We start from the raw sequence: 72,089 nt of genomic DNA on the forward strand, positions 1-72,089 counted from the left end.
GACTCTGTCGAGTTGCTGACCGCTATTAGGCATGTCGGGTCGGTCAGGTAGGAGCAACATTGCTGGGTCATCCCCTTCTGGGGTGAAATTCGCTTGTTGATAGCTTCTTAAAGTGAGATATTGAGGGAGCTCACACGAAGTGCATCTTTCCTCCATGACAGCTAGGCCCCGCCCCCCGGAAGCTGCATTCTTCGTGAGAGGAGGGACAGTGTAGCTGCTGCTGATTTAATAGGGAAATTGATAGCTAGGCTAGTGTATTCAGTGTCCACTACAGTCCTGAAGGACTCATCTGATCTCTGCTGTAAGGACAGCACCCCAAAAAGCCCTTTTTAGGGATAGAACATCAGTCTGCTTTTTTTTGTGTGTAATCTCATTGCAGTTGCCTGCCTGCCAGCGTGTGTGTCAGGCTCACAGCGTATACTGTGCCCACTTGCCCAGTGCCACCACTCATATCTGGTGTCACAATAGCTTGCATTTAAAAAAAACCAAAAACTTTTTTGACTGTAATATAATAGCAGTCAGTTTCCTTCACACGTGTGCGTTTCAGGGCCTGCCAGGGCACAGTGTCACACCAGTGCAACTCATATCTGGTGTAACAGTAGTGTACATTAAAAAAAAAAAACTAGAAATTTGACTGTGAAATAATAGCAGTCAGTTTCCTTCACACGTGTGCGTTTCAGGGCCTGCCAGGGCACAGTGTCACACCAGTGCAACTCATATCTGCTGTAACAGTAGTGTACATTTAAAAAAAAAAATACAGGGGGCTTGTTGTCACCTTTCGGGCACCCTTGGTGTTGTACGTAGCTGGGTGGAGGAAGAGACCTTCAATGACATCAGTGAGGACAAGGAACGGGACATGGCTAGCTTGGTATCCAACCTTGTGCAAATGGGGAGTTTGCGGTTGTGCAAATGGACTGTTTGCGGTTGTTTGCAGTGCGTTAAATGGGGAGTTTGGTCTGTCACTGTGAAGCGGGCGTAACCCTTACACTACCTGATCGATACAACGTCATACCTGATGTTTTAAAGCACGTTATTCCAAACAATTTAGGAATGTTATGGTGTCTAAGATTATGGAACAAAGTTGTGTCTAAGATTCTTTATTCTCCTTGAAAGTGTCGGGGTATTTATATTGGCAGGCATTTTGTGCTAAGATAGAAATTAAAAGTGTATATTGCCAGAGTCACTCAGAACAGAGCGGACTCCATTTTGGATTTCAGGCAAGACAGACACAAAATGTCTTTCCTTTCTGTAACTAGCCACTAGCCTGAGCTAAGGAATGCATTATGTAAACAAGCCAAGTGATAAGCAATGAAGCAGGGGGATGGAATGCTCTGTTTAAATGTTAATATAATAGAAATAATTTTAAACACAGACACTAGTGACGGAGAAGACGAAGTAATGAATTTTACTTTCCAAATCTTACAAGGTCCCATTGTAAGCAAAGGGTGAAATTGAGGTGAGGAGATGTCGATTTTAGAAAATACGATCGAAATTATAGACACTATGTCTGGAGAAAAACCAAAGAAATCCTTTGAACTGACAGCAAAATTGAGTTATACTAGTCATTTTAGATAAGCCAAATTACATCGAAATCGTCATCAAAATAAGTTAACTCTTTCGAGGGACACTACATTTTGGTGATGAAAGAGCACCATCTACTGACCAAAAACTAGATAATACTGGATAAGGCAGACACACCTTCAACGTCCTATTGGCCTTATCAACTAATGACGTACAGAGAGTCTGGCCCTTTCAAAAGTTAGGAACAAAGGGAAGAGGGACATTCAGATGCAGATTCACATTCGGATTCAGAATTCGGACATTCAGATCGGACATTGAGGAGAGAGATTCAGGATACTCTGGGACTAACACTCAACTCTCTTGGACACAACTCAAGAAATACTTCCTAGACACTTAGAATTTTACTATTATTTTCTAACCAATATTTCTTTCTCCATCACATGCACACCTTACAAACATTAACCACACTTCCATTCATTCCTGGGACTATCTAATCATCTGATGAGAACATCCACAACATAACTGGTAATTATGCTGATTTTATTTAATTAATTTATGACTGGATAAAACCGCTGTTTTTATCCAGGTGTATTGATTTGCTCTGAAATAAGATAGTGTATCTTATGTAGAGAACTAAAATTCGGCTTTTTGTAAAATCTAGTAGATTATTCTTATTGGATGGTTCCCGGAAATGATTAATGAGCTGGTTTGAATGTTATTTTAATAAAAAATAGCAATAGAATAGGATATTATATGCCTAGGAGGATTTAGCCAGCATTGAAAGAGTTAATCAGGATCTAACTGTTAGCCAAGATTTTATGGCTTCTCGCTGTGTTGTGTGAAGTTTCTGTGTTCTGTGAGATTGTTTACATATCGTAAATTTGTAAGTCTTGACAGTTGATGCTGTAGCAGTATTGTGTTTAAAATCATTGCCCTTATATTGTATACCTATGTTATACTAAATATTCACTGATTATTATCACGCATGTTACATATTATTATTATTTTACTGTGATGTCACAATAAATTATATTTTTATAATCAAATTGTGATTTCATTGTATGGAGTAAAATCCTCTAAATGATGCTGTTCTCTAGGCTCTAAGAGGATTAAAAATAGTGGGTAATTCTCAATATCAATGTTGATGTATTAAAATTATGAAATTCATTTTTGATAGTTTTTATGAAAATATTATTTTAATATTTATCACCCTATAAATATTCCCACAAAATACATTCTATTTTTCTGGACTATGCTGGACTATTGCAATATTTTGTTATTTTTATTTTTGTAGAGTTAACCGGAGAGAGAGGAAGTGTTAGCTTACTCAGGCATGGATGTACTATGTGCGTCATTGATGTATGTTGAGTGTACCAAGGATGGATTCCCATGTATTAAGTATGGATATGACTGGACCGTCGAAATAGGGATGTGATTAGGAGACATAGGACACAACGTGCTGATTGGGATTATTGTTAGAATTGCAAGCTGATTATAAGTTATCTCATGATTTAATATGTAAGTTGGCATTTTCAAACTAATCAAGAAGTGTTTCCCAATTCCGATACCCGAGCTATTTACTTACAAGTGCGGGTTTTATAAGTCACTAATGCTGTCAACGTGAGGGGATGGCCCTCACTCAGAGTTTCCCCAGATGTGCTTTTTTCCTCAAATATGAGTTTTTGCCACTGGGTTTCTTTTTTTTACCTGGCCCGAGTTCACCGGGTGGACTGGTAATCCAAGACCCTGGTCCAAAGAGGGGGGACAGATATTATTCCCATTTTGACTATATGCGTTTATGTTGTGAATAATAATGATAATAATATTCCTGTTGTTGGGAATAATACACTTTGCCTGTACTGACCCAAGGCTCAACCTACAGATAACATGATGTTCAGTCTGTTTAAAATTGGTTAACATAAAAAATGAGACAAGGTGGGCACACTCGACTAAACGTTGAATTAGCCCCAGGAAAAGGCTAATGTAATATATGTAGGGTGCTCACCCACATAGGGCTCTATCCCCTAAAGAACCCAAAAAATATAACAATGTGAATAGAGTAAGGAGCACACCAAAAATCTTTATATATATGAAATGAACAAACTTTATTTACATGGGTATGTACTCTGGGTCTGTCTCTTTAAATAGTATCCACAGAAATACAAAGTCATGCTATAAAAAAGCATTTACCAAAACAACATATGTATACAAACACGCAATGCGTGGTATATAAATGACAGAAATATCATACAAACAGACCAATATAGTATAAAGTATAAACAAAACCCAAACATATAAAAAATGCAAAAAACCATACCAAGATCAGTGAGAAGCAGGGACAGAGTCAATAAAAAAAAACCCAACGTTTCGGCTGAAAAGCCTTTGTCAAGGGAGCATGTTGAGAAACTAAGTTCTCCCCTTATATACCCACAGGAAACACCAAGATTAAAAACACCTGAAAGTAATGGGTGGCCACCCATGGTGATTGAGATCCTCACAACCATCAAACACCTGTTTATGGTTGCCAAGGATACAAGCTTTGGTAATCTATACACATCAATCATACATAACTAACATCAGAATGGATTATAAATAATGATATAAATCAATTTAGAAAAAACAATATGTGTATGCATAAAGAACTAATATCCTAGACATGCAGTGTATGACAGAACTTTATCAGATCATAAGTAATAATGTTAGGAATAAGTCCCATTTAGAATACCAGCATCTTACATTAGCCATACCAGAGAGGTCTTAGCATAGATAAATAATAAAGCATGTACTACATACACATAAGAAAAATTGCACTGATCAATTTCCAGCCGATCAGAGTGTACTCTCAGTCCGTCCTGAGCGAAACCGAGGCGTGAGCAACAGCATGCGTTTCAAAAAGCCGAACCCAGAAGTAGATCGAGTGAAATGGAACGCGTGCGTTCCAATATATGCACGCGTTCCAACAAGAAAAGCCGGTCTCTATCTAGCGCATGCGTAGAGCAAATTACAGCCCAGAAGGGGCTATATCACATAGGAATAATGAGAGAAAACAAACAAAGCTGCAAGGAGCTGGAACGGTCCCAGAAGACTATAAGAGCTGCTATATGAAGCAGAAAAATAATAATAAGTAGAGGAATAAATAAATAAATAAAAATAAAATAAATGAAATAATAGATACAGACTAAAGCAACAGAAACAAGATATATCACAAAGTACTGAAAGTCAGTGCTTAAAGAAACTATTAGCCAGTGGCTGATATGGTAACGATCTGATTGTCATAGTATTAATAAGGTCATCTAATAATATATCCAGAGATCCCAAGTAAGCATAATAGGTGTCAATATCCATATAATAGTGGATGTCTAAAATTATTGAAGAAACAAGGATGCATGCATATATAGTCAATGCATCTCAAGTCATATGGAGAAATCACAACTATGTAATCACATCGAATAAGAGGCAGTAGATGTAAGATATTACAGCATATTCACCACATGTATTTAAAGACAAAAATCAATACACATACAGATCCTGGGAACAGGCACAATAGGAAATATATATAAATGTATGCTGATAATGTCGAAAGAATTCTTCAAGCGAGAAGTAGGCCAAAGTAGTCAAAGTCCATAGATCTTCATACGAGGTATCCAATAAATAGGGGCCACCCAGACATGAAAAACCCAGAACAAGATTGAACTGGAGACAGAAATAAAATAAAATCATTAGTAATGAATCATAAATCTGGCAAGTCACAGGCAGAAGCAATAGACTAAAGAAAGTAATACCAAACATCCCATTGTGATCCAAAGAGAAAAATCGCACCAAATGCAATCCAAGTTGCATACCACATTCTGAAGTAACAAGTAACTGTTTTACCTAAATGGATTGAAATCACAATCTTCGTTTAGCCTGTAAGGGAATAGTGTGTTCAAGCGATAGATCCAACGTAATTCTGCACGTTTAAGTGAGTCTGCAAGGGAATAGCCAGACAAAGGTGTCTTGATGCGTTCAATGGCCTGGAACCGTAATTGTGCTACAGAGTGGCCTAAATCGATAACATGTTTAGCAAGTGATATGTGTTGTTTCCTGGTACGGATGGTGCTTTTATGCTCACCAATCCGCACAGTTAGGGGTCTTGAGGTTTGCCCCACATAGCCAAGACCACAAGGGCATTTGATGTAGTAAACTACACGGTCAGTTTGACAATTGAAGAAATCATTGATGGCAAACCCTTTACCTGTTCTAGGGTGTGTGAACTCTGGGCCAGTGGTAACATTGTTGCAATTAGCACAATGCCCACATCGGTGCATTCCCAAGATGGTTTAGAAACCATCTTGGTTCTAGATGATGAAAGCAAGTTTTTGATGTTTCTAGATCTCTTATAGGCCATCAATGGTCTCTCTCTAAAAAGGCCAGCAACCGCTGGATCACTCTGTAAAACATGCCAATGTTTATTAATAACATGTTTAACATGTCTTGACTTAGTAGAATAGGTAGTGACACACGGAATGCGATTAGACCTTTTTCTCTTGCTCTTACCCTGAGTTCTCAACAACGAGGCCCTATCCCTGTCTTTCACTTTGACCAATGCTTCTTGTAAGGAGGTTTCCTCATAACCACGTGAACGAAAGTCTTCCAACATTCTCCTTGCCTGGGTATCAAAATCAGCATCTTGTGAAACAATCCGTCGCACGCGTAGTAGTTGACTAAAAGGAAGACTTCGGATCATACTGGTAGGATGAAACAAGTTTGCCTGTAGAAATGCAACTTTATCAGTAGGCTTACGAAATAAATCAAAGCATAAACCATCATTGATATTACTCACCCGAACATCCAAAAAATGTATAGTATTGGTGTCGTGTTCCATAGTGAATTTAATGCTTGGCACACATTGATCCAGATCCATTTTGAATGATAGAAGCTGTGCTTCTGAGCCATTCCACAGAAAGAAAACATCATCGATGTATCGAAACCACACCGATGCAAATTTAAACAAAGGATGTGTATAAACGAAATCCTCCTCAAATGTGGCCATGTACAGGTTGGCGTATGATGGAGCCATATTGGTTAACATGTCAGCTGTTTGAAATATTTAACTTACACCTTTTTTTATAACTTGTACAAAACAATTTACGTCATTTAACACACCCATGTACTCATCTTTTCCCCCCCTCCCATCTTGCTCTGAAGAAATATGTATAAATAACTGTTTGCCATTAAAATGAGTTAAGTTGGATATGGAACACGTCTCTGCTTTTCATTTTCAATTTCCAGAGCTCTGTAAGAGTTGACAAACATCCATTTAATCCGAGGGTCCCGGGCTGAATTTATCCCCAACAGAGGTCACTACACCCCTTAGATTTTCGCGATGCGGTCAACTTTTGGTCTCCTATACCAGACCTTACAAACCTGTTTCCACTACCACTCTGGCTAGATGGGTTTGTTGGCTTTTATCTCTGGTGAGGGTGGAGACTTGGTTCAGGGCGCACTCGGTTCGAGGGACGGCCGCTTCTCGGGCGTTCTCGGCGGGAGCTTCTCTATCCGATATTTTAATTTCGGCAGATTGGACGCGGTAAGACACTTCCCGCATATTTTATTTTCATCAGACTACACTCGCATCTTTCTCGTTATTACCACAGCTTTAAAAATGCAAAATATGAAGCCTCCTGTCATGTGATAAAATTGTAGATTATGCTAACGCAGTGTACCTATAATCTTAATTTTAATAATGACCGGAGGCGAGTATTTTCCCTCCCCCTTTTTCTATGGGACGTTTTGTTTCACTGTTTTCCAATTACTCAGTAAGGTATTTGGTTTAGTTCATCTAATCTTGTATGTTCATGGGATGTTTTATGTGGTAATAGTCGTCTATTATTAGTGCGTATATTTCATGATGTTAGAACTTTAGAAGATGCGTTAGTTTATAATTTATATTGATATATAGTGACACTGGAATTTATGTGGACATCAGTCTATTTCCGTCACCTTTCACTTGTTTCTGTTCTTTTCAGTGTGATCTTCACTGGTGGATTCCATGCCGGACAAGCCGGAATTTATCTCGTTATGGATCAATGTATCTCGTTATCTCGTTATGGATCAAGTTTGCGTTTTCCACGTTATCTAGGACTTTGGTTATGTTCCCTGACGTTATAATGGACTGTTTTTCGCTTCAAAGAAAGAGGAAGTCATGTGTCTGTCAGGGCTTTATATATGGATGTGATGCCGGTTACTGATTGGTTTAAAGTTTTTTGATTGACTTGTGCTGCTGGAGGCATAAAGTAAAGAAAGTTATGCAAAATACTCACCTTCTGTCATGTGATAAATATAAGATTATAGGTCCACTACGTTAGCATAATCTACAATTTATCTCACATTAAAGGGCCACTATAGTCACCAGTTTAATGTAGTGGTTCCAGTATCTATAGCCTGTCCCTGAGGCTTTTTAATGTAAACACACTGCCTTTTCAGAGAAAAGACTGTGTGCAGGCTGGCGTTGGCTCAAATGGGTGGGGCATTGTGATGTCACATGGTGGGCAGAACAGATAGGGGGGTCCTGCTCCTATTACTCCATATAACCCTCCCTATAACCCCTCCTATTACTCCATATAACCCTCCCTATAACTCCTCCTATTACTCCATATAACCCTCCCTATAACCCCTCCTATTACTCCATATAACCCTCCCTATAACCCCTCCTATTAGTCCATATAACCCTCACTATAACCCCTCCTATTACGCCATATAACCCTCCCTATAACCCCTCCTATTACTCCATATAACCCTCCCTATAACTCCTCCTATTACTCCATATAACCCTCCCTATAACCCCTCCTATTACTCCATATAACCCTCCCTATAACCCCTCCTATTAGTCCATATAACCCTCACTATAACCCCTCCTATTACGCCATATAACCCTCCCTATAACTCCTCCTATTACTCCATATAACCCTCCATATAACCTGTAACGGCCCGTTTCGCTCACGGAGGTTAAAAACAGTTTAGGCGATAATCCCCTTTGCCATAGACCGCAGCTACTGCAATCACCAACCTCCCGAACTCCAAACTGCACGTATTCACCAACTCTCGAACAGGAGACACACGAACCCTGGAAGCAACCCTCCCTATAACTCCTCCTATTACTCCATAAACCTCTCCCTATAATTCCTCCTATTACTCCATATAACCTCCCTGTAGCGGAGTGCAATATTATAATCCACGATCTCCGCTGGTATTACAGGTAAATCCACAGTCAGCGCTGAAAAGCAAGGCAATATCCCAACTCTGGGGCCCAGACAACCTGTCGAGGAAGGTTCTTGCGGGTCAAGTCAGTCAAGGGTTTGGTCAGGGCACTATAATTGGGCACAAATTTTCTATAGTACCCCGCAGTACCTAGAAACGCTAGCACTTGGGTCTTTGTCCTAGGGGTGGGCCATTTAGCTACGGCTTCAATTTTGGCTGATTCGGGTTTCTGTTGCCCGCTCCCCACCCGGTGGCCCAAGTACTGCACTTCTGCCATCCCTATATGACACTTGCTGGGTTTCAGCGTTAACCCTGCCTCTCCAATACGATCTAGAATGGCTCCTATGTGTTGCAGGTGCTCTGCCCAGGTCTGGCTAAATATGGCGATGTCGTCTAAGTAGGCACATGCATATTCCTGGAACCCGTCCAATAGCCAATCGACCATCCGCTGAAAGGTTGCCGGGGCGTTTTTCATCCCGAATGGCATGACCCGAAATTGATACAGGCCAAACGGGGTGACAAACGCCTACTTGGGGATGGCATCCTCGGCTAGTGGAATTTGCCATTATCCCTTACATAAATCTATGGTAGTGAGATACTGGCCCAGTACCATCTTATCCAGCAGCTCGTCTATCCGGGGCATCAGACACCGTTTTGTCATTAAGCCTCCGGTAGTCGACACAGAAACGTGTCGTGCCGTCCTTCTTTGGTACCAGCACTACCGGCGATGCCCAGAAGGTTATCAGAAGGTTCGATAACCCCTAGCTGCAACATCTCTTCAATCTCAGTCTTCATATGTGCCCTGACTGCTTCAGGGACACGATATGGAGTCTGCCGCATAGGTAGCTGTCCCGGGGTCTCAACTCGGTGATTGGCTAGTGGAGTGTATCCAGGCAAATTGGAGAAGGTAGCCCTTTTAGCTACAATCAGCTCTTGTACCTGAGCACGCTCCTGAGGGCTTAGCCGCTCTCCTAGCTGAACCCCCTTGGAGGTCTCTGTCTGTTCTTCCTGTTCTAATAGGGGCAGATTCTCCTGATCCACAGAGGCGGAGGCGCCTGTAGGGGCAGATTCTCCTGATCCTCAGAGGAGGATGCGCATATTGCTGCCACGTCCTCTATCCTCTCATGGTAGGGTTTGAGCATATTCACATGGAGCATGCGTCTCTTCCCTACCCCTGAGCAGGGGCCAATCACATAGGTGGTGTCACATCGTTTCTCTACCACCTGGTATGGGCCTTGCCAGATGGCCTGCAGCTTGTATGTGCGGACAGGTTTCAAAATTAGAACTTTCTGTCCCACTTGAAAGCTGCGGCCTCTGGCTCCCCTATCGTACAAGCGGCGCTGGTGTTGTTGGGCCGCCTGGAGGTTGGTGCGCACAGCCTGAGTTAGCGCCTCCAGGCGTTCCCTGAACTCCAGTACGTAAGATACAATAGGGGTTCCATCTGGGCTACTCTCTCCTTCCCAATGCTCTCTAATTAGGTCTAACGGCCCCAGGGCCGTCTTTAAAATTGATTTGGTCCTGGGCAAGAATTTGATGGGGCCCCCTGACCCCCACTCTCTGACATGCAATCACGCTCTCCACTTCCCAACGCAGTAGCGGAACCATTTTCCCATGCTTGCAGAGTTGTATTTAGCAGTGAGTTGTGTTTGTGTGTTTGAATGGAAGCATGTTTGTGTATGGAGTATGTTTGTGTAAATGTAGGGGTGTGTTTGTATGTGGTGTTGGTGTTTGAATGCAAGCATGCATCTATGTGTATTTTTTGTTTGCTTGTTTTTTTAAATGCTGGGGTGTGTTTATATATATTTTTGGTGTTTATGTATTATTGACATTTCAATGCAGGACTGTGTTTGTATGTAGTGTTGAAGGTTGAATGCAGGGGTGCACTTGTGTGTAGTGTTGGTGATTTGAATGATGAGATGTATGCACATGTACACATAGATTGACACACACACACACACACACACTGAAACACATGCAGATACACAGACATAAACACTGACACTCACACTAACACACATGCAGATACACACTGACACAGATACACACACTAACACACAACCTGACACACATAGATAGACATATATACAAACACTGACACATATGGATACTCAGACACACTGATGCATATACTGACACACATGCATACACAGATAAAACACTGACTATATACAGATGCACACACAGATATACACACGCAGGTACACACACTGACAACATACAAATACATACAATGATAACATACAGATACACACACTGACACACATACAGACACGCAGATACACAACCTGACACACATGCAGATACACACAGACCACATAGAGAAACATAGATATACTAAATACAGATACACCGATATACATACTGACAACAGAGATACACACTGACAGACATACTGATACACACACAGACACCCTGACAGACATATATACACAGACATACTGACACACATGTACAGTTTAAATTTTTACACACTGACAGACATACTGACACACTGACATACTGACAGACAAACTGACATGCACAGACAGACATACTGACACGCTTAGACAGACATACTGACACACAGACAGACATACTGACACAGACAGACATACTGACACAGACAGACATACTGACACAGACAGACATACTGACACACACAAAGGCCCTGACAGACATACTGACACACACAGAGACATACTGACACACAGACATAGTGACACACACACACAGACACCCTGACAGAAATACTGACACACACAGACATACTAAGACACACATACTGACACACACAGACACCCTGAAAGACATACTCACACACATACTAAGACACACACAGATATACTGACACACACAGACAGACATACTAAGACACACACACACACATAAATGGTGACACACACACACAGACACCCTGACAGACATACTCACACACATACACACATACTAAGACACACAGACATACTGACACACACAGACACACTGACAGACATACTGACACACACATACATAAATGGTGACACACACACACACACAGACACCCTGACAGACATACTCACACACATACACACATAGTAAGACACACACACACATGCAAAGTTTACATTTATAAAGCCAGCCTCCAGCCTACCTTATGGGTTCCCTGGGGTCCAGTGGCAGGCTGAGGTCGTTGGGAGTGTGAGGCTCCTGCACTGCAGCTCCCTCCTGACGGCCTCCTTCTCCTCCATCCTGCGCGGCTTCACTCTATCTGGGAGGAAGTGACTCACGGCAGTCACTTCCTCCCAGCCTGCTGCGGTAAAACAAGGGGGCCCAGTCGCGCTGTTAAAGGGCCACAGCGCACGACCGGCCCTCTTAGTGTGTGGGCTCCCGGTGCAGCCGCAGCACCAGCGGGCCCAGGGGACAAATAAAAAAAATGTGGGCGGACAGCGGGGCCCACGGGGTAGCTGCTTTGGGCCCCCCAGGAGTGAGTGGGCCCAGGGCAGCTGCCCCATTTGCCCCGCTTTAAAGACGCCCGTGAACGGCCCTCGCACTCTCCTCCCAAACAGCAATTCGAAAGGGGAAAACCCGGTCGACTCTTGGGGTACCTCTCTATATGCGAAGAGCAGATGGGGTAGAAACCGCTCCCAGTCTTTATGAGCCTCTCCAAACGTACGGAGCATCTGCTTCAGCGTACCATTAAACCTTTCGCATTGACCATTGGACTGGGGGTGATACGCGGAATTTACTATTGGCTTAATGCCACATATCTTCCACAGTTGTTGGGTGACCTCGGCGGTGAACTGGGTACCCCTATCTGATATGATTTCTTGGGGGAACCCCACCCTGGAAAATATTTTCATTAAGGCCTCTGCCACAGTTTCGGCATGAATATTGGGGAGGGCTATAGCCTCGGGGTACCGGGTGGAATAATCCACTATAGTTAAAATATATATTTTCCCAGAGGGACTGGGCTTAGGTAAGGGCCCCAATATGTCTACGGCCACCCTACTGAAGGGTTCCTCAATAATGGGAAAAGGGCATAACTTGGCTTTGTGGCGGTCACCTCGCTTGCCCACTCGCTGGCAAATGTCACAGGAGGTGCAGTACTGCCGCACATCCTGTCACGATTCGGGGAACCCAACACGCTAACACACACACACACACAGAAAAGGTGCAGTACCGGACCTTAGAGTGGCCGGGCTAAGCACACACAGAATAGTCAGGAGACAAGCCGAGTAAGGGGAACCAGAAGACAGAATAACGAGAAACAAGCCGAGGTCAAAGGGTAGGAGAAAGTCATAAAGTCAGATTAACAAGCCAGAGAGTACGTAACCAGAAACACAAGTTCAGTAGCAATGCTAGCAAGCAAAGACCACAACAGGGCAGGGAGGAACATGACATGTAAGTATTTAAACCATAAGGTTAATTCTGATTGGATAATTTCCAATCAGAATTAGCAATCACACGTGGGAGATATCTAAACCTCCCACTGTGATTGAGGCACTGTGCCTTTAACGCCGGGTCAGGTGATTGACCCCGGCGTGTAATATATTGGGCAGTCTCCCAGCGTGCAGCGTCATGCATGCTGCCGCTGGGGGACGTGGAGGAAGTCGCTGGCGGCATCCGAGGCTGGAAGGATGCCGCTCGCCGAGCCCACGAGGAGGAGGGGACCGCGGACAGCTGGAGGGTGGGTACTGCGAGCAGAGTGCAGCCTTCCCTCGCACATCCTTAGAGATCCCTGGCCAGAAAAAAGCGTAGGTCAACCTGTACCGGGTACGTGTCATCCCTAGATGCCCAGACAAGTGGATGTCGTGAGCAATCCTAAGCAGCTCTTGCCTATACTTCTGGGGAACTACTAACTGTTTAGTCATCACTGTGACCGACCCCCCACTTCTCTTTCAGCAATGCGATAAAGTAGCCCTTTCTCCCATGTGTACCGCTCCCCCTCTAACCCGGCCTGATCGGTGTGTACTCTGTCCCTGTATATCTGTAGTGTGGGGTCTAACTTCACCTCTGCCTCGAATTTAGTTGGGGTATCCCAGGTCATGGTCTCTTACCTGAGCCTCAGAGTGTGGTGGTGGAACCGTGGTGCGAGCCTGTTGCCGTGTGGTCACTGGATGGGCTTCCTGGTGTGGAGCCTGGGGTATAAAAGCAGAGGTCATCAGGCCCAAGTCATTCCCCAGCACAACATCCGCCGGTAAATTTTGCATGAGGCCCACTTCTACAGTCCCCTCTCCCACACCCCAATCCAAATGTACTTTGGTAGTGGGTAGTCGGTACTTCCTTCCCCTCCAGGGTCACTAGCTGGCGATGATGCTGCCTGTTCTTGGTGGCTCGAACTGACATCACCTCGTGTGGTACTCCTAGGGGTTCCTCTGCCTGAGCGTTCAATATTTCCTGCGTGGCTGGTGCTACTTGATAATGATGGGCAGCGGCCCTTGGTGCCAGATTCTGTCGGACTTGGTTCCACGCTTGTCGGCTCCGGTTCTGAGTGCACTCTCGGGAAATATGTCCCCACTGTTTGCATGTGTGACATTGGATGTTAGCCCAGCCATTATATCAGGAGGGAGGCGGTGGATTACCCTGCGTTGGTCTAGACAGTGGTGCTGTTGGGCCGGTAGGCGTGAAGGGTTGCACGGTGGGTCGAGGATAAGTCCTAGTTAGGGGCCCGTGATGTCTCCTGGCATCAAAATACTGGTCGGCTAGTCGGGCCGCTTCAGTTAGGGTGAGGGGTTTTTGATCCCTCACCCATTCTTGTGCCTCTGGGGAAAAGCCATTAAAAACAGCATTAGCGTTCTAACAGCATTAGCTGTCTCAGCTCCTCCATAGTGGTGGCGTGACTGGCTTGTATCCACCCTTGTGATGCTTGGTCCAGCTTGTGCGCCCACTCTGCATGGGAATCTTTCTCCGGTTAGCGTAAGCCTCTGAACTTGCGCCGGTATGCCTCCGGGGTAATGGCATACCTTTCTAGAATCGCTCTCTTTACTTTTGTATAATCCTTGCTGTCCTCTCGAGGTACAGCGCGGTAGGCTTCCGCTGCCCTACCCGACAGTTTGCCTGCCAGTAGTGGTACCCATACTGCCGGTTCCAAGTCATGCAAATCACACAGCCTCTCAAAATCTTGCTAATACCAGTCAATCTCATCCTTTTCTTCACAAAACACCTTAAATGCGTGATATGGGATTTTGGACTTTACCTGTTCGTAAATGGAGGCAGCAATGGATTCTGCCCTGGACGGTGTCTCCGGTGTGCGGTTTGCCATCAGATAATCACGCACATCTGACATCAGCACGGTCATTATCTCCATGGGTACTGGCTGTGGCAAAAACTCCATCCTGGTTCTCAGCTCTCTCAGGTATGGGGGCTCTTCCATGGCTGGTGGAGGTGTAGCGCTGCGGGCTCTGTCTCCCTCCATCAGTTCAGCGATCAGCACAGCTTTAGATTTATTGCTGGCTACTTTACCCCTGGCTTCCAGTAGCTCCTTTAATGTCTGCCGTTTCAATGCAGCATAATCAATCTCCATTCACCTCGTTGTTCAGTTCTTTGTTCTATACGAATTGCCCTTCACTTTCCTTGTTCGGTAGTTTCAATATACACGAACACCGCTTTTCGGCTGTAAGGTTGGATCCCGTCGCTTGCCACCAATTGTAGCGGAGGGCAATATTATAATCCACGATCTCCGCTGGTATTACAGGTAAATCCACAGTCAGCGCTGAAAAGCAAGGCAATATCCCAATCCTCCCAATAACCGGACGAAACACAGTCTGGGAGTCAACTGAGGTCTTTATGCACAGCTTCCAGTATTTATGCATTTCCCCATGCAAGGGGGTTTCCTTACTGACAAAGCAGGGGTAAGGGACTACATGGGGGACTTAACATTTGGAGCATTTCTCCCATCAGGTACCGCTGCACGAGAGGGATACTCCCACTGAAATATACTGTTAAGTGGATTATCCCTCCGTGCAGCAGAACCGAAATTTCACATTAAAATCTATAACTCCAACAATATTCACGTTATTTGTACGAACAGACGTTCGGTAGATAGCTGGGGTCTGAGTGCACATTTCGTGAGAATACCGCTCAGATCCAAGCTAAACCAACCGAACGCCGCAAGAAATACATTCACTTATTTAATTCGTTTCAAAAATACCGAACACCGATGGGGAACCACAATAGGAGAAGACCGGAGCTCCCGAATGGACTGCAAGTACAGCGGTGTTCGTGTCGTCGAGTAGCCGTTTTTAGTTCCACGCGCTCGACGACCAAACACCGCTGGGGAGACAAAGGATCCAAGATGGCCGACCGCCGCATGGTCGGTAGTCGAACGACGGCCACCTAGGAACCCACTTAATTACCGATTGCAACAATGTTGTAATCTGGTAATTGGTGCCACACGACCCTCAGTGTGTGGGCTTGGGTTCGGTACCTAATTCGTTTCACGAACAGCCGGTAGAGTTGCTGTTCGTGAAACGACCATGTAAATGCCAGCGGATTTCGGCTGCTAGCATACGAATACCATAGGAATACAGGCAAACATACATTTCAAGACAGAGAGCAAATTACATTCAAACACAATATGTCAGCAGTGTGTAGGACAACCTTTAGAGGCCCAGTTCTATAGTCCGAAGTGGCTAGGTTTGCCACACTCCCTATAACTTCCCCTATTACTCCATATAACCTCTCCCTATAACGCCTCCAATTACTCCATATAACCCTTCCTATAACTCCTCCTATTACTCCGTATAACCCTCCCTATAACTCCTCCTATTACTCCGTATAACCCTCCCTATAACTCCTTCTATTACTCCGTATAACCCTCCCTATAACTCCTCCTATTACTCCGTATAACCCTCCCTATAACTCCTCCTATTACTCTGTATAACCCTCACTATAACCCCTCCTATTACTCCATATACACTCTGTACTATGAGAAGGGAACCAGGTCCCTAATTTTTGAGTCAGATGAGAGCCTTCACTTTGTTTCTATGTGAAGATTTATGGTTTAGAATACAGAGTAGAGAAACTGTCCAGGAGAAAATTACAAATGGCAAACGTGGTACATTATTAATAGTGCAAAAAATTGGATATGGTAAAAAGCGCTAAAAATACATTCAGGGTAAATATAATAAAAAAATTGGAAAAATGATATATAGAATCCACCCTTACATGCCGTTTTGATAATACAATATTGTATAAAACAATCAATATGCTGCTGCACACTTAAGTGTTGTGGTTCCAGGCTCAAACACACTTATAGGAGAATAAAAAAGTGAAAGATAAGTGGAGCGCAGATGGCAGGAAAACCCGCCTATAGACCTTGAATTGAAAGTAAATCAAACATGTATACTTATATTTTGTAGATAAATCTCGATGACATGCAAGGAGAGAAAAAAATACAAAATAATCGTGCAATATGTCAGAAATGAATAGAAATAGACAAATTTTATAACAGTGCAGATGAAATGATTAAAAATGGTTAAATACTGCTTATGATATGGCAGTAGGTGAGATTTATGCGGGCAGAGAGGCTCCGCTACTCACAAGCTCTATAGGTCAGGGATCTGAGCGAATTCAGCAGGATCTGCAGAGATGATCTGTAGCTCGGGTGTCCTGCTGTGTTGCCCAATGTTGTAGGTCCGGAGGTAGCCCTGACTCTGTCTGTGCCTCGCAATAGTTGTCCCGATGAACCGTCAAAGGTTCAATCTGTTCACAGGGTTTGCAGGTGCCGCCCACCTTGATTACGTCAGTGCTTTCTTACGTAGACGCCTCTCGCCTTCCGGCTTCTTCAGAACGTAAGGAGTATAGTCTCTACTGGCAGTAGGGAAACATTTAAGGGCAATGATGGTTCCACCCTCAAATGTTCCTACTGATTGCAAATGCAAAGTCCAGCCTTTATTTAAAGATGAAGTTAACGAAAAATAAATATCTCTGTTTCATTTCAATACACAATTATACATTAACAATTAAAAACATCTAAAGCTAGACAAAGTTCAACTTAAAATTAGAACTCGAAACATATGATGATACATACTACAAACAGCATTAATAATATACATATGCAATTATATGGTAAGCTCTGTATTAGGTATGTACTTTTAACATATACAGAGGTAGGAATATTTGACACAATCCAAAGGCATGATTAATATTCTAAAAAAGAAGATAGATGTTAAAAACTGTAAAATGGGAAGCACTAATCAGTGTAATCTACACCAAGCAAGAGAAAACCGTTAAAGTGCAATCATGCATACATTTCCATGTTTAAATATGAAATAAGCTTCAATAGGAGCAGCGGAGATGTTATAAATACTTGATATAAATAATCATGGGTTATGTTATCCTCACAATATAAAATATAATTTATATATAATTACATCAAATATAAAATATAAAAAATATATATGAATTACAAAGAGAATTAAAAAAATGTATTATAAAAAGTGGCACAATTCGAAATCTTTTTTCATGCCATTTGGGATCAAGGTGTTGAATTCATATATCATTTTCATGATTTTGATTTAAGTCACCCACTCTCCAGTCATGATGTTTCTCCCTCGGCGCGGGCAACTCTCCTCTTCCTTTTCGCCGTCATCGCGCGTGCATTCAGCCAGTCCATAGGAAAGCATTCACAATGTTTTCCTATGGACTCTGGCGTCTTCTCACTGTGAAAATCACAGTGAGAAGCGCGGAAGCGCCTCTAGCGGCTGTCAATGAGACAGCCGCTAGAGGCTGGATTAACCCATAGGTAAACATAGCAGTTTCTCTGAAACTGCTATGTTAACAGCAAAACAGGTTAACCCTAGCTGGACCTGGCACCCAGACCACTTCATTAAGCTGAAGTGGTCTGGATGCCTATAGTGGTCCTTTAAAGCGTAATAGAGAGGGATCCCTGTTGTGATGATCTTGAAGTGAAGTAAAACCTGATGCTTTTCAAACTTTCTACTAATGTTATACACATGCTTATCTTTCCTTGTCCTCAGTAGCCTAGAGGTTCTTCCTATGTCATTTAAGCCACAGGTACAAGTGAGCATGTAGAGCACATTCTTAGTGTTGCATGTAATGCAGTCTCCAATTGTGTAGATCTTTTCGTTCACACTAAATTCTGCAATATGTTGTTTTCCTGAGTGGGTTAATTGGCAGGCCCTAAATCTGCTGCACCCAAAAAAAAAAACAGAAAAATGTGTTAAAAAATTATTATTGGCCTTTTGTGTGTCCTTTTCTTCTCTAATGATCCCATCTGTTAAAATCCTTTTCAAGTTAGGTAAACCCCTATGTACAATCTTCAGTTTGTCTGGTAGAATCTCCCTAAGTACTGGATCTTTCAACAATAAATGTCAATGTTTAGCTATGATTCCACGTACTTGTGCATTTTGATTCCCTGAGTATTGGCATATAAATGGGATTACCTCCTTGGTTGGTTCTTTTGTTTTATACTTTAGAAGATCCTCCCTTGCAATTTGGTCAATAGAGTTCAGAGTGCCTTCTAGAGTTGAATCACTATAGCCTCTGGTTTGGAAGCCCTAGTGATTCTTTTTCCCTGAGTGATAAATACTGCTTGTTCAGAGCAATTTCTTTTAATGCTGACATATTGACTCTTAGGCACATTGTCCAACCATGGACTGTAGTGACAGCTTGTCCGGTCAATGTAGCTGTTCACATCCACAGCTTTGAAGTAGGTTTTAGTCTTTATGCTGTTATTCTCAATGTAGATGGTAAGGTCCAAGTAATCTACCTGGGTTTTGCTATATTGAAAAGACAATGCCACCCCCAATCGTTTTGGTTGACATGTGCAATGAATTCCAAGAGAAGAGATTCACCTCCCCTCCATACGAGAAAAAGGTAATCTATATACCTCTTGAAGAGCACCAGGTTTTTCCCCCAGTGTCCGCCACCGTGCAAATGACTACTTTCCCAGAATGCCATGAACAGATTGGTGTAGCTGGGGGCAAACCTGGTGCCTATAGCTGTGCCACGTTTCTGGAGGTAGAAGTCATTCCTAAACCAGAAGTAGTTATTATTGAGGATCAACTCTATAGATTCTAAATCAAACTGGTTTTGTATTTCTGGGTAATCTGTCATTTTTAAAAAGAAGGCGGTGGCTTGTATATCCAGTTCATGTTGAATGATGGTATACAAAGATACCATCTGTTACAGCTGATACCAGCTGTGTGGCGGAACAGACCTCGCCACATGTTCTTGGAGGGGCTGCTTGCCCGCCTCCTACCTTCTGACTATGGCCCTGGGATATATGGCATTTGAAAACACTATTTGTGCCCTGTGACAAAACTGGAGATTGTGCACAAATATGACTATTGTCCATATTTTTTTATGATTCCCTTAGTTTGTTGCACTGTTCCCCATGTGTTTCATCTGTTGGTTCGGCTGGATAGACTACTAGACAACTGTGGATTTACTGGGTGGCCACCATTTCATGTATCAGAGGCACATGGTGAGAACAAGGGATGAAGCACATGGTGAGAACAATGAATGGTGGCCATTTTAACTCACAGACACGGACATCGTTCAGTAATTTTAAACTACAGAACAGGGGACACATTTAACAGTAATTATTTTTCATGTAGCCTGTATATGTTCTGCGGAATTAAACCGTATCTTCCAAACTACTGAACGGATCTGGGTGAATTTTGGATATGTGGTTCACCCAGATCCCCCGGTTCCGAGGATATATTAGGAGCATCCTTCAACGGAGGTACCCAGACAGGGTGCCAGGTGATCCGTTACAAGCTGTAACAAGTAAGTATCCTGTTTGCATTGTATACTGCTCAAAATCTGCAGCACATTGGTGGTGTATCTTAGGTAGGAAGGACATTTCTGCAACAAAGGCTGCAGGACATGGTCCACATACTCGGAAAGCCTACTCGATACAGAGTTAATGCCCAAAATGATGGGTCTTCCGGGAGGCTGGTTAATGTGTTTGTGGATCTTTGGCAAGAAGTAGAATGTGGGGATCCTTGCGTGTTCGATATTAAGGTAATGGTATTCTTTCTCGTTTAAAACACCCAAGGAAAATCCTCTATCTACTATTGCCAAAAAATTCTGCTGTATCTCCATTGTTGGGTTGGTATGTAATTTGGAGTATGTGGGGTCATCTCCTAAGAGATTCTGTAAAATAAAAGTCTCGGCTCATGATGACTATCCCACCACCCTTATCGGCCGGTCCTCTTTTAGATCTTTCAATGCTCTGCGTTCTTGTATATTTAAATTCAATTGATATTTGTTTAGAGTTTTTAATGATTCTACTTTATGGTTTACTATTTTTTTGAAAGGTAGTCATTTCATCAGAAATCTTCCATTTCGGGAAAAAGGAAGATTTATCTTTTAATTTAGTATGTGTTACGGTTACCCTCAGTCTAGCTGAGAGCTGGACCGCTTTGCTAGTCTGGATTCCTATTGTTGAAGAGAGGAGAAGCTGCTTTCCTTAGTATTCCATGCGAGTCCTGAAAACGTAGAATAATCCCACTAGCTATAGTACAGCTAGGATACCCTTCTGCCCACAAAACGAGTCAAGGCTGCGATTTGAAGGTCAAATAAGAACTGAGGACTGGGATGCCCAGCCTGCTTTTTATTGTAGTTACATGCAAAAAGAACACACCCAGGGGGAGGCATAAAATCACCAATCACACATATGGTACAACCCACACATCCTCTCCCCTCAGATAAACAGTTAACCCAATTATGCTGTACATATTTTTAGCCAAGTTCTGGATGCACCCCAAAAACAGGGGGTACACCTTTAAATCCGGCACCACTGGATAGCCCTTGTTCAGGGGAGCAACATATCCGAAAATCAGCCCATTCGGATGAATGGTTCGGGAGCTATGGGGATCCAAAGTTTTGACCGACCGCACAGACTTTCTGGGCGAAAATAGTTCCACAAGTTTTGGCCTTGCGGTCGGTCTCCGTTTGTACGTTAAAACTCCACGAAACCCTTGCCATCCACAGTCTGTCCGGGGTTCGCTATACTCCCCATGTGACGGGTAATCTTTCTACCGAACGGCGGGTCGTTCGGTAGGTCCAGCACGAAGTTACGTTATCCTGGAGGTCTCAGCGGTGTTCGCCTGTTTGCGTCTCCGCTTTTAGTTCCAGACGATTGCTGGCAAACACCGCTGTTCGCACGTAAGATGGCCGCGAACACGTGCAAAGTCCCGAAATGGCGGCCACCTATACTTTACACAAAGGAATCGTGCTGAACCATGCAAACGGCTGCAAATAGGGCTGGAAGGTAAAATAGTACTTAACTGCACACAGGGTAAAATAATGGTTTTGTAACAGTATGTATAATATCTGACTCTGATTCATTACTAGTGATGGGGTCTTCGGTTTTATGCATGATTACACTTGAACGGTTTTCTCTTGCTTGGTGTAGATTACACTGATTAATGCTTCCCATGTTACAGTTTTTTAACATCTATCTTTTTTAGAATATTAATCATGCCTTTGGAAAATGCCATTGTGTCAAATATTCCTACCTCTGTATATGTTAAAAGTGCATACTTAATACAGAGCTTACCATATAATTGCATTTGTATATTATTAATGATGTTTGTAGTATGTATCATTGTGACGAAGTGCCCTTCGCCACTTGGTCCTGGAGAGGCCTGCTTGCCAGCCTCTTGCCCTGTGATTATGGCCCTGGGGTGTATGGCCCTTTAAAAACAGTATATGGGCATATGAAGACTTTTTGTGACAATGTCACTTTAAAACTGTGTCCCCAGACTGTTAAACTACTTTGTGCATGTAATTTCCTATTTGGTTTGGTAAATGGGGCTTACCGAACCAAGTACTACACAGAAGTGGAAGTGTGCGGCTAATTTACCTCCCAGGCTGGCGGTTAACCACAGGTTCATTGCCGACCGCTGGGTAGTCTCCGTTCGTGCAGTCGAACACGTGGCAGCGGCCATCTTTGTTAGTCGAACGCAGTCAACGGTGTGTGCAGCGAGTCAATCCATGGAACTAAAATTGGCTACCCATTTGCATGAACACCACTGACTCTTACCTTCTCCTCCACTTCGATGCTTCGGCTGAAAACAAAGTCCCGTTCGACGATTTGAACGCACAGTATACTAAGCCATTTGCACGAACGATTCCCTGTTCGTGCATTCGAATAGGACTTAGTCATTTTTCTGAGTAAAATTGACCGACCGCACAGCCCAAATCTATGGAACTGTTTTGGGCAGGAAAGCATGCTTGCGGTCGGTCAAAAAGGACTTCCAGCTAACTTTTTAACCACTGGAGGGAATTGTCTGATTTTTGGGTATGTTTGTATTTGAAGTATGCTGATTAATAATATGTAATTTATGGAGATTGTATGTATATTTTGTGAGTTATGAATATTGTATAAAACTGTGTATTTTCAGGCAGAGGGGAGGATGATTGGCTGTGCCACAAAACCATGTGGGTGGTAACATTGTGTAAAAAGTTGCATATAAGTGCCAATAAATCCTCAGACTTCTGAGTTCCTGTTTTTACCCTCAACATAGAGCCTTGTCTCATGATTGGGGAAAAGGCTGCATTTACACTGGGGGATTGCTATACTCTACATACTCCCCTAGCTATAATCACTAAGCTCTTTTAAGAGCTTGTTCCAGCTTCGCTCTCTGCAGGGAGAGGTTAGGTCTGCAGTGCTAATGGTGTCTGGAGAAGTGCTTGGAGCCCTCGGGAAGCACCAGGAGCATCCATCAACGGAGGTACTCGGTTGGAGTACTGGAGCTCCGTTACAATCATCATATGTTTCGAGTTCTAATTTTAAGTTGAACTTTGTCTAGCTTTAGATGTTTTTAATTGTTAATGTATAATTGTGTATTGAAATGAAACAGAGACATTTATTTTTCGTTAACTTCACCTTTAAATAAAGGCTGGACTTTGCATTTGCAATCAGTAGGAACATTTGAGGGCGGAACCATCATTGCCCTTAAATGTTTCCCTACTGCCAGTAGAGACTATACTCCTTACGTTCTAAAGAAGCTGGAAGACGAGACGTGTCTATGTAAGAAATGCACTGATGTAATCAAGGTGGGTGGCACCTGCAAACCCCGTGAACAGATTGAACATTTGACGGTTAATCGGGACAACTATTGCGAGGCACGGACAGAGTAAGGGCTACCTCCGGACCTACAACATTGGGCAACCCGGAAGGACACCCGAGCTACAGATCATCTCTGCAGATCCTGCTGAATTCGCTCAGATCCCTGACCTATTTTTAACCATTTCATCTGCACTGTTATAAAATTTGTCTATTTCTATTTATCTCTGACCCGATTTTGTATTTTTTTCTCTCTTTGCATGTCATCGAGATTTATCTACAAAATATACCGGTAAGTATATATTTTTGATTTACTTTCAACTCAAGGTCTATAGACGGGTTTTCCTGCCATCTGCGCTCCACTTATCTTTCACATTATTAATAGCATAATTATACATCATCTTCGGCAAACCGGTCTGAAATCAGCGAAACAAGTCAATTTATTGATTGTTTGTCTAGTTAGATAATTAAGAATGTTAACGTGTATGAAAATAAAAACATGACATTCATTTAATCATTTGTTTTTAATAGTTCAAGTTGATGTTTTTGTCTGTTAGAATATTTAATAATTTCCTCCGATAACCCTCCACGTACAGGACCGGTCTGGGAGTAGGTGTTTTATTGTCCTGAGTTATCCCACTGTCCATGCTGGAGAAGGCCTCCTGGATGGCGGTACACAGGCTCTGGATGCTATCCGGGGGGCCATCCCATCTGCCGGCCTCCGATCACATGCAGATGGAGGTGGTACACAGACTGTGCCCCTTGCTTCCCATCATTAATCACTGCAGATAATGGAAGCAGAGACAGACTGACTGACACATAGAAAGACACACAAAGTCTTAAAGCAGTCTAAAGCAAGATGAAATACGATGATACAAATTTACAGTAAGATAGCTCAAACTCTAGAGCAGGCTTCCCTAAACTCCAGCCCTCCAGATGTTGTGGAGGCAGTTGTATGATGGGGTTCCGAGGTGACAGAGTTACAGCTGTGGTTTGTGGGGGCAGTTGTAGGATGATGTTCAGATGTGGGGGTGTTGCAGCTGAGGTCTGTGGTGGGCAGTTATATGGTGTTACAGCTGTGGATTGTGGGGGGGCAGGTGTAGGGTGAGGTTCAGAAGTGGGGGAGCAGTTGCAGGGGTGGGGTTGCAGTTGTGAGCCTGATAATATAATGTAAAAAGCAAAGCAGAAGTTAAAGGAATACTAGAATGTCAGGAACACAAATGCGTTTAGGTGTCAGGACCCCCTTACCTCCCTTTAAAGACTTAAAAACTTCTCGTTTACAGCGTCACACGGTCCAATGCGACAGGCCCCGCTACACCTCCGTGGCTAAGATAATTAAATTTGATGATTTCAGCCAATCCAATGATTTACCATAGGACTGCATTGGGAAGGTATCGCGTATGGGCGGTAAAACGGCCCGCTGCACCAATCGGCATCTCCTCATAGAGATACATTGAATCAATGCATCTCGAGGAATGTTTAGCACCTCCATGCAGAGCAAGAAAATTATGAACGTCAGTGATGCACATTGTGCACCACTGACCCAGGAAGCACCTCTAGTAGTAGTCTGAGTGACGGTGTAGCAGAACCCCTTTGGCTGCCCAATATATTTCCTTTGTAATATTATTGTTGGAATCTAAGAGTTTTTCCTGTGCCTGGATTATACAGATTTACATACAAACATATGTGGCCATACTTTGTTCGGTAAAAAGATGTACAAGTCTGCATGTGAACTGCTATATTCACCATCCGACTAAAGTACCGAACAACCGGACCACCCTGGTGTGAAGTGTGGCTGTAATTTACCTCCCTGTGTGCTCGTTCCATTCCCCTGGTTTAAACACACGAATGCTCTGCTGTATTCCCTGGGTGGCCGCCATTTCGGCAGCCGAACACGTGGCGGTGGCCATCTTAATCTCACGAACAGCGGTGTTTGGTCATCGAGTGTCTGGAACTCAAATCGGACACTCGACTAAACGCTAAGACCTGCAGGACTTCAGAAAGTGCATATTGAAACACACGAACGGCCCATCGTTCGGTAGGATGAATCCCACGAACTAGGGGATTCATCCGAATGCGAACTCAACCATAGATGGCATAGACTTTCAGGACTTTTGATGCACGACCGCAGGGCCAAAACTCATGGAACTATTTTCGGATACTTTACCCGTGCGGTCGGTCAAATCTTTGCTTCCTCATAACTCCCGAACCCCTGCTCTGATCTGGGTGATTTTTTAATATGTTTCTCACCCAGATCAGGGCTACCAGGGGGTACCACATTTGGTATACCTACCTGTAACGGATCAACTGGCACCCCGACTGGGTACCTCCGTTGAAAGATGCTCCTAGCGCTTCCAGAGGACTCCAAGCACTCCACCAGACACCATAAGCACTGCAGGCTGCAGCTATCTCCCTTCAGAACGAAGCAGGAACAAGCTCTTACAAGAGCTCAGTGATTATAGCAAGGGAATATGCCTAGCATAGCAATCCCTTGTAGCAGATTCCCCCAATAAGAGACAGGACTCAAGTTGAGGGTAAAAATAGAACTCTGGACTGGCTCATCCAGCCTGGCTTTTATTTCCAACTCACACATACAGGCCACACCCAGGGGGAGGCATAAAAGAACCAATGACATAGATGTTACCTCCCACACATCCCCTCCCCTTAGTGTGACACATAATCCCATTATGCATACAGTGTAACATATACTTTTACACAACTTTCATAACTTTAAAACCATACATCACATTCACATAAAAATACATATCCACAATCAATCCATTCAGGGGAACAACATATTAAAAAATGGCATGAATCCGACCAGGGGTTAAAAAGTTACTAAAAGTATCTTTTGTTCCTTTCTGGCTGGCAGAAAAACATCCCCACAATGCACCCTGGTTTCCTCCCTTCTGCCCTGGAGTTAATTGGAGAAGTAATCCAATTACCCAGGACTAAAGGCAGACTCCATTAACCACATGGTTGCAAAACAACATAAAACACTTTAAAATACATAAAGTCACATTTACACATAACACACAGACATTTCACCTATCCCCAGATAGCTGGGATCTGCACGCACAAAACTACCGAATAGCGCGCAGATCCTATTCACACAGTACAATTGCCATGGAGCTAAAGTCTTTCCCATAGTCTTTCATTATATAGATAGGCTCCATGGTATGGCTATCTGGGGTATCACATTCCCATAAAGTCTGGTCCATAGTCCAAAGGCAAGAGGCGGGCAAGCAGCCCCCTCCAAGGACACGTGGCGAGTTCGGTTTCGCCACACTTCTCCCCTTTACCCCCCAGACTAACAGGGTATCTGACCTCCTGCCGGTCCGTGCCCTGGTTAGTCCAGCAACCCACCCATGAAGCACAAACAGCAGTACCTCCCACCCACAATAACTGGTTACTACACCTGGGTAGAGGAGAACTTTGTCCAGGTCCAGGTGCCTCACCACGGCTGTGTGGGGGACTGGTAGTCTGCCTTGGTGGGTTGCTGAGTGGGCAGAGACCAGTGGTACTCTGCCCTGGTGCCAGCGCTACCACTGAAGTAGCCTGATTGGAGCCTGGTTGTGGGAGGGGGAGACCGACCGTCTCCCCTCTGGGTACACAGCTCTGCTGCTGGAGACAGACTGTCTCCCCTTTGGCTAAACAGCCCTGTCGTGGGGGGGCAGGACCGACCGTCCCTACCCCCTGTGCTGGAAGTGCAGAGACCACTGTCCCATCTGCACAGGTGTGGGGCTTACAGTCTCCCCCTGGTACATTAAGCTGCCGCTGGGGAGAGGTGGTAACCAGCTCCTCTCCCATTAGAACACTCTGCCGCTGGGGAATGGAGACTGAGCTCTCTATTACCTGTACATTAATGATCCGCCGCTGGGGAGAGGTGGTAACAATCTCCTCTCCCATACATACTTTCCGCCTTTGTGGAGGGAGACCGACTGTCTCTCCTCCCAATACAGTGCCCTGCTGCTGGGGAAAGGAGACTGGGCTCCCTATTCCCTGCACATCAATGATCCGCTGCTGGGGAGAGGTGGTAGCAAGCTCCTCTCCCATACATACTTTCCGCCTTTGTGGAGGGAGACTGACTGTCTCTCCTCCCAATACATTGTCCTGCTGCTGGGGGGGGAGGTCGATGCTCTCCACTTTCTGTAACTCCAGCTCTAGTTGGGCATCTGGGCCGGTTGCCCAGCATCCCTGTAGGGCCGGTGGAGAGATCTCGGTCCCATCTCCACCTGCCTGCAGGGGGTCCTCCCAGGACCAGTCTATGAGGTCCTCTACCTCGGGTACCTCTGGTTGCTGTTGGGGAGGGAGACCGGTTGTCTCTTCCTCCAATAACCCATTCTGCCGCTGAGGAGTGAGACCGACTGTCTCCCCTCCCTGTAAAACATACTGCCGCTGGGGATCTGGGCCGGGTGCCCAGCATCCCTGTAGGGCCGGTAGAGAGACCTCGGTCCCATCTCCCCCGGCCACTTCGGTTTCTTCCTCGTCCCACTCTACCTGTGGCTGGAGTTTCTCCCAACGTGCCCACTGGCCTTCCCTCAACGCCCTGTGTTGTAGGTTCCGGGTCACCATGTCCCACACGAACCGCACGTATTTCTCCTCTGGATTGGGTCCGTAAAACTTCAGGCGCAACCCTACCATCGTGCCAAACTCTAGTACGGAGTAGCTATACGCCATGCTTGCTGTAGCCACTGCTGGTTCCATTATGTTGCTGAAGATAGGGACGCTGCACAACTCCACACGTTACCGGTGTCTCTGAGCTGCTTCTCCTCGCACTAGGACGCCATCCCACCGCTTGCCACCAATGTAACGGATCAACTGGCACCCCGACTGGGTACCTCCGTTGAAAGATGCTCCTAGCGCTTCCAGAGGACTCCAAGCACTCCACCAGACACCATAAGCACTGCAGGCTGCAGCTATCTCCCTTCAGAACGAAGCAGGAACAAGCTCTTACAAGAGCTCAGTGATTATAGCAAGGGAATATGCCTAGCATAGCAATCCCTTGTAGCAGATTCCCCCAATAAGAGACAGGACTCAAGTTGAGGGTAAAAATAGAACTCTGGACTGGCTCATCCAGCCTGGCTTTTATTTCCAACTCACACATACAGGCCACACCCAGGGGGAGGCATAAAAGAACCAATGACATAGATGTTACCTCCCACACATCCCCTCCCCTTAGTGTGACACATAATCCCATTATGCATACAGTGTAACATATACTTTTACACAACTTTCATAACTTTAAAACCATACATCACATTCACATAAAAATACATATCCACAATCAATCCATTCAGGGGAACAACATATTAAAAAATGGCATGAATCCGACCAGGGGTTAAAAAGTTACTAAAAGTATCTTTTGTTCCTTTCTGGCTGGCAGAAAAACATCCCCACAATGCACCCTGGTTTCCTCCCTTCTGCCCTGGAGTTAATTGGAGAAGTAATCCAATTACCCAGGACTAAAGGCAGACTCCATTAACCACATGGTTGCAAAACAACATAAAACACTTTAAAATACATAAAGTCACATTTACACATAACACACAGACATTTCACCTATCCCCAGATAGCTGGGATCTGCACGCACAAAACTACCGAATAGCGCGCAGATCCTATTCACACAGTACAATTGCCATGGAGCTAAAGTCTTTCCCATAGTCTTTCATTATATAGATAGGCTCCATGGTATGGCTATCTGGGGTATCACATTCCCATAAAGTCTGGTCCATAGTCCAAAGGCAAGAGGCGGGCAAGCAGCCCCCTCCAAGGACACGTGGCGAGTTCGGTTTCGCCACACTACCATATTTGGGGTACATCCAAGACTTGGGGAAAAGTATGTACATTATAATTATGTTAACTGTTAAGCTAAGGGGAGGAGATGTGTGGGAGGTAACGTCTATGTGATTGGTTACTGTAGTAATTATGGCGAGTCTCTCCCTTGCATGGGAGAATCCCATAAAAACAGGAATTGTGTCATTAAACTTCAGTTCTACTCCTGATACTGTGTGTCGTCCAGTGATTGGGAAAGGTGATCGGATATTATTGGTTTGCTTTGCTGATTGTGCTGGTTACCCTATTGGATTTACTACTTGTTCCTGAATTATTCTAATATACCAGAGGAGTTAAGCTGTGGGAAATCAGCTCTCCGCTACACGGTCACTAGAGCTGTTACTAGCCAGCAATGTAACAACTGCCTTTTCTCTGAAAAGACAGTGTATATATAGCGAGGGGAAAAAAGTATTTGATCCCCTGCTGATTTTGAACGTTTGTCCACTGACAAAGAAATAATCACTCTATAGTTTTAATGGTAGGTGTATTTTAACAGTGAGAAACAGAACAACAAAACAAAATCCAGAAAAATGCATGTAAAAAAAGTTATACATTGATTTGTATGTCAACGAGTGAACAATATTTGATCCCCTATCAGTCAACAAGATTTCTGAATCTCAGGTGCCTTTTATACAGGTAACGAGCTGAGATTAGGAGCACTCTCTTAAAGGTACAGTAGTTATCCTAATCTCAGCTTGTTACCTGTATAAAATACACCTGTCCACAGAAGCAATCAATCAAATTCCAAACTTTCCACCATGGAAAAGACCAAAGAGCTGTCCAAGGATGTCTGCAACAAGATTGTAGAGCTACACAAGGCTGGAATGGGCTACAAGACCATCGTCAAGCAGCTTGGTGAGAAGGTGACAACAGTTGGTGTGATTATTCACAAATGGAAGAAACACAATAACTGTCAGTCTCCCTCTGTCTGGTGCAAGATCTCACCTCGTGGAGTTTCAATGATCAGGAGAATGGTGAGGAATCAGCTCAGAACTACACGGGAGGATCGTGTTAATGTTCTCAAGGCAGCTGGGACCATAGTCACCAAGAAAACAATTGGTAACACTATGCCGTGAAGGACTGAAATCCTGCAGCACCCGCAAGGTCCCTCTGTTCAAAAAAAAAAAAAACCAAACACACGTACAGGCCCGTCTGAAGTTTGCCAATGAACATCTGAATGATTCAGAGGAGAACTGGTTGAAAGTGTTGTGGTCAGATGAGACCAAAATCAAGCTCTTTGGCATTAACTCAACTCGCCGTGTTTGGAGGAGGAGGAGGAAAGCTGCCTATGACCCCCAAGAACACCATCAAACATGGAGGTGGAAACATTATGCTTTGTGGTGTTGTTCTGCTAAGGGGACAGGACAACTGCACCACATCAAAGGGACAATGGACAGGGCCATGTACCATCAAATCTTGGGTGAGAACTTCCTTCCCCTCAGCCAGGGCATTGAAAATGGGTCATAGATGGGTATTCCAGCATGACAATGACCGAAACACACAGCCAAGGCAACAAAGGTGTGGCTCAAGAAGAAGCACATTAAGGTCCTGGAATGGTCTAGCCAGTCTGCAGACCATAATACCATAGAAAATCTGTGGAGGGAGCTGAAGGTTCAAGTTGCAAAACATCAGCCTCGAAACCATAATGACTTGGAGATGATCTGCAAAGAGGAGTGGGACAAAATCCCTCCTGAGATGTGTGCAAACCTGGAGGCCAACTACAAGAAACATCTGATCTCTATGATTGCCAACAAGGATTGTGCCACCAAGTTGAAGGGGTCAAATACTTATTTTACTCATTGACATGCACATCAATTTATAACTTTTTTTTTACATCCACTTTTCTGGATTTTATTTTATTATTCTGTCATTCACAGTTAAAATACACCTACTATTAAAGTTATAGACAGCTCATTTCTTTGACAATGGGCAACGTTAAAAGTCAGCAGGGGATCAAATACTTGTTTCCCTCACTGTATTAAAAAGCCTGCAGGGACAGGATATAGATACCAGAACAACTGTATTAAGCTATAGTTGTTCTGGTTACTATAGTGTTCCTTTAAGATAGAGGTGGGTCGTGGCCGACAGAGGAACTGAGCTCCGCAAAGGCCTGGCAAAGAAGCGAATAGAGTATCGCTCATACAAACTTTTAGAGTCAGAAACGCCAGTACTCCACAAGACGACATAATTAGGTGTAAAAATAAAAAGCAATGTCGCCCAGAAGCTTCCCATCTGCAGGATACATGGCTCTTTTGAGATACCAACGCTGCAGCAGCGACCAAAGATGGTGCTAGAGGCCTATCGGGAAGACGAGGAGCCCCTTGTCTCCGCTCGATCCGAAGGTGCATACCGCTCATCTGAGTCGGAGGATGACTTCTCACCATCAATAAAAGGGGATACAAAGAGACTACTCATTGACATATGGAGGGTCTGTAAAGAATATTTTCAGGAGGTCCGGACTGAGAAAGGAGTGGTCCACCAAAAGGTGCGAGCAATAGAAGAGAGATAAATTTCCAGACACAAGCAACTTAAGGTCACTAATAGTTAATTAGACAGCCTTACTTCTCAAGCCAGGCAGTGACGACGATGGAGATGCGGCATGGGCGTCACAATCTACGCCTTAGAGGAATACCGGAAACAGTTGAAAATAAGGAACTCTTGCAGTTCATCTACGGCCTCTTAGGTACTATAGGCATTAAAGGTTGCCCCGACTCCCCTCCGATCACTTCAGCATTCCGGGTGTGCAAATCAGCGGCAGCACCCAGGAACACTATCATTGTAATGCGAGACGTGGCAGTGCGAAATGCGATCATGACTGCTTGAGACTACTGGGGACAGTACATTATTAAGGCCACACAGTGGCTGGCTATGGTGATATCCCGTTCTCGGTTCTGGCAGAAAGGAGGAAATTGATACCTGTTGTCAGAAGACTAAGACTGCTCAATAAAATACTGGTGGGGAATGGAGGGATCCCTACTTGCCGGAAAAGGGGACGACACAGTCAGGAGACCATGGCACATTCCGGAGATCTCTAGGCCTCTCAACCTAGCTACAAGCATTAGCCTCAACATCGTCGAGAAGGATCGAGGGGCACGAGGAACACAACAAAGGACGACCAAGATATCAGGAAATGCTGCCAAGTGGCAATATGCCCTGTTCTACCTTTACATCCCTCCAGTTTTCAAAGCTGCGCTTAGTGAACCAAGCTGCCTTTCCTTAGGCAGAACTCATAAAGTAACCGCAAATCTATTTGACAGTATAAATGTTTAGTTATTGAAAAACCTGTGATTGATGAAAATGTTATAGGTTATTTAGTTCTCATGTTTCACACCATTATTTATTAAAACCAAGCTCATGTATGCTTTTAACTCCATATATATTGGGAACACCTGTAATTTGCAAATAAAATACGAATGTAAAAAAAAAAATATCTTCAAAACGTTAAATCACCCAAAATATAACTGGAGATTGTGGGGTGGGAGTAGAATATGCTATCTAGAAGATCAGGGAGAGAAAGTAAAATGAAAGAAAAGAAAATTGATATTAGTTTTCTATTAGCCCGTACTCCAGGCTCACAGAGTCCCTCGGCCTATAAATCTCTCTTATGTTCCTACCATCATATTACAGTAACAAGCCACTAGAAAGATATTGGATAGGCTGTGATGAGAACAATGACTTTCATAGATACACTGGGGGCTCAAGTCAGCCCAAACAATCATGCCTTGAACTGGAAATCTTGAAGAATTTCCATTAACTGCTGCCAGCTGCAGTAAAAACCTGTGTTGTGGGCAACTGGTAAGTTAACATATTTCCTGGAGGTTTAAGAGTCTCCTGGATAAAATATCCCAACGGTAGCAGGAATGGACTCAATACTGAAATGCTCTTTTTTGGGCGGACACATTTAGGACTAGAACAGGTCTGAAAGTTTAGAACAAAGGCACAATATGTTCCATGATATTTCTCCATAAGGAACTTACACTAACACTTTTCCAGAAGAGCTTCCACAGGATGTAAAAGTGTAGGCTGATGATGAAAACTGACTGAAATTAAAAAGAAAAATATCTTCTGTGGTATTCTCCCATTATTTGAAGAAATAGGACTGTCTTCTTCTGCCCAATAGTCAAACCTGATCCCGGCATGGTAATTCCAGGGATTTATTGAAGACCCTGAATTTTCCTCTTTGCATTTCTTCCTCAAAAGTGTTATTGCCTAAAACAGTCACCTGAGACCTAAAGTTTGATCTACACTTCCGTTGGAAAAAAAGAAGCAACTCAATATTTGTTACCTCAGACATTTTTCTTTTTTAACGATGGCATCTAAATGGAATTCAAAGAGGGCACCCTTATTTTTAAAGACAATGGTGGAACCGGCCACCCATGGTTTCAGCCATAACACTCTATAGGTTACTTGTAAGGGAAGCCAGAGTTACCTTGCTGGTCCACCGAGTGAGGGGACCGTTATTGTCCCAGCTCCAGTCAGCATCTACAGCAACAGTGATGCGACTGCAGCGCAATGTATTTTAAAATACCCGATCTGGCGATGTCTTATTGTATGTCTGGTATTCCTAACTATTCTACCTGTGTATTTTACATGACATCTGGCCACTCTAAGGCCCGGTAACACGCTTTACCACTGAGGTTATACTCTACGTACTGGAATATTATACTTATCCTTGACATTACTGATGTGAATCCGACAGACCTGGCTGCCAGCTTCAATGATTCCTATGAGGCTTCACATAGACAACCAAAACCTCTCGGGCTCTGGATACAGTTATTGTAGTGTAAAGTCTTTACTTGGGCACTTGATGAAAGAAAAGCTCTTCTGGTGAACTTTTTCATTCTTCAGATCAGAAGCATCTTCCACAGGAGTTTGGACAATACTACATGCCCTTTGGGATCTTTGTACAGAAAAATATTTTCCTCTATTAGTTAAAAAATTGTAGACAGTGTGGGGCCTGAGCATCATGCATTTCATGAAGGCTCTCCATACGACTTCTGATTTAATTGCCTAATCTGACTCAGACAACGCTTCTTGGGGGCAAATTGTGTCTTATTTAGTAGAGGAACTGATCGGAGCGCATCTTGGAACTCTATGCTGTGTCGCACAAACCACAGTCAGTTGAGACCTGCTGCTTTTTTCTGTTGGAAAAGGCGGCCCAACTCCCCCATTTTGTGGCATACATTCACGGCAGACCTACGTTACCCCATCTGGTCTCCACTGACTTGCTGCACATACCAGCCTTTAATACTGCAGATGGTTGCGGTTATGGCAAAGAACAAAGCAGACTATAAAGATGGTGGGTGCATTTCTTTTGGAGGCCTACTATTACAAAAGCGGAAACAGACTGTCATGGCCTAGTGGAACAGTCCCTGAGGAAACTGGAAGGAATTTCTCTCTACTTTTGGGACAGTCTAGAGAAACATAAAGCACACAACTTGTCTCAGGAGAAGAGCTGTAGGGGTGACAACAGGGAGGTGAGCAAAGCACTTTTGGGCACCGACTTTGTTCAAGCGCCCATCTCTTATTTGCCCATCCAGGCCGTAGACCAACAGGAGAAAATACCTGAAGTATCTGCCACGCGGACATCAGAACACCAAGGTCTTTAGTTACCCCTAATGAAGGAAGGACTTGGACTCTATGGGTCTCTGAGTCCGTGGCTCGAAGATGCCGACCTCCATAAAGGCCTCCGGCTGGAGGGCTGTCTTGCATAACTCTAGCTGTCCTCAGTGACTCATGTTTCCTCCATTCGCTTTCCTAATCAAGGCATTGGATGAACGTGGTCTGGTCCAATTGGGCATCTCTACTGTTCCCATTCTAATAACCCTTTCAAGCAACCAACACTCTTACATAATAGTGATTATTATTCCTCTTCTCTTTCTTTTATTTTTCTCATTTGCTTTTATGATTTGTGCTGTGCAGTGTGATGTTGAGCCCCAGTGGAAGCATTTTGTCGTCTGTTACCCTGTCTTGTCAAGTAGACTGTCCATAATCTTCATGTTAAGACAGACAAGCTTATACAAGCTCATTATCAGCCTTTATATAGACATAAGAGCCTGTGGCGAAACCAACTTCGCCACTGTGAACTGGAGAAGCCTGGTTGCTCGCCTGCTGCCTTTGGATTATGGACCAGCAGCTAAAGGGTTAATTTTACTGTGCAGAAGGATTTATTTCTCCCTTTCTGCACAGCCGTTCTGTGGATTCTATCTACCGAACAAACAGCCTTTTATCCGCCTCCCCAGAGCCGTGGGAAGCCGGCCGGCGCTGTTAATGGGCCACCCAGAGGCTGGCGTGCGCCTCCTATCGACCTCCCTGAAGCTGCGGTTAACCGCGGCTTAACAAGCGTGTGCCGGCAATTGACCACCCAGTAGCTGCGGTTAACCGCAGCTTAATTGACTGTTACTGGGTGGTCGCGGTTACACTTAGACGATGCATAATGGAGTCTTGCCTCTGTCCTGGGAGATAATTGAATTACTTCTCTAATTATCTCCAGGACAGAGAGGAGGAAGCCAAGATGCATTGTGGGAAAGTATTGTGGCTGTATGTACTAAAATGATACAGGTCTGTCTGTTGTTTCAGTCTCCCATTTGGTCCCCTAGGGGAGTGTCCACCAAGTGGGAGACCTGCATAAATACTGGGCAGGTAGCCCTCAGTAAAACAGATTCTGCTTGACCCTCAAAACGAAGTGTCGTCTCGTTATTGGGGGAATTGGATTGTATGCTGACTGCCAGGAGTGTAAGCGGATTGTATGCTTTTCCTGTTCGGCTGTTTCCAGTGTTCGTATGTTTCCAGTTCGGGAGTTGGAAGATTCGTACAGTTTGGAGTTCGGGAGATTGGTGATTGCAGTAGCTGCTGGTCTATGGGAAAGGGGATTATCGCCTAAACGATTTTTATCCTCTTGTGAGCGAAACGGTCCGTTACAGAGCCTAACCAGTCAGGGTTATACTCTGGGAATGAGGCACTACTGGTGAGCAACGCATCTTGATGTATATGTTATTGATGTTACTGCTTCACAATTTATCTGTATTTTCTATGCACGGGAATCAGCGCAGGCCAGGACAACCTATTCTCCTTGATTCTCCTCTATGAGAAGGGGGAGACGGCTCTGGACAGGCTCACTGATTAAAGTTAGCATATGAAATGATTTCCATGGCTCCACGGCTGATGCAGTTTGGGAAATCTTTCCAGTCAGATACAGGTTACTCACAAAATGTTTAGCCCTCCTGGCAGTTGTCCGATGCTGCATGGTGACCTGAACATTCCCAGCCGGCGCATTGCAGATGGTAGAAACATAGAAATGCCAGGCGTGCCACCCAGAGTCATTTGACAAAATTTTGCAGTGGGCTGCAGTAGTTATGTTTGTGATGTCACAACAGCGTTCCTGCCAGTCTGATGCTCAGTTTGGCTGGCCTGGGCATAAATTCTGTCCCACTGAGGACCTGCAAAAAACACATACAAGGATGGTAGAAATAGGAGGTGATTTATGTGCCGACGGAGGAACTTTCCATGAGCCACTAGAGGTGGATATGACCCAGCAACTTTCTCAAAACTGCATTGTTTTATGTTGCAGGTTAATAGGAAGGGTCTCTGCATTGACATGGAGTGGTCTGGGTGACTATAGGGTCTCCATATACATGTCCATTCCATATAAAGGTGAATTAAATTGAATCTGGCAGATATGATAGTTTTAAATTATATGAAGTCAGCCCTGACTGAGTTAACTTTATACAAGCACTCTCACCATTCTCCAATTATCCATCCCAAGTAACTACCTGACCACAGACTCCTCAATCTAAAGATGTAATGTCCTCCACTACCGATCTAGCACTAATAATAACAGGTTCAGGCAGCAAAGGGAGCGTGATCACATCAGGCAGCAGAAAGAGAAGCACAGAGAGAGTGCAGAGCACGCACCAATCCTGTATCCATCTGTTAGACCCTCCTTCTGCGCTAGGAGGCTGGCCGTGACCATCAAGTGTCCAAGGAGCTGAAAATCAAAAGATAAAATAGTACTAAGCATTCTCACGTCTTAAATACTCAATGCACAATCAAAATGTCCTTTACCTCTGTGTCGCCGGCTCTCACATGGCTAATTCCAGGAATGGGACTTTTAGGAATTACAAGGAAATGGACTGGGGCCTGAGGGTTCACATCTCGAAAAGCGAGGCACTGGAAAACAAACAGTTATTAACATGGGCCGCACTGGCCACACAGGGAGAAGGGGAGCAGAGCCGGGCCGTTGGCAGGGAGAGGGGAGCAGAGCCGGGCCGTTGGCAGGGAGAGGGGAGCAGAGCCGGGCCGTTGGCAGGGAGAGGGGAGCAGAGCCGGGCCGTTGGCAGGGAGAGGGGAGCAGAGCCGGGCCGTTGGCAGGGAGAGGGGAGCAGAGCCGGGCCGTTGGCAGGGAGAGGGGAGCAGAGCCGGGCCGTTGGCAGGGAGAGGGGAGCAGAGCCGGGCCGTTGGCAGGGAGAGGGGAGCAGAGCCGGGCCGTTGGCAGGGAGAGGGGAGCAGAGCCGGGCCGTTGGCAGGGAGAGGGGAGCAGAGCCGGGCCGTTGGCAGGGAGAGGGGAGCAGAGCCGGGCCGTTGGCAGGGAGAGGGGAGCAGAGCCGGGCCGTTGGCAGGGAAAGGGGAGCAGAGCCGGGCCGTTGGCAGGGAGGGGGGAGCAGAGCCGGGCCGTTGGCAGGGAGGGGGGAGCAGAGCCGGGCCGTTGGCAGGGAGGGGGGAGCAGAGCCGGGCCGTTGGCAGGGAGGGGGGAGCAGAGCCGGGCCGTTGGCAGGGAGGGGGGAGCAGAGCCGGGCCGTTGGCAGGGAGGGGGGAGCAGAGCCGGGCCGTTGGCAGGGAGGGGGGAGCAGAGCCGGGCCGTTGGCAGGGAGGGGGGAGCAGAGCCGGGCCATTGGCAGGGAGGGGGGAGCAGAGCCGGGCCGTTGGCAGGGAGGGGGGAGCAGAGCCGGGCCGTTGGCAGGGAGGGGGGAGCAGAGCCGGGCCGTTGGCAGGGAGGGGGGAGCAGAGCCGGGCCGTTGGCAGGGAGGGGGGAGCAGAGCCGGGCCGTTGGCAGGGAGGGGGGAGCAGAGCCGGGCCGTTGGCAGGGAGGGGGGAGCAGAGCCGGGCCGTTGGCAGGGAGGGGGGAGCAGAGCCGGGCCGTTGGCAGGGAGGGGGGAGCAGAGCCGGGCCGTTGGCAGGGAGGGGGGAGCAGAGCCGGGCCGTTGGCAGGGAGGGGGGAGCAGAGCCGGGCCGTTGGCAGGGAGGGGGGAGCAGAGCCGGGCCGTTGGCAGGGAGGGGGGAGCAGAGCCGGGCCGTTGGCAGGGAGGGGGGAGCAGAGCCGGGCCGTTGGCAGGGAGGGGGGAGCAGAGCCGGGCCGTTGGCAGGGAGGGGGGAGCAGAGCCGGGCCGTTGGCAGGGAGGGGGGAGCAGAGCCGGGCCGTTGGCAGGGAGGGGGGAGCAGAGCCGGGCCGTTGGCAGGGAGGGGGGAGCAGAGCCGGGCCGTTGGCAGGGAGGGGGGAGCAGAGCCGGGCCGTTGGCAGGGAGGGGGGAGCAGAGCCGGGCCAGGGAGAGGGGAGCAAGCTGTGCCACGGTGCTTGCAGTGGTTACCTTCTCATCTTCGTAGATGATGTCCGCAGGCTGAGTTTTCTCAATAATCTTGGAAAAGATTGTAGATGGTGGGTTTGGATTTTCCTTTCTGAGTGCGGCCTTGCGCTGTGCTTTTTGTACTTCCAGGCTGTGCACTCCATCACAATACATCCTCTGCAAGATGGACACAGGCCAATCAGAGCAGCATATGATGAACTGAGCCTTGTCACATGTTCTTGGAGGGGCCTGCTGGCCAGACTCTTACCATTAGACTATGGGCCCTTTAAAAAACGATGTGAACAGACTTGGTTCGTGGGATTTTATATTTAGTTCGGGAACAGAACAGCTGCACGAACCGGAGACCACCCTGGAGATTGTTAAGCCTAATTGCTACTGTACCGGAGCTCCGTGTACTCCGACCGAGTACCCTCCGTTGACGGATGCTCCTAGCGCTTACAGAGGACTCCAAGCACTGCAGACGACACCACAACCACCGCAGGCTCCACAACCGCCGTAGCTTAACTGGAGCCTCGCCGTCTTCCTTCCACCCTGGATCGGATTCTGTCCTCCAGGACCGTGTGGGGAAGACCTCTCCTCCAGGAGAACGTATCCGGAACAGGCTCTTAAAAGAGCTAAGTGATTAAGCTCAGGGGAATATGCAGAGCATAGCAATCCCTAGTGTGATATAGCAGTTCCCTCCAATAACGAGACGAGGCTACGTATTGAGGGTCAGAAGAGGTCTGAGGTCTGGAACACCCAGTCTGCTTTTTATTACAGTTGTGCACATACAGGACACACCCAGGGGGAGGCATAAAACAACCAATCAAGTAACAGTACAACCCACACATCCCCTCCCCTCAGATAAGCAATTAACATAATTATTACATACAGTAAAAATACAGTTTCCACACATACTCTGTAACTTTAAAACCATACATCACATTCACATAAAAATACATATCCACAATCAATCCATTCAGGGGAACAACATATTAAAAAATGTCATGAATCAGACCAGGGGTTCAAAAGTTAGTAAAGTATCTTTTACAACCCCTGTCAGCATGGCTTTCCAGTTTAGACCGGTTTTACAGAGTCTTCTCTCCTGGAGACACAATGGAGAAGTAATCCAATTACCTCCCAGTACAGAGACAGACTCCATTGAGCACATGGGGAAACAAAGACAGTAAAACACTTTAAAATACATAAATTCACCTTTTACACATAACACACAGACATTTCACATATCCCCAGATAGCTGGGATCTGAGCGCACAAAACTACCGAATAGCGCGCAGATCCTATTCACACAGTTCAATTGCCATGGAGCTAAAGTCTTTCATTATATGAATAGGCTCCATGGCATAGCTATCTGGGGTATCACCGCTCACACAGGGCAAGTACCGAATGGCCCCACTGTATTTAAAGGGCCAGAATGAGTGACGTGCACTCTGTTAGGGCCGAATACTGTTTTTAAAGGGCCAAATCTTCCAGGGCCATAGTCGCAGGGGAGGAGGCAGGCAAGCAGGCCTCTCCAGGACAAAGTGGCGAAGGGCACTTCATCACAGCTACTTTGCAGCAATTTCCACTGCAGTTTTCTAAGTGTTCATCTGGGTGGCCGCAATTCCTATGGACGACCACGAAGTGGCGGCCATCTTGTTCCTGCAAACAATGCGATGTTTGGGCATGAATCTCATGGAACGGAAAATGGACACAGGAACTCCCGAACACCGCTGGACTTCCAGCATCACCTGAGTTCGGTTCTACAACACTTAGAAAAGCATGGGAGGTGTCCTGGACCTGAGAGTCAATGTAACTGTGTATATGTTTTTACTGTAGTCTACTCTCAGGTCCAGGGGGGAGTACCCTTTGCATGGGGACCTGCATATAAGGCCAGTTGTGGCTGCAATTAAACAGATTAGTTTTACTCTTCATGAAGTCTAGGCTCATGTTTGGGGGGATTGAAGAGCTATATTCACTCTGGGGATTGCTATAATCTCTATACTCCCTTGGATCACAACACTTGCTCTTCTGAGAGCAACCTGCTTCACTCTCTAGACCAGGAGACGTCTACCCCCACTGGATCCTGGTCTTGGGTCCAGGGTGGGTGGAGGACAGCGAGACCTCAACCAAGCTGTGGCGGTTTGTGGTCTTTGCGGAGGTTATGGTGTCCGGTGTGGTGCTTATGGTACTCAAGGATTACTAGGAAGCAGCGATTGACAGAGGTACCCGGTCGGGGTGCCAAGCAATCCGTCACACAGCATAAACAAGATAGTGTAGAGGTTTCTGAACAACAATAGGCAGTGAAAAGGCACGGACAGCACAGGAAGAGAAACAGGCACAAGAGCCCACAGACAGCGCAGGAAGAGAAACAGGCACAAGAGCGCACAGACAGCGCAGGAAGAGACAAACAGGCAAATAAGAGCACAGACAGCACAAGGCAAGGCCCTGTACAAGGGTGATTAAGGGGACCTTACCTGGTGTGAATTCCATGTTTGATGCCCTACTATCCCAGATGAGAGCAAAGGTGTCCAGCACCGGGTAGCAAGAGTCGTCTGAAAAATCCGCAGTATTGTCACGCCCGACATTCCTAGGGAGACACAGAAAGCCAAAAGCTCAGTACAGGCAGTTCATGAACAAGGTTAGGTACAGTAGGTGTCACACTGCAAGAGGTATCAACCCAAGTACACTCTGGTTACTGGTTCTATAAACACAGACTGGCAGAAGATCATACACACACACACAATATAATCTCAATAGCTGAGAGCACACTAAGTAACACTTTCCATAGCTCACGCTCAGTATCTCCCCCCCCCCCATAGCTCACGCTCAGTATCTCCCCCCCCCCCCATAGCTCACGCTCAGTATCTCCCCCCCCCCCATAGCTCACGCTCAGTATCTCCCCCCCACCATAGCTCACGCTCAGTATCTCCCCCCCCCATAGCTCACGCTCAGTATCTCCCCCCCCCATAGCTCACGCTCAGTATCTCCCCCCCCATAGCTCACGCTCAGTATCTCCCCCCCCATAGCTCACGCTCAGTATCTCCCCCCCATAGCTCACGCTCAGTATCTCCCCCCCCCCATAGCTCACGCTCAGTATCTCCCCCCCCCATAGCTCACACACAGTATCCCCCCCCATAGCTCACGCTCAGTATCTCCCCCCCCATAGCTCACGCTCAGTATCTCCCCCCCAAGCTCACACACAGTATCTCCCCCCCCCCATAGCTCACACACAGTATCTCCCCCCCCCCATAGCTCACACACAGTATCTCCCCCCCCCATAGCTCACACACAGTATCTCCCCCCCCATAGCTCACACACAGTATCTCCCCCCCATAGCTCACACACAGTATCTCCCCCCCCCATAGCTCACACACAGTATCTCCCCCCCCATAGCTCACACACAGTATCTCCCCCCCCCATAGCTCACACACAGTATCTCCCCCCCATAGCTCACACACAGTATCTCCCCCCCCATAGCTCACACACAGTATCTCCCCCCCCATAGCTCACACACAGTATCTCCCCCCCCATAGCTCACACACAGTATCTCCCCCCCCATAGCTCACACACAGTATCTCCCCCCCCATAGCTCACACACAGTATCTCCCCCCCCATAGCTCACACACAGTATCTCCCCCCCATAGCTCACACACAGTATCTCCCCCCCCATAGCTCACACACAGTATCTCCCCCCCCATAGCTCACACACAGTATCTCCCCCCCCATAGCTCACACACAGTATCTCCCCCCCCATAGCTCACACACAGTATCTCCCCCCCCCATAGCTCACACACAGTATCTCCCCCCCCCCCATAGCTCACACACAGTATCTCCCCCCCCATAGCTCACACACAGTATCTCCCCCCCCATAGCTCACACACAGTATCTCCCCCCCATAGCTCACACACAGTATCTCCCCCCCCATAGCATCTCCCCCCCTATAGCTCACACACAGTATCTCCCCCCATAGCATCTCCCCCCCATAGCTCACACACAGTATCTCCCCCCATAGCTCACACTCAGTATCTCCCCCCCCATAGCTCACACACAGTATCTCCCCCCCCATAGCTCACACACAGTATCTCCCCCCCCATAGCTCACACACAGTATCTCCCCCCCCATAGCATCTCCCCCCCCATAGCTCACACACAGTATCTCCCCCCCATAGCTCACACTCAGTATCTCCCCCCCCATAGCATCTCCCCCCCATAGCTCACACACAGTATCTCCCCCCCATAGCTCACACACAGTATCTCCCCCCCCATAGCTCACACACAGTATCTCCCCCCCATAGCTCACACACAGTATCTCCCCCCCATAGCTCACACTCAGTATCTCCCCCCCATAGCATCTCCCCCCCCATAGCTCACACACAGTATCTCCCCCCCCATAGCATCTCCCCCCCCATAGCTCACACACAGTATCTCCCCCCCCCCCCATAGCATCTCCCCCCCCATAGCTCACACACAGTATCTCCCCCCCCATAGCTCACACACAGTATCTCCCCCCCATAGCTCACACACAGTATCTCCCCCCCCATAGCTCACACACAGTATCTCCCCCCCATAGCTCACACACAGTATCTCCCCCCCCATAGCATCTCCCCCCCCATAGCTCACACACAGTATCTCCCCCCCATAGCTCACACTCAGTATCTCCCCCCCCATAGCTCACACACAGTATCTCCCCCCCCATAGCTCACACACAGTATCTCCCCCCCCATAGCTCACACACAGTATCTCCCCCCCATAGCATCTCCCCCCCCATAGCTCACACACAGTATCTCCCCCCCCATAGCTCACACACAGTATCCCCCCCCCCCATAGCTCACACACAGTATCTCCCCCCCCATAGCTCACACACAGTATCTCCCCCCCCATAGCTCACACACAGTATCTCCCCCCCCCATAGCATCTCCCCCCCCCATAGCTCACACACAGTATCTCCCCCCCATAGCATCTCCCCCCCCATAGCTCACACACAGTATCTCCCCCCCCCATAGCATCTCCCCCCCCATAGCTCACACACAGTATCTCTCCCCCCATAGCATCTCCCCCCCCATAGCTCACACACAGTATCTCCCCCCCCATAGCTCACACACAGTATCTCTCCCCCCATAGCATCTCCCCCCCCCATAGCTCACACACAGTATCTCCCCCCCCATAGCTCACACACAGTATCTCCCCCCCATAGCTCACACACAGTATCTCCCCCCCCATAGCTCACACACAGTATCTCCCCCCCCATAGCTCACACACAGTATCTCCCCCCCCATAGCTCACACACAGTATCTCCCCCCCATAGCTCACACACAGTATCTCCCCCCCCCCATAGCTCACACACAGTATCTCCCCCCCCCCATAGCTCACACACAGTATCTCCCCCCCCATAGCTCACACACAGTATCTCCCCCCCCCATAGCTCACACACAGTATCTCCCCCCCCCATAGCTCACACACAGTATCTCCCCCCCCCATAGCTCACACACAGTATCTCCCCCCCCATAGCTCACACACAGTATCTCCCCCCCCATAGCACACACAGTCTCTCCCCCCCCCCATAGCTCACACACAGTATCTCCCCCCATAGCTCACACACAGTATCTCCCCCCCCATAGCTCACACACAGTATCTCCCCCCCCATAGCTCACACACAGTATCTCCCCCCCCATAGCACACACAGTCTCTCCCCCCCCCCCATAGCTCACACACAGTACCCCCCCCCCCCATAGCTCACACACAGTATCCCCCCCCCCATAGCTCACACACAGTATCTCCCCCCCCCCATAGCTCACACACAGTATCTCCCCCCCCCATAGCTCACACACAGTATCTCCCCCCCCATAGCACACACAGTCTCTCCCCCCCCCCATAGCTCACACACAGTATCTCCCCCCCCCCATAGCTCACACACAGTATCTCCCCCCCCCCATAGCTCACACACAGTATCTCCCCCCCCCATAGCTCACACACAGTATCTCCCCCCCCATAGCACACACAGTCTCTCCCCCCCCCATAGCTCACACACAGTATCTCCCCCCCCCCATAGCTCACACACAGTATCTCCCCCCCCCATAGCTCACACACAGTATCTCCCCCCCATAGCTCACACACAGTATCTCCCCCCCCATAGCACACACAGTCTCTCCCCCCCCCATAGCTCACACACAGTATCTCCCCCCCCCCATAGCTCACACACAGTATCTCCCCCCCCCCATAGCTCACACACAGTATCTCCCCCCCATAGCTCACACACAGTATCTCCCCCCCATAGCTCACACACAGTATCTCCCCCCCATAGCTCACACACAGTATCTCCCCCCCATAGCTCACACACAGTATCCCCCCCCCCATAGCTCACACACAGTATCCCCCCCCCCCATAGCTCACACACAGTATCTCCCCCCCCCCCATAGCTCACACACAGTATCTCCGCCCCCCCCCATAGCTCACACACAGTATCCCCCCCCCATAGCTCACACACAGTATCCCCCCCCCCTCACACACAGTATCTCCCCCCCCCATAGCTCACACACAGTATCCCCCCCCCATAGCTCACACACAGTATCTCCCCCCCCCCATAGCTCACACTCAGTATCTCCCCCCCCCATAGCTCACACACAGTATCTCCCCCCCCCATAGCTCACACACAGTATCTCTCCCCCCATAGCTCACACACAGTATCTCCCCCCCCCATAGCTCACACACAGTATCTCCCCCCCCCCATAGCTCACACACAGTATCTCCCCCCCCCCATAGCTCACACACAGTATCTCCCCCCCCATAGCTCACACACAGTATCTCCCCCCCCATAGCTCACACACAGTATCTCCCCCCCCATAGCTCACACACAGTATCTCCCCCCCCCCATAGCTCACACACAGTATCTCCCCCCCCATAGCTCACACACAGTATCTCCCCCCCCCATAGCTCACACACAGTATCTCCCCCCCCCATAGCTCACACACAGTATCTCCCCCCCCCCATAGCTCACACACAGTATCTCCCCCCCATAGCTCACACACAGTATCTCCCCCCCCCATAGCTCACACACAGTATCTCCCCCCCCCATAGCTCACACACAGTATCTCCCCCCCCCCATAGCTCACACACAGTATCTCCCCCCCCCCATAGCTCACACACAGTATCTCCCCCCCCCCATAGCTCACACACAGTATCTCCCCCCCCCATAGCTCACACACAGTATCTCCCCCCCCCATAGCTCACACACAGTATCTCCCCCCCCCCCATAGCTCACACTCAGTATCTCCCCCCCATAGCTCACACTCAGTATCTCCCCCCCCCATAGCTCACACACAGTATCTCCCCCCCATAGCTCACACTCAGTATCTCCCCCCCCCATAGCTCACACTCAGTATCTCCCCCCCCCATAGCTCACACACAGTAAAGGTCACTCACTGTAATGGTTTCCTGCTTTAGGCCCCGCCTACCAATAGCTGATATAGCTGGGGGCGGTGCGTGGAATCTCATTGGATAATAAAGCTGCCACTTATTGCTATCCAGCCAGTCACAGCTCCCTAGGGATACTGCTCCTCCTATTAAACACGGACCCACCCCTCCCGAGCAATGCTAGGCTCCTCCCCTTCAGCACAGCTCCTCCCACTCACGATCGGCCCCCCCTCCAACACAGCCCCTCCCACTCACAGTCGGCTCCGCCCCTCCAGCACAGCCCCTCCCACTCACGATCGGCCCCCTCCCCTCCAAACACAGCCCCTCCCACTCACAGTCGGCTCCGCCCCTCCAGCACAGCCCCTCCCACTCACGGTCGGCTCGGATTTCTCACAGTGTCACTCAGCCTCTCCCACTCTGACCGACCGACCGACACTCACTGACTGACTGACTCTCACTGACTGACTGACTCTCACTGACTGACTGACTCTCACTCACTGACTGACTAACTCTCACTCACTGACTGACTGACTGACTCTCACTCACTGACTGACTGACTCTCACTGACTGACTGACTGACTCTCACTCACTGACTGACTGACTCTCACTCACTGACTGACTGACTCTCACTCACTGACTGACTGACTCTCACTCACTGACTGACTGACTCTCACTCACTGACTGACTCTCACTCACTGACTGACTGACTCTCACTCACTGACTCTCACTCACTGACTGACTGACTCTCACTCACTGACTGACTGACTCTCACTGACTGACTGACTCTCACTGACTGACTAACTCTCACTCACTGACTGACTCTCACTGACTGACTAACTCTCACTCACTGACTGACTGACTGACTCTCACTCACTGACTGACTGACTCTCACTCACTGACTGACTGACTCTCACTCACTGACTCTCACTCACTGACTGACTGACTCTCACTCACTGACTGACTAACTCTCACTCACTCACTGACTGACTCTCACTCACTGACTCTCACTCACTGACTGACTGACTCTCACTCACTGACTGACTAACTCTCACTCACTGACTGACTGACTCTCACTCACTGACTCTCACTCACTGACTGACTGACTCTCACTCACTGACTGACTAACTCTCACTCACTGACTGACTGACTCTCACTCACTGACTGACTGACTCTCACTCACTGACTGACTGACTCTCACTCACTGACTGACTCTCACTCACTGACTGACTGACTCTCACTCACTGACTGACTGACTCTCACTCACTGACTCTCACTCACTGACTGACTGACTCTCACTCACTGACTGACTGACTCTCACTCACTGACTCTCACTCACTGACTCTCACTCACTCACTGACTCTCACTCACTGACTCTCACTCACTCACTGACTGACTCTCACTGACTGACTCTCACTCACTGACTGATATACTGACTGACTGACTGACTCTCACTCACTCTCACTCACTCACTGACTCTCACTCACTCACTGACTCACTCACTGACTGACTGACTCTCACTGACTGACTGACTGACTCTCACTGACTGACTGACTCTCACTCACTGACTGACTCACTGACTGACTCTCACTCACTCACTGACTCTCACTCACTCACTGACTCTCACTCACTCACTGACTCTCACTCACTCACTGACTCTCACTCACTGACTGACTCTCACTCACTGACTGACTCTCACTCACTGACTGACTCTCACTCACTGACTCTCACTCACTGACTCTCACTCACTGACTCTCACTCACTGACTGACTGATATACTGACTGACTGACTCTCACTCACTCACTCTCACTCACTCTCACTCACTCACTGACTCTCACTCACTCACTGACTCACACTGACTGACTGACTCTCACTCACTGACTGACTGACTCTCACTCACTGACTGACTGACTCTCACTCACTGACTGACTGACTCTCACTGACTGACTGACTCTCACTGACTGACTCTCACTCACTGACTGACTCTCACTCACTGACTGACTCTCACTGACTGACTGACTGACTCACTCACTGACTGACTCTGACATACTGACTGACTGACTCACTGACTCTCACTCACTGACTGACTGACTGACACTCACTGACTGACACTCACTGACTGACTCTCACTCACTGACTGACTGACTCTCACTCACTGACTGACTCTCACTCACTGACTGACTCTCACTCACTGACTGACTCTCACTCACTGACTGACTGACTCTCACTCACTGACTGACTGACTCTCACTCACTGACTGACTGACTCTCACTCACTGACTCTCACTCACTGACTGACTGACTCTCACTCACTGACTGACTGACTCTCACTCACTGACTCTCACTCACTCACTGACTCTCACTCACTCACTGACTCTCACTCACTGACTCTCACTCACTCACTGACTCTCACTCACTGACTGATATACTGACTGACTGACTGACTCTCACTCACTCTCACTCACTCACTGACTCTCACTCACTCACTGACTCACTCACTGACTGACTGACTCTCACTGACTGACTGACTGACTCTCACTGACTGACTGACTCTCACTCACTGACTGACTCTCACTCACTCACTGACTCTCACTCACTCACTGACTCTCACTCACTCACTGACTCTCACTCACTCACTGACTCTCACTCACTGACTCTCACTCACTGACTCTCACTCACTGACTGACTGATATACTGACTGACTGACTCTCACTCACTCACTCTCACTCACTCACTCTCACTCACTCACTGACTCTCACTCACTCACTCACTCTCACTCACTCACTGACTCTCACTCACTCACTGACTCACTCACTGACTGACTGACTCTCACTCACTGACTGACTGACTCTCACTCACTCACTCACTGACTGACTGACTCTCACTGACTGACTGACTCTCACTGACTGACTGACTCTCACTGACTGACTGACTCTCACTCACTGACTGACTGACTCACTCACTGACTGACTCTGACATACTGACTGACTCACTGACTCTCACTCACTGACTGACTGACTGACACTCACTGACTGACTCTCACTCACTGACTGACTGACTCTCACTCACTGACTGACTCTCACTCACTGACTGACTCTCACTCACTGACTGACTCTCACTCACTGACTGACTGACTCTCACTCACTGACTGACTGACTCTCACTCACTGACTGACTGACTCTCACTCACTGACTGACTCTCACTCACTGACTGACTCTCACTCACTGACTGACTCTCACTCACTGACTGACTGACTCTCACTCACTGACTGACTGACTCTCACTCACTGACTGACTGACTCTCACTCACTGACTGACTCTCACTCACTGACTGACTGACTCTCACTCACTGACTGACTGACTCTCACTCACTGACTGACTGACTCTCACTCACTGACTGACTGACTCTCACTCACTGACTGACTGACTCTCACTCACTGACTCTCACTCACTGACTCACTGACTCTCACTCACTGACTGACTGACTCTCACTCACTGACTGACTCTCACTCACTGACTGACTCTCACTCACTGACTGACTGACTCTCACTCACTGACTGACTGACTCTCACTCACTGACTGACTGACTCTCACTCACTGACTGACTGACTCTCACTCACTGACTGACTGACTCTCACTCACTGACTCTCACTCACTGACTGACTGACTCTCACTGACTGACTGACTCTCACTCACTCACTGACTCTCACTCACTCACTGACTCTCACTCACTCACTGACTCTCACTCACTCACTGACTCTCACTCACTGACTGATATACTGACTGACTGACTGACTCTCACTCACTCTCACTCACTCACTGACTCTCACTCACTCACTGACTCACTCACTGACTGACTGACTCTCACTGACTGACTGACTCTCACTCACTGACTGACTCTCACTCACTGACTGACTCTCACTCACTGACTGACTCTCACTCACTCACTGACTCTCACTCACTCACTGACTCTCACTCACTCACTGACTCTCACTCACTCACTGACTCTCACTCACTGACTCTCACTCACTCACTGACTCTCACTCACTCACTGACTCTCACTCACTCACTGACTCTCACTCACTGACTGACTCTCACTCACTGACTGACTCTCACTCACTGACTGACTCTCACTCACTGACTGACTCTCACTCACTGACTCTCACTCACTGACTCTCACTCACTGACTGACTGATATACTGACTGACTGACTCTCACTCACTCACTCTCACTCACTCACTCTCACTCACTCACTGACTCTCACTCACTCACTGACTCACTGACTGACTGACTCTCACTCACTGACTGACTGACTCTCACTCACTCACTGACTGACTGACTCTCACTGACTGACTGACTCACTCACTCACTGACTGACTCTGACATACTGACTGACTGACTCACTGACTCTCACTCACTGACTGACTGACTGACACTCACTGACTGACACTCACTGACTGACACTCACTGACTGACTGACTCTCACTCACTGACTGACTCTCACTGACTGACTGACTCTCACTCACTGACTGACTCTCACTCACTGACTGACTCTCACTCACTGACTGACTGACTCTCACTCACTGACTGACTGACTCTCACTCACTGACTGACTGACTCTCACTCACTGACTGACTGACTCTCACTGACTGACTGACTCTCACTCACTGACTGACTGACTCTCACTCACTGACTGACTGACTCTCACTCACTGACTGACTGACTCTCACTCACTGACTGACTGACTCTCACTCACTGACTGACTGACTCTCACTCACTGACTGACTGACTCACTCACTGACTGACTGACTCTCACTCACTGACTGACTGACTCTCACTCACTGACTGACTGACTCTCACTCACTGACTGACTGACTCTCACTCACTGACTGACTGACTGACTCTCACTCACTGACTGACTCTCACTCACTGACTGACTCTCACTCACTGACTGACTGACTCTCACTGACTGACTGACTCTCACTCACTGACTGACTCTCACTCACTGACTCACTGACTGACTCACTGACTCTCACTCACTGACTGACTGACTGATATACTGACTGATATACTGACTGACTCACTGACTGACTCTCACTCACTGACACTCACTGACTGACTGACACTCACTGACTGACTGATATACTGACTGACTGACTGACTCTCACTCACTCACTGACTCACTCACTGACTGACTGACTCTCACTCACTGACTGACTGACTCTCACTCACTGACTGACTCTCACTCACTGACTGACTGACTGACTCTCACTCACTGACTGACTGACTCTCACTCACTGACTGACTCTCACTCACTGACTGACTCTCACTCACTGACTGACTCTCACTGACTGACTGACTCTCACTCACTGACTGACTGACTCTCACTCACTGACTGACTGACTCTCACTCACTGACTGACTCTCACTCACTGACTGACTGACTGACTCTCACTCACTGACTGACTGACTCTCACTCACTGACTGACTGACTGACTCTCACTCACTGACTGACTCTCACTCACTGACTGACTCTCACTCACTGACTGACTCTCACTCACTGACTGACTGACTCTCACTCACTGACTGACTGACTCTCACTCACTGACTGACTCTCACTCACTGACTGACTCTCACTCACTGACTGACTCTCACTCACTGACTGACTGACTCTCACTCACTGACTGACTGACTCTCACTCACTGACTGACTGACTCTCACTCACTGACTGACTCTCACTCACTGACTGACTGACTCTCACTCACTGACTGACTGACTCTCACTCACTGACTGACTGACTCTCACTCACTGACTGACTCTCACTCACTGACTCACTGACTCTCACTCACTGACTGACTGACACTCACTGACTGACACTCACTGACTGACTGACTCTCACTCACTGACTGACTCTCACTCACTGACTGACTCTCACTCACTGACTGACTGACTCTCACTCACTGACTGACTCTCACTCACTGACTGACTGACTGACTCACTGACTGACTGACTCTCACTCACTGACTGACTGACTCACTCACTGACTGACTGACTCTCACTCACTGACTGACTGACTCTCACTCACTGACTGACTCTCACTCACTGACTGACTCTCACTCACTCACTGACTGACTCTCACTCACTGACTGACTGACTCTCACTCACTGACTGACTCTCACTGACTGACTGACTGACTCACTGACTGACTGACTCTCACTCACTCACTGACTGACTCTCACTCACTGACTGACTGACTCTCACTCACTGACTGACTGACTCTCACTCACTGACTGACTGACTCTCACTCACTGACTGACTCTCACTCACTGACTGACTGACTCTCACTCACTGACTGACTGACTCTCACTCACTGACTGACTGACTCTCACTCACTGACTGACTCTCACTCACTGACTGACTGACTCTCACTCACTGACTCTCACTCACTCACTGACTGACTCTCACTCACTGACTGACTGACTCTCACTCACTGACTGACTCTCACTCACTGACTGACTGACTCTCACTGACTGACTGACTCTCACTCACTGACTGACTGACTCTCACTCACTGACTGACTGACTCTCACTCACTGACTGACTGACTCTCACTCACTGACTGACTGACTCTCACTCACTGACTGACTGACTCTCACTCACTGACTGACTGACTCTCACTCACTGACTGACTGACTCACTCACTGACTGACTGACTCTCACTCACTGACTGACTGACTCTCACTCACTGACTGACTGACTCTCACTCACTGACTGACTGACTCTCACTCACTGACTGACTGACTCTCACTCACTGACTGACTGACTGACTCTCACTCACTGACTGACTCTCACTCACTGACTGACTCTCACTCACTGACTGACTGACTCTCACTGACTGACTGACTCTCACTCACTGACTGACTGACTCTCACTCACTGACTGACTCTCACTCACTGACTCACTGACTGACTCACTGACTCTCACTCACTGACTGACTGACTGATATACTGACTGATATACTGACTGACTCACTGACTGACTCTCACTCACTGACACTCACTGACTGACTGACACTCACTGACTGACTGATATACTGACTGACTGACTGACTCTCACTCACTCACTGACTCACTCACTGACTGACTGACTCTCACTCACTGACTGACTGACTCTCACTCACTGACTGACTCTCACTCACTGACTGACTGACTGACTCTCACTCACTGACTGACTGACTCTCACTCACTGACTGACTCTCACTCACTGACTGACTCTCACTCACTGACTGACTCTCACTCACTGACTGACTGACTCTCACTCACTGACTGACTGACTCTCACTCACTGACTGACTGACTCTCACTCACTGACTGACTCTCACTCACTGACTGACTGACTGACTCTCACTCACTGACTGACTGACTGACTCTCACTCACTGACTGACTCTCACTCACTGACTGACTCTCACTCACTGACTGACTCTCACTCACTGACTGACTGACTCTCACTCACTGACTGACTGACTCTCACTCACTGACTGACTCTCACTCACTGACTGACTCTCACTCACTGACTGACTGACTCTCACTCACTGACTGACTGACTCTCACTCACTGACTGACTGACTCTCACTCACTGACTGACTGACTCTCACTCACTGACTGACTCTCACTCACTGACTGACTGACTCTCACTCACTGACTGACTGACTCTCACTCACTGACTGACTGACTCTCACTCACTGACTGACTGACTCTCACTCACTGACTCACTGACTCTCACTCACTGACTGACTGACACTCACTGACTGACACTCACTGACTGACTGACTCTCACTCACTGACTGACTCTCACTCACTGACTGACTCTCACTCACTGACTGACTGACTCTCACTCACTGACTGACTCTCACTCACTGACTGACTGACTGACTCACTGACTGACTGACTGACTCTCACTCACTGACTGACTGACTCTCACTCACTGACTGACTGACTCACTCACTGACTGACTGACTCTCACTCACTGACTGACTGACTCTCACTCACTGACTGACTCTCACTCACTGACTGACTCTCACTCACTGACTGACTGACTCTCACTCACTGACTCACTGACTCTCACTCACTCACTGACTGACTCTCACTCACTGACTGACTCTCACTCACTGACTGACTGACTCTCACTCACTGACTGACTCTCACTGACTGACTGACTGACTCACTGACTGACTGACTCTCACTCACTCACTGACTGACTGACTCTCACTCACTGACTGACTGACTCTCACTCACTGACTGACTGACTCTCACTCACTGACTGACTGACTCTCACTCACTGACTGACTCTCACTCACTGACTGACTGACTCTCACTCACTGACTGACTGACTCTCACTCACTGACTGACTGACTCTCACTCACTGACTCTCACTCACTCACTGACTGACTCTCACTCACTGACTGACTGACTCTCACTCACTGACTGACTCTCACTCACTGACTGACTGACTGACTCACTGACTGACTGACTGACTCTCACTCACTGACTGACTGACTCTCACTCACTGACTGACTGACTCACTCACTGACTGACTGACTCTCACTCACTGACTGACTGACTCACTCACTGACTGACTGACTCTCACTCACTGACTGACTGACTCTCACTCACTGACTGACTCTCACTCACTGACTGACTCTCACTCACTCACTGACTGACTCTCACTCACTGACTGACTGACTCTCACTCACTGACTGACTCTCACTGACTGACTGACTGACTCACTGACTGACTGACTCTCACTCACTCACTGACTGACTGACTCTCACTCACTGACTGACTGACTCTCACTCACTGACTGACTGACTCTCACTCACTGACTGACTGACTCTCACTCACTGACTGACTCTCACTCACTGACTGACTGACTCTCACTCACTGACTGACTGACTCTCACTCACTGACTGACTGACTCTCACTCACTGACTCTCACTCACTCACTGACTGACTCTCACTCACTGACTGACTGACTCTCACTCACTGACTGACTCTCACTCACTGACTGACTGACTCTCACTCACTGACTGACTGACTCTCACTCACTCACTGACTGACTCTCACTCACTCACTGACTGACTCTCACTCACTGACTGACTCTCACTCACTGACTGACTGACTCTCACTCACTGACTCACTGACTCTCACTCACTCACTGACTGACTCTCACTCACTGACTGACTCTCACTCACTGACTGACTGACTCTCACTCACTGACTGACTCTCACTGACTGACTGACTCTCACTCACTCACTGACTGACTCTCACTCACTGACTGACTGACTCACTGACTGACTGACTGACTCTCACTCACTGACTGACTGACTCTCACTCACTGACTGACTCTCACTGACTGACTGACTGACTCACTCACTGACTGACTCTGACATACTGACTGACTGACTCTCACTCACTGACTGACTGACTCTCACTCACTGACTGACTGACACTCACTGACTGACTGACTCTCACTCACTGACTGACTGACTCTCACTCACTGACTGACTGACTCTCACTCACTGACTGACTGACTCTCACTCACTGACTCTCACTCACTGACTGACTGACTCTCACTCACTGACTGACTGACTCTCACTCACTGACTCTCACTGACTGACTGACTGACTCACTGACTGACTGACTCTCACTCACTCACTGACTGACTGACTCTCACTCACTGACTGACTCTCACTCACTGACTGACTGACTCTCACTCACTGACTGACTCTCACTCACTGACTGACTCTCACTCACTGACTGACTGACACTCACTGACTGACTGACTCTCACTCACTGACTCTCACTCACTGACTCACTGACTCTCACTCACTGACTCTCACTCACTCACTGACTGACTGACTCTCACTCACTGACTGACTGACTCTCACTCACTGACTGACTCTCACTCACTGACTGACTCTCACTCACTGACTGACTGACTCTCACTCACTCACTGACTGACTCTCACTCACTGACTGACTGACTCTCACTCACTGACTCTGACATACTGACTGACTGACTCACTGACTCTCACTCACTGACTGACTGACTGACACTCACTGACTGACACTCACTGACTGACTGACTCTCACTCACTGACTGACTCTCACTCACTGACTGACTCTCACTCACTGACTGACTGACTGACTCTCACTGACTGACTCTCACTCACTGACTGACTGACTCTCACTCACTGACTGACTCTCACTCACTGACTGACTGACTGACTCTCACTGACTGACGAACCCTCACACTCTCACTGACTGACTGACTCTCACTCAGTCACTCAGTGAGAGTCAGTCAGTGAGAGTGTGAGAGTGTCAGTCAGTGAGAGTGTGAGAGTCAGTCAGTCTGTGAGAGTGTGAGTCAGTCAGTCAGTGAGAGTGTGAGAGTCAGTCAGTCTGTGAGAGTGTGAGAGTCAAACCAACCACTTCGTACAAACCAACACGTGGCGGCGGCCATCTTTTTTCATTCAAATGCGGTCAGCGGTGTGTGGAGACAAATCCATGGAACTGAAATCGGCTACACAGTTCCACGAACACTGCTGACCATTACCTTCTCCTACACTCATTTTTTCAGCCGCAGAGACTAATGGGACTGACTGACTCTCACCGACTGACTGACTCTCACCGACTGACTGACTCTCACTGACTGACTGACTGACTCACTGACTGACTGACTGACTCTCACTCACTGACTGACTGACTCTCACTCACTGACTGACTGACTCTCACTCACTGACTGACTGACTCTCACTCACTGACTGACTGACTCTCACTCACTGACTGACTCTCACTCACTGACTGACTCTCACTCACTGACTGACTGACTCTCACTCACTGACTGACTGACTCTCACTTACTCTCACTGACTGACTGACTCTCACTGACTGACTCACCGACTGACTGACTGACTGACTCTCACTTACTCTCACTGACTGACTGACTCTCACTGACTGACTCACCGACTGACTGACTCTCACTGACTGACACACTGACTGACTGACTGACTGACTGACTGACACTCACACTCTCACTGACTGACTCACACTCTCACTGACTGACTCACACTCTGACTGACTCACACTCTCACTGACTGACTCACACTCTCACTGACTGACTGACTCACACTCTCACTGACTGACTGACTCACACTCTCACTGACTGACTGACTCACACTCTCACACTGACTGACTCTCACACTAAGTCAGTCTGTGAGAATGTGAGTCAGTCAGTCAGTGAGAGTGTGTCACTCAGTGAGAGTCAGTCAGTCAGTGAGAGTCACTCAGTGAGAGTCAGTCAGTCAGTGAGGGTCACTCAGTGAGAGTCAGTCAGTCAGTGAGAGTGTGAGAGTCAGTCAGTCAGTCTGTGAGAGTGTGAGAGTCAAACCAACCACTTCGTACAAACCAACACGTGGCGACGGCCATCTTTTTTCATTCAAATGCGGTCAGCGGTGTGTGGAGACAAATCCATGGAACTGAAATCGGCTACACAGTTCCACGAACACTGCTGACCATTACCTTCTCCTACACTAATTTTTTCAGCCGCAGAGACTAATGGGACTGACTGACTCTCACTGACTGACTGACTCTCACCGACTGACTGACTGACTCTCACCGACTGACTGACTGACTCTCACTGACTGACTGACTGACACACTGACTGACTGACACACTGACTGACTCACCGACTGACTGACTCACCGACTGACTGACTCTCACTTACTCTTACCGACTGACTGACTCTCACTGACTGACTGAAACACTGAATGACTCTCACCGACTGACTGACTGACTCTCACCGACTGACTGACTCTCACTGACTGACTCTCACCGACTGACTGACTGACTCTCACTGACTGACTGACTGACACACTGACTGACTGACACACTGACTGACTCTCACTGACTGACTCTCACCGACTGACTGACTGACTCTCACTGACTGACTGACTGACACACTGACTGACTGACACACTGACTGACTCACCGACTGACTGACTCACCGACTGACTGACTCTCACTTACTCTCACTGACTCTCACCGACTGACTGACTCTCACTGACTGACTGACACACTGACTGACTCTCACTGACTGACTGACTGACTCTCACCGACTGACTGACTCTCACCGACTGACTGACTCTCACCGACTGACTCTCACCGACTGACTCTCACCGACTGACTCTCACCGACTGACTCTCACCGACTGACTCTCACCGACTGACTGACTGACTCTCACTGACTGACTCTCACCGACTGACTGACTGACTCTCACTGACTGACTCTCACTGACTGACTGACAGACTGACTGACTGACTCTCACTGACAGACTGACTGACTGACTCTCACCGACTGACTGACACTCTCACTGACTGACTGACACTCTGACTGACTGACACTCTCACACTGACTGACACTCTCACACTGACTGACACTCTCACACTGACTGACTGACACTCTCACACTGACTGACTCACACTCTCACACTGACTGACTCACACTCTCACACTGACTGACTCACACTCACACTGACTGACTTACTCTCACACTGACTGACTGACTCTCACACTCTGACTGACTGACTGACTGAGTGTGAGAGTCAGTCAGTGAGAGTGTGACAGTCAAACCAACCACTTCGTACAAACCAACACGTGGCGGCGGCCATCTTTTTTCATTCAAATGCGGTCAGCGGTGTGTGGAGACAAATCCATGGAACTGAAATCGGCTACACAGTTCCACGAACACTGCTGACCCTTACCTTCTCCGCAGAGACTAATGTGACTTAGTAATTTTTTAGTGTGAAATAGACCGACCGCACAGCCGAAATCTATGGAATTAAAAGGACTTCCAGCTAACTTTTTAATTATAAACACAGTCAAAATTCAGCCAATTCCATCCAGGGGTTAAAGTGTGCTGAATAATAATATGTTTGAATGTATTTTTTTTTTAAAGTTATAGTACATGTGTAAAAAACTGTATTTCGCTGCCTGTGATTATTACATTAACCCATTGTGTAAGGTAATTTTATCACAGGCAGAGGATTTTGTGTGGGAGTGTCTGAGTGTATTGTACGTATTGATTGGTTGTACTTCAAAACCCTGTGGGCGGTACTATGGTTGTAGAATGGGCATAAAAGCAGAGTGTTTGAATAAAAGTGTGTTCTTCTTCACCCTCAATCTGAGTCCTGTCTCTTATTGGGGGAATCTGCTACAAGGCATTGCTATGCTCGTCATACTTTCTTGCTATACATCACTGAGCTCTTGTAAGAGCTGTAATGTTCATGTTACGCTCTCTGGGGAAAGAGGTTCACCCACTGGCCTTGGGTCCAGGGTGGGTGGAGACGACAAGACCCCGGCGCAGCTGCATCGCTGGAAGTGTGGTCTGCAGTGCTGATGGTGTTTGTTGGAGTGCTTGAGTCCTCAGCGAGCACTAGGAGCAATCATTGGCGGAGGTACTCGGTCGGAGTGCCAGCGGTCCGTCACAACTCTCACTGACCGACTGACTGACTCACACTCTCACTGACCGACTGACTGACTCACACTCTCACTGACCGACTGACTGACTCACACTCTCACAGACCCACTGAATACAGCCAAATCGCCACCGGGGTTCAATTTGGACAGACCGCACACGTGGCGTCTGCCCCAGAAGAAAAGCGGTAATCAACTTTCGGGTGTTCCAAATTGAACAAAATCACACACTCACTTACTGATTCAAACTCACTGACTATCGCTCCATCTGGGCAAAGGTTTAAAAATAATATCCGGAAGTATTACTTTACTGAGATGGTAGTGGATGCATGGAATAGCCTTCCAGCTGAAGTGGTAGAGGTTAACACAGTAAAGGAGTTTAAGCATGCGTGGGATATGCATAAGGCTACCCTAACTATAAGATAAGGCCAGGAAGTAATGTAGAAAATTGGGACTAGATGGTTCTTATCTGGTTGCCCCCCTCCCAGTGCAGTAAATAAAATGGTTAAAAACTTTATTTACTTATTTGGTCCCAGCACCGAAAGTCCATTTCGCTTCAGGAAGCCCTCTAGTGGCTGTGAGGAGACAACCACTGCAGGCAGACTTAGAGCTGCAATGTAAACTCCCTGAGCCAAATGTGCACATTGTGATCAAAACAAAACCCCACTTATTATATATAATTTTATTCAGGGGAAACAGGGCTTTCATTAACAAATATTTAGCTATGAAACAATTTAATTTGAATAAAATATAAAAAAAAATGGGAGAAAATATTTTTTTTTTTTTAGTTCTGCATGACATTAACTGAGTGTCATAATACTGTTTGCTTTTACTGCAATAAATTGGATTAGGGGGTTGGTTCGGGACATGTGAATGTGGGGGTGATGAAAGATTTGCCAGCGGATGTACTACTGGGGAATGATTTGGCCCCCCTCGTTTCCGCTTCAATGGGCCCCACAGAAGCCAATCCAGTGACTACCCGTGCTGCTGGAACCGGCCTGCCTACTGCTGAGACCCAGGTAAGACCATATACCCCGACGTGTACCTTAGATCAGCGCCCCCTAGGCTGGGATACCCCACAGGCATTCGGGAGGGAAACCCTGGAGGATCCGACCTTACACAAATATAGGGCTAAGGCAAATACCCAGGAAAGGGGAGCTCTATGAGTGGGTTGGAGGTCTATTGTATAAGATCCCTAAGCCATCCCCGAGAAGTAAAGCACATTCGCAGAAAAGACAGCTGGTAGTGCCGAAGAAATACCAGCTGGAGATTCTGCAAATCGGGCTTGATGTACCTTTAGCAGGACATCTAGGGTCCCGTCGCACAGCCCATAGGATTACACAGAATTTCTTCCGGCCCAGTTTTAATCGGGACGTGCGACAATATTGTAAAACTTGTGACACATGTCAACGGGTAGGGAAACGGGGGGACCACCCTAAGGCCAGGCTTATGTCCATGCCTATTATTGGGGAGCCTTTTTAACGCATAGCTGTGGACATTGTGGGTCCCTTGGCCAGGGCTAGTCCATCCGGGAAGAAGTATATTCTCACCGTGGTGGACTACGCCACCCGTTACCGAGAGGCAGTAGCTATGTCCAATATTGAAGCGGAGACAGTAGCTGATGCCCTGGTTAAGATATTCACCAGTGTGGGGTTACCTAAGGAGATCCTCTCCGACCAGGGAACCCAGTTTACCGCTGTGCTCACCCAGCAGTTGTGGAAGGTGTGCAATATTAAGCCCTTGCTGAGCTTGTCTTACCACCCCCAGACAAACGGTCACTGCGAGCGCTTTAACGGGACCCTCAAGCAAATGCTGAGGACCTTTACTGACACCTGCAGAGACTGGGAGAGATTCCTGCCTCACCTATTTGCGTACAGAGAGGTACCCCAGGAATCTAGTGGGTTTTCTCCCTTCGAGTTACTCTATGGGAGAAGGGTTCGCGGACCCCTGGATCTCATAAGGGAACACTGGGAGGGAGAGACAGAGCAGGAGGGGACCCCCATAATGCCATATATCCTGGAACTCCGGGACTGCATGGAGCAAATGGTAAGAGAGAATATCCAGGCGGCCCAGGGGAGACAGAAAAGATGGTACGATCGGGTCGCCCGACAGCGTATCAACCAGGTTGGGCAGAAGGTCCTAGTGCTCAAGCCTGTGAAGACAGACAAGATGCAAGCATCTTGGCAGGGCCCGTATAAGATAGTAGCACAGCTCTGTGATACTACCTATGTTATTGCCAGCTGTGCAGATGAAAGGATCCAGCGATCCTTTCATGTGAACATGCTGAAGGAGTACCAGGAAAGGCAGGAGGATGTTGCTGCAGTGTGTGCCCCTGCTGCAGACGACTCTGAAAGTGTATCCCTCTCTGACATATTAGAGAGGAACCCCCAAACTGACCTTACTAGCCTTGTACAGCTAGGGGACCGGTTAAGCCCCCAGGAGACGGAACATGCTAAGCGGCTTCTGTGGGAGAAATAGGCGACTTTCTCCCAAGAACCAGGCTATACGACCCTGGCTGTACATAAAGTAGAGACCCCTGGACAAGCACCCCTCTGACAGCCTTCCTACCGTATCCCTGAAGCCGTCCATGAAGGAATGCGGAAGGAAATACAGGAGATGACTCAGTTAGGAGTCATTGAGACCTCTGACAGCCCTTGGGCCTCGTCCTGGTGCCTAGGAAAGACGGAACAGCTCGGTTTTGTGTGGACTACCGGCAACTCAATGAGAAGACCACCACTGACGCCTACGCGATGCCCAGGGTAGACGAACTGCTGAATCGTATAGCCAGGGGATGTTATTTAACTACAATAGACCTGTGTAAAGGCTTTTGGCAGATTCCCCTGGCCGAGGATGCTATCCCCAAGTCGGCATTTGTTACCCCGTTTGGCCTATACCAGCTTAAGGTCATGCCATTCGGGATGGAAAATGCCCCGGCTACCTTCAGCATATGGTGTATAGGCTCCTCGATGGCTTCCAGGATTTTGCATGTGCATACCTGGATGACATTGCGATCCACAGTGGGTCTTGGGAAGAACACCTGGTTAATGTAGGGGTGGTGCTGGACAAGATTCGGGCCGCAGGCCTGACCTTGAAGCCAGACAAGTGCTATCTAGGCATGGCTGAACAGACACACACTAACAGGCATACAGACACACACTAACATACACACACAGACACACACACACACTCACACACACTAACAGACACTAAACGACACACTAACAGACAGACACTCACACTAACAGACAAACCACTAACATACACACACACACACACTAACAGACACACACATTAACAGACACACACTGACACACACATTAACAGACATACAGACACACACATTAACAGATGTAACGGAACCGCTGGCACCCCGACCGGGTACCCTCCGCTGACGGATGCTCCTAGTGCTTTCCGAGGTCTCCAAGCACTCCACCAGACACCATAACCACTGTAGACTCCCACGAACCGCCGCAGCTTGGTTGGGGTCTCGCCACGCTACCCACTCTGGACCCAAGACCAGGGACTAGCTTCCAGTAGATGGACCGCTCCGAATTCCAGAGAGCAGGCACAGGAACAGCTCTTAGCAGAGCTCAGCGATAATACCCTGGGGAGTATAGTGATTATAGCAATCCCCAGAGTGTAGTTCTCCAATCCCCCAAACATGAGCCAAAACTTCATGAAGGTACAAGATGATCTGAGGTGCTAGCACACCCAGTCTGCTTTTATTTCCATCTTACACATAACAGCCCGCCCACAGGGGCGGGGTAAAATAGCCAATAGCATAACGGTTACAACCCACAAGTTCCCTCCCCTCAGATAACCAGTTAACATAATTATTACAGCCAGGGAAAATACAGTTTTTATACATGTGCTATAACTTTAAAACCGTACATCCAATCTTCCCAAAAACCATATATTTAGAATCAGCACACTTTAAACATACACCCTTCCAAAAATCAGCCAAATCCCTCCAGTGGATCAAAAGTTAGCTGGAAGTCCTTTATGACCGACCGCAAGCACAATTTCCTGCCCAAAACAGTTCCATAGATTTGGGCTGTGCGGTCGGTCAATTTCATGCGAAAAAACGACTAAGTCCCATTTCGAACGGTCTCTGGAGCTGCAAGTTCAGTATGGGAGAAGGTAAGGGTCAGCGGTGTTCGGTAAAATGTGTAGCCGATTTCAGTTCCACAGAATCTTTAGCATACACCGCTGACCGCGTTCGAATGACTAAAATGGCCGCCGCCACGTGCAATTAACCGGCAGTAACCTCACAGCCTGGGAGGTAAATTGCCTGCACACTTTAGCTTCTGGGTGGTCCGCCTGTGTGGTACTTGGTTCAGTAAGCCCTATTTACTGAACCAAGTGGGAGAGAGCCAGGGGAAAGTTATTTTACAGGTCTGGGGACATAGTCTTAAAGGGGTATTGTTCAGCAAAGTCACAATATGTCCCCAGACGGTTCTTAAAGGGCCATACACACACAATAAAAGTTCATACTTTTCAGGGGCCATAGTCTTAAAGGGTATTGTTACCCAAAGTCTCAATATGTCCCCAGACAGTTCTTAAAGGGCCAGCAGCAGTACAATAAAATACCATTCACTGTGCTTAAAGGGCCAGCAGTCGCACAATAAAATACAATATGCCCAAATATAGTTCTCTAAACGTACCAATTTTCCAGGGGCCATAGTCAGCAGGTAGGAGGCAGGCAAACAGGCTTCTCCAATGCCCAGTGGCGAGGTTGGTTTCGTCACAACAGACACACACTGACACACACACTAACAGACATACAGACACACACACACATTAACAGACACACACACATTAACAGACACATACACTAACAGACATACAGACACACACACACACACTAACAGACATACAGACACACACATTAACAGACACACACATTAACAGACACACACTGACATACAGACACTGACATACAGACACACACATTAACAGACACACACACACACACACACACACATTAACAGACACACACACTAACAGACATACAGACACACACATTAACAGACACACACTGACACACACACTAACAGACATACAGACACACACACACTAACAGACACATACACTCACTAACATACACACACACTGACACACACTAACCTACACACACTTTTTCTTTAAAAAAATTAACACCCCCAGCCTCCTTACCTTTGGGAATGCTGGGGGGGGTCTCCTTTTCCCTGAGGGTCCAGTGGCTGCTGGTCAGTCGGGCTGCTAATAGGGCGGCGCTGGCGAGGGAGCACTTCCCCTGAGCTCTCTGCTCAGCTCTCTCGCGCACCGCCTGCAGAGTGATACCGGGAGCCGGAAGATGACGTCATCTTCCGGCTCCCGGTATCACTCTGCAGGCGACGCGCGAGGGAGCTGAGCAGAGAGCTCAGGGGAAGTGCTCCCTCGCCAGCGCCGCCCGATCAGCAGCCCGCCCGGATTGTCAGTTAGCCGCAAGGCTAACAAGGTATTTGCCTGGGCATTTGGGGGCGGCGTTTTTTGCCGCCCCCTGGAAAATGCCGCCCAAAGCAAATGCCTTGTTTGCCTCGCGGCTAATACGTCCGTGGAGTAAGTGATTATAGCAATCCCCAGAGTGTAGGTATCCCTTCCCCCAAGCATGAGCCAAGGCTTCAAGAAAGGTTTATTGAGGGCTACCTGCCCGGTATTTATGCAAGTGTCCACCAGGTGGACACTCCCCTAGGGGACCTGATGGAGCAATGGGACACATATTGGATATTAGCCAATCACAGACAATACAAACAAAACACTCCCACAGTGACATCACAATCCCTCCTCTCTATCCTGGAGATAATTGGGAAGTAATCAAATTATCTCTCAGGACAGAGGCAAGACTCTATTAACCACATGGTTACAAAAAGACATAAAATTACACAATGTTACAATTACTACATAAAACATATACATGCAACATATCCCCAGATAGCTTAGATCTGAGCGCACATTATTACCGAATGGCGTTCAAATCACATATATACAGTTCAATCGCCATGGAGCCAAAGTCTTTTCTATAGTCTTTCGTTACACGAATAGGCTCCATGGCATAGCTATCTGGGGTAGCACTACTCACATACTGAAAGTCCCAAAAGCCCCGGAAGAAATACACAAATAAACCTTTCTGCCGGGTAAAATACAGCTATCAGCACAGGGGCCATAGTCGGAAGGCAGGAGGCTAGCCAGTAGTCCCCTCCAGGCACAAGTGGCGAAGGGAACTTTGTCACATTGAGTATGTTTGTATTTGGAGTATGCTGATTCTGAGTAAGTTTTAAATGTAAGTTTTATGTGAATGTGATGTATACTTTTAGAGTTTTGAATATTGGGTAAAACTGTATTTTCCTGCCTGTGATAATTACATTAACCCATTGTGTTCAGTAATTATATCACAGGCAGAGGGGAGGATTTTGTGTGGGAGTGTCTGAGTGTATTATACATATTGATTAGTTGTTCTGCAAAACCCTGTGGGCCGTGGGTTGTAAAGGGAAGAGAGACAACCGGTCTCTCTCCCCAGCGGCAGCCAGCATTACAGGGAGGGGAAATTGTCGGTCCCTCGTCCCTGCAGCAACCATCATCACTGGGAGTCGAGACAGTCGGTCTGACTCCCCAGCAGCAGTGTATTGTAAAGGGAGAAGAGACAATCGGTCTCTCTCCCCAGCGGCAGCCAGCATTCCAGGGAGAGGAGATTGTCGGTCGCTCGTCCCTGCAGCAACCATCATCACTGAGAGTCGAGACAGTCGGTCTGACTCCCCAGCGGCAGTGGGTTGTAAAGGGAGGAGAGACAACCGGTCTCTCTCCCCACCGGCAGCCAGCATCACAGGGAGAGGAGATTGTCGGTCCCTCCTCCTTGCAGCAACCATCATCACTGGGAGTGGAAATGGTCGCTCCCACTACCCATCACCAGGCAGCGTTACCGGGAGTGGAGACAGCCATTCTGACTCCCCAGCGGCAGTGTGTTGTACAGGGAGAAGAGACAACCGGTCTCTCTCCCCAGCGGGAGCGTACCCTACCAAGGGGAGACCTTACTCCCCCAGATGGTGCAGATGGGACCGAAGTCTCTGCACCCGACCTACAGGGATGCTGGACGGCCTATCCAGATCCCCAACTACCCTCACAAGAATACCGGGCGGAGGAGGTAAGCGATGTCTCCCCTCCCCAACCAAGTTGCATCCAGGTTACCCCAGCAGAAGCGCTGGCATCGGGGCAGAGAGCAGTTGGCCTCTGCCCCCCAAGTCCCCACAGCATGTTGCCCAGTACCACCAGAGGAACCACCAGGTGCAGTAAATGTGTGTTGTGGGTGGGCTACTCATGTACTTGTTCACTCTGGGTGGGTTTATCGACTAACTCAGGCACTAACAGACAGGTCAGGTACCTGGTTAGTCTCCCCCCCAAAGGGGAGATATGTGACAAAATGCTTTTTGTCACTGGATTTTTATATGACCAACTGCCCTTTGCCCCTGGCTGTTGGAGGAGCCTGATTGGAAGCCTCCTCCCTCATGACTATGGCCCTGGGGTGTATTGCCAGTTAAAAATACTATTTGGGGCTTATTGGCTTCTAAAAGACTGTTTCTGCCCATTTGAATCCATGGGAAGATGTTTCTCTTCCCCTCCCCCGTTTCCGGTCTATTGTTCCAGCAGGGCGTTGTCCCAGGCACACTGCCAGACCAGTTGGAACTTGCTGTTTTGCCCCTCCTCGGTCTCTCATCAGCTCTTGCTGTGTTTTAACCCCATGGCGATTTGACTGTGGTTGTGGTATCTGAGCGCTGTTCGGATATAGTGAGCGCTCAGATCCAAGCTATCTGGGGATAGGTTGAATGTGGGGGTTCTTTTAAGTATAATAGGAATTATGTATTTTTATGTGTTTTTACTGTTGTTGTGAATAGAGCCATTTTCTGTATGCTGGAGGTAATTGGTTTACAACACCCAAGCCATGCTTGCAGATGGTCACAAAGGGACTTTCAACTAACTTTTGACCCACTGGACCAATTTGTATTATTTTGACGTATGTTTGTGTAGCGGAGTAGAGGTACGATCCAAGGTAGCTCCGCTGGTAGACAGGAACAGCAATCCAATACAGGTATCAAACGGGTAGCGTGGTTACAATCCCTTCCCTCCAAGAACTAGACGACACATAGCTTGGAGGTCAACTGTCAGCTTTATTCACACAATTTCTTTTATGGCTTTTTCCCATGCAAGGGAGGTAACTCAAAACAACCAATCACCTCACAATCACCTCCCCTCCCTCTCCTCCCCTTAGATTAGCAGGTAAATTAATTAGAGGGAACCGAGTTTTCCCCAGTTTCTGAATGACCCCTAAATACGGGGGGTACGGGGATAAACGAGGGGTCCCCTGGTAGGTCTGCTCTGGGTGAGTAACATATTCAAATTTCACCCAGATCAGACCAGGGGTTCGGGAGTTATAGGTATTTAAAGATTTGACCGACTGCAGGGACACAGTAGCCGAAAACGGCTCCATAGATTCTGGCCCTGTAGTCGGTCTACTTCACTGCATGGAAAGTGCCGAACAGCTCAGCCATCCGACCCCAATCTTTGGTTCGGATGAATCCCCTAGACTGGGGAATGCAAACTACCGAACGGCGGGCCGTTCGGCAGTTTGGATCATACGCTTTGGTGATCCTGGAGGTCTGAGCGGTGTCTGGGTAGTCGAGCGTCCGATTTTAGTTCCAGACGCTCGACGACCAAACACCGCTGTTCGGCAGTTAAGATGGCCGCCGCCACGTGGAGATTAGGCGAACGGCGGCCACCCACGGACCCAATAACGGTATGTGCACATTTATTCTTCCTTAACATGCTGGTACAATATACAAGATGCATGGACATATAGGGTTAGGGACAAATAATGTAAATACGAGTTTCTGGTGGCTGCTTCTGCCACAATGCTCCCCCAGAACCAAGCCAGCATACACAGTCTGATCCCAACGGATCGGCTTGGGGATGTCTGGAGGAGTACCCACAGATCACTTGTCTAGTTCCGTTTGTCGGGATAACCCGTCAGCATTTCCATTGAGCTTCCCCGGGCGATATTGGATATTGAAATCAAAGGGCTGAAGCGCTAAGCTCCAGCGCAGCAGTCTGGCATTGTCTCCTGACACCCGGTTCAGCCAGACCAACGGGTTGTGATCTGTGAGCAGGGAAAATGTTTGTCCATACAAATAGGGCTGTAGTTTCTTGAGGGCCCACACCACGGCAAGGCATTCCTTTTCGATGGCGGCGTAGCTTACTTCTCTGGGTAAAAGCTTTCGGCTGAGGTAAGCTACGGGGTGTTCACCGCCATCGGCTCCGATCTGGCTCAGTACTGCTCCCAATCCGAACATTGAAGCGTCTGTATGGACGAGAAAGCGTTTAGTCGGATCGGGAGCAGCCAACACAGGGGCATTAACAAGGGCATTTTTTAGGAGTTGGAAGGCCTGTTCACACTCTGGGGCCCATACTACTAGTTTGGGAAGGTTCTTGCGGGTCAAGTCGGTAAGGGGCTTGGCTAGGGCGCTGTAGTTAGGTACAAACTTTCGGTAATATCCTGCCGTCCCCAAAAAGGCTAGTACCTGGGTTTTAGTGCGGGGGGTTGGCCATTTAGCTACGGCCTCTATTTTGGCTGGTTCGGGTTTTTGGTGGCCGCTGCCTACTCGGTGTCCGAGGTATTGGACCTCGGCCATCCCTATATGGCATTTACTGGGCTTGAGGGTCAGTCCGGCTTCCCGGATGCGGTCTAGTACTGCTCCGATATGGTCTAGATGATCGGCCCAGGAGTAACTAAAGATGGCTATGTCGTCTAGATAGGCGCACGCATACTCCTGAAACCCGTCCAATAGTCGGTCCACCATCCTCTGGAAGGTGGCCGGGGCGTTCTTCATCCCAAATGGCATGACCCGGAATTGGTACAGGCCAAATGGGGTGACGAAGGCCGACTTGGGAATGGCGTCCTCGGCTAGAGGAATTTGCCAATACCCTTTACACAGATCAATGGTGGTTAAGTATTTCCCCCTAGCCATTTTGTCTAATAGCTCGTCTATCCGGGGCATGGGATAGGCATCGGATATGGTTTTATCATTGAGCCTCCGGTAATCTACACAGAAGCGGGTAGTTCCATCCCGCTTCGGCACGAGTACTACGGGGGATGCCCAGGGGCTATCGGAATGCTCAATTACCCCTAACTGCAACATTTCCTTCAATTCCTTGTACATGTTCCCCCTCACTGCTTCGGGAATGCGGTAGGGCGGTTGACGGAGTGGGATCGGGTCTAGGGTTTCTACCCGATGGGTAGCTAACGGGGTATACCCCGGGAGGTTGGAAAAAGTGGCTCCTTTTTCCCTAATTAAACTTTGGGCCTGAGCTTTTTCTTGGGGATTCAAGCGGTCTCCGAGCTGTACGGCTGCGAGATCCTCTTGTAGCGTTCCTCGGGCCAGCATGTCAGGGAGGGGTAGGTTATCTGTGTCCTCTGCAGCCGAGGCGCAGATGGCGGATACTTCCTCTGTGCGCTCGTGGTAGGGCTTCAGCATGTTCACATGGAACATGCGTCTGTCCCCGGTCCCGGCGCAGGGGCCGATTATATAGGTGGTATCGCAGACCTGCTCTACCACCTTGAATGGGCCCCGCCAGGAAGCCTGCAGCTTGTCAGTAGGGACGGGGCGTAGGACTAGTACTTTCTGGCCGACCTGAAAGCTGCGGTCCCTGGCTCCCTTATCATACCATTGGCGCTGGCGTGTCTGGGCCGCCTGGAGGTTGTTGCGCACAGCCCGGGTCAATTCCTCCAGGCGGTTCCGAAACTCCAACACATAGGGTACGATAGGGGTGCCGTCAATGGTCGTTCCCCCCTCCCAGTGTTCCCTTATTAGGTCTAGGGGTCCCCTTACCCTCCTTCCGAACAACAGTTCGAAGGGAGAGAACCCAGTGGACTCTTGGGGCACCTCTCGGTAGGCGAACAGGAGATGGGGTAAGAACCGCTCCCAGTTCTTCTGAGTGGCTACAAACGTGCGGATCATTTGTTTTAAGGTTCCATTAAACCGTTCGCAGAGGCCATTGGACTGGGGGTGGTATGGGGAATTAAGGATAGCTCGGACCCCGCATACTTTCCACAGCTGTTGCGTGACCTCAGCCGTGAATTGGGTACCCTGATCTGAAATGATCTCCCGGGGGATCCCCATACGGGTAAATATACGCATGAGGGCGTCTACTATGGTCTCTGCGTGTACATTCGTCAGGGCTACTGCTTCGGGGTATCTAGTGGCATAGTCTACCACGGTCAATATGTATTTCTTACCGGACGGGCTTTTTTGTCTCAGTGGTCCGATAATGTCTACCGCTACCCGGCTAAAGGGTTCTTCAATAATGGGCAGGGTGTGTAGTTTGGCCTTGTATCGGTCCCCCCGCTTTCCTACTCTCTGACAGGTATCACAGGTATTACAGTACTGCTTAATATCCTGTGATATCCCTGGCCAGAAGAAGTTCTGTAACAGCCGATGTTTGGTTCGGCTGATCCCTAGGTGTCCGGACATGGGAATGTTGTGGGCGATCCGCATTAACTCTCGTCGATACTTTCGAGGCACAATTAACTGTTTAATGGGTACAGGAATGGATCCGGCTACTACCTTTTCGGCATACCGGTATAATAACCCCTTATCCCAAGCATATCTCTCCCCCTCTCTGCCAGTCTGGTCTTTATCTATCCTGTCCTTGTAAACCTGTAGGGACGGCTCCAGGGCGACCTCGCTACCGAATTCTAATGGGGCAGCCCAGGGTAATACAGTGTGATCAGGGGGGTTTGTGCTTACCTGAGCCTCAGAGTCAAGGTGGGGTGCCGTGGTGCGAGCCTGTTGGCGGGTGATGACCGGGTAAGCTTCCTGTGGAGGAGGCCGGGTAACAAAAGCGGAAGTTAGCTCCCCCAAATCGTTCCCCAAAATCACATCGGCAGGTAGATCCTGCATCATCCCCACTTCAATTTGTCCTGCCCCCGCTCC

General features: G+C 47.9%; 1 protein-coding gene across 3 annotated transcripts; it reads right to left on the bottom strand.

Moving 5' to 3' along the window:
* Positions 1–24,266: 24,266 nt before the first annotated feature.
* On the bottom strand, positions 24,267–46,618 carry HINT2 (histidine triad nucleotide binding protein 2). Of its 3 annotated transcripts, none has more exons than XM_063453529.1 (6): positions 46,577–46,618; positions 41,633–41,745; positions 39,181–39,333; positions 37,661–37,765; positions 37,511–37,583; positions 24,267–24,543 (listed from the first exon to the last, which is right to left on the bottom strand). In XM_063453529.1, exons 2-6 carry the CDS (start codon positions 41,741–41,743, stop codon positions 24,452–24,454), a joined length of 534 nt encoding a protein of 177 aa, XP_063309599.1. In that variant the 5' UTR covers positions 41,744–41,745; positions 46,577–46,618; the 3' UTR covers positions 24,267–24,451. The 3 variants fall into 3 exon arrangements, with proteins under 3 accessions (XP_063309599.1, XP_063309600.1, XP_063309602.1); XM_063453530.1 differs by having other exon boundaries at positions 46,557–46,578; XM_063453532.1 differs by lacking the exon at positions 46,577–46,618 and adding an exon at positions 46,561–46,572.
* Between the last annotated feature and the right edge of the window lie 25,471 nt (positions 46,619–72,089).

The sequence above is a fragment of the Pelobates fuscus genome, chromosome 5, assembly GCF_036172605.1.
Source record: "Pelobates fuscus isolate aPelFus1 chromosome 5, aPelFus1.pri, whole genome shotgun sequence".
NCBI lineage: Eukaryota > Metazoa > Chordata > Amphibia > Anura > Pelobatidae > Pelobates > Pelobates fuscus.

Bases quoted from the DNA above. Each gene is read 5' to 3' on its own strand.
- HINT2 (XM_063453529.1), bottom strand. From the start codon at position 41,743: ATGTCGGGCGTGACAATACTGCGGATTTTTCAGACGACTCTTGCTACC. The intron at 39,334-41,632 runs GTAAGGTCCCCT...TCCATCTTGCAG, and splicing joins AAACATGGAATTCACACCAG to AGGATGTATTGTGATGGAGT. The intron at 37,584-37,660 runs GTAAAGGACATT...TTTGATTTTCAG, and splicing joins TGAGAGCCGGCGACACAGAG to CTCCTTGGACACTTGATGGT.